General features: G+C 34.4%; 5 protein-coding genes across 6 annotated transcripts; 3 read left to right on the top strand and 2 right to left on the bottom strand.

Annotated features, from left to right (window-relative positions):
• Positions 1-11519: 11519 nt before the first annotated feature.
• Positions 11520-14587, top strand: LOC121745568 (serine carboxypeptidase-like 51). Its single transcript, XM_042139525.1, has 13 exons — positions 11520-11976; positions 12087-12181; positions 12259-12366; positions 12459-12699; positions 12801-12844; positions 12924-12991; positions 13069-13174; positions 13249-13448; positions 13535-13604; positions 13679-13729; positions 13796-13848; positions 13937-14069; positions 14340-14587. The coding sequence occupies exons 1-13, from the start codon at positions 11850-11852 to the stop codon at positions 14412-14414; spliced, it is 1371 nt and encodes a 456-aa protein (XP_041995459.1). The 5' UTR covers positions 11520-11849; the 3' UTR covers positions 14415-14587.
• Positions 14588-15615: 1028 nt separating this feature from the next.
• On the bottom strand, positions 15616-28344 carry LOC121744471 (syndetin-like). Of its 2 annotated transcripts, XM_042138013.1 has the most exons (25): positions 27893-28344; positions 27031-27195; positions 26430-26504; positions 25955-26033; positions 25273-25337; positions 24883-24972; positions 24072-24161; positions 23844-23930; positions 23260-23343; positions 22454-22573; positions 21469-21500; positions 21201-21333; positions 20543-21088; positions 19445-19974; positions 19295-19358; positions 19063-19153; positions 18761-18933; positions 18197-18322; positions 17880-17950; positions 17414-17476; positions 16726-16798; positions 16485-16604; positions 16329-16406; positions 16195-16245; positions 15616-16107 (listed from the first exon to the last, which is right to left on the bottom strand). In XM_042138013.1, exons 1-25 carry the CDS (start codon positions 28130-28132, stop codon positions 16006-16008), a joined length of 3348 nt encoding a protein of 1115 aa, XP_041993947.1. In that variant the 5' UTR covers positions 28133-28344; the 3' UTR covers positions 15616-16005. The 2 variants fall into 2 exon arrangements, with proteins under 2 accessions (XP_041993947.1, XP_041993948.1); XM_042138014.1 differs by lacking the exons at positions 27031-27195; positions 27893-28344 and having other exon boundaries at positions 25955-26060; positions 26430-27015.
• A 1888-nt stretch (positions 28345-30232) lies between these two features.
• On the top strand, positions 30233-32651 carry LOC121743043 (mitochondrial ATPase complex subunit ATP10-like). The gene is made up of 7 exons (XM_042136221.1): positions 30233-30419; positions 30589-30629; positions 30749-30812; positions 30912-31115; positions 31314-31385; positions 32001-32179; positions 32285-32651. The coding sequence occupies exons 1-7, from the start codon at positions 30270-30272 to the stop codon at positions 32400-32402; spliced, it is 828 nt and encodes a 275-aa protein (XP_041992155.1). The 5' UTR covers positions 30233-30269; the 3' UTR covers positions 32403-32651.
• A 5636-nt stretch (positions 32652-38287) lies between these two features.
• Positions 38288-42645, top strand: LOC121743011 (aspartic proteinase 36-like). The gene is made up of 10 exons (XM_042136183.1): positions 38288-38785; positions 39231-39360; positions 39452-39699; positions 39781-40008; positions 40635-40797; positions 41163-41236; positions 41320-41416; positions 41685-41751; positions 42081-42152; positions 42240-42645. The coding sequence occupies exons 1-10, from the start codon at positions 38535-38537 to the stop codon at positions 42413-42415; spliced, it is 1506 nt and encodes a 501-aa protein (XP_041992117.1). The 5' UTR covers positions 38288-38534; the 3' UTR covers positions 42416-42645.
• Positions 42646-49688: 7043 nt separating this feature from the next.
• LOC121743010 (protein argonaute MEL1-like) lies at positions 49689-55694 on the bottom strand. The gene is made up of 22 exons (XM_042136182.1): positions 55105-55694; positions 54345-54544; positions 53917-54066; positions 53690-53823; positions 53497-53603; positions 53289-53392; positions 52864-53002; positions 52666-52782; positions 52455-52565; positions 52306-52377; positions 52109-52228; positions 51882-52029; positions 51661-51791; positions 51418-51555; positions 51180-51322; positions 51049-51111; positions 50901-50964; positions 50671-50806; positions 50507-50580; positions 50318-50412; positions 50215-50246; positions 49689-50127 (listed from the first exon to the last, which is right to left on the bottom strand). The coding sequence occupies exons 1-22, from the start codon at positions 55555-55557 to the stop codon at positions 49943-49945; spliced, it is 2916 nt and encodes a 971-aa protein (XP_041992116.1). The 5' UTR covers positions 55558-55694; the 3' UTR covers positions 49689-49942.
• Positions 55695-58889: the final 3195 nt, after the last annotated feature.

Here is a 58889-nt window from a genome sequence, read left to right as displayed (position 1 = left end):
TCCCCGTTATTTATGGGATTTTAATCAACGAATGGATGTTGATTTTTATTTGGAAATATGGGCTTAACTATTAGGTAATTATCTTAAGTGGTAATCAATTAACGGTGTCATAGCTTCGTACGACTTAAATCCCTAATCTTTAACCTCTTTTATATAAAAGGGCACACATTTTTAGCATATTCACCCAATTGTTTGTTCAATGACAAAATTACTTTAATTATTTGTGGTTTTTGATTGGATATAGGAAATCATATGGTTTTATTATCCCTGTTTTGGTTGGACAAATTCAGCCCGCAATTTAATCTCGAGATAGTGTTAAGTAGAAATAACCTTAGTTTATAAATTTTATTCAAGATTAGCTTGTCTCGATATTATCTAAAATTGAATTAGCTCGAGACTATTTGTTGACGAAAATTAATACTCACTATCAATGACAAATCTTACTAACATTATGCCGAGATGAGGTATCGAATCGTATCTAGTCAACCAAATACTACTACTACTACTATTAATAAGATACAATATTATAGTCTCTCTGTCTCATTACAAGTGAGATATTTAATTTGAGCATAAGATTTAACTAATAAAAGTGGATAAAGTGGAGTATTGTTTTGACTTCCTCCTCGAGGAACATGATTATGGTGCAAGAAGCTCCTAAGTAGATCAAATATGTCCTCAACTGACTAAGGAGTATAAAAGAAAAAAAATGAGGACTTAAATGTATTACTTAATAGTCTTTCAAAGGTATATGATGATATTCTTTTGAGTTGAGAACTTGAGATAGTTAAAAGAAGTACAAATCTCCTTTTTAAGTGACATAATTTAAAGTGTACTTTTTAACATAAAAATAATAAACAGCCTCCATTATGATTTATTCTTATACTATTACAACAAGAATGAATACTTCAATATTCCCACACTTAATTTATAATAACATAAAGATGGAAATTATTCGGGAATAAAGAAAACATTCTTATATGATCATTGGGTCACCAAATTGTGAATTACAGATTACGTAGACAAAATTGATAAAGATTAGTTGCTCTTTCATCAATTAGATCAACTTCTTGGCCGCAACGATTCAATGCTTTTGCATCTGAAGCCATTTTAGGTATGCAATCTTCAGCAATTTGTATATAATAAAAACAACAACCATCGCCTACTGGATCATAAGTCTCATCATAACAAAAGGCATCGTAAATTGACTCCAGGCAATGATTATTTATGACAACTTGGTAGCATGTATCACTATTTTTTTTTTGAGTTGTATTGGAGACTTCAGTATATATTACAACTATCTCATATCGGTATTCACATAGACTCGAAACCACTATGTAATTCTAATGGGTCAATCATCCTATCACAAATTGGTTTTAAGATGAAACTCATGGATTTCTATCATGGTATCAGAGCGGGTCGTCTATTGTGGGTCATAGCTTTGTACGACTTAAATCACTAACCTTTAATCTCTTTTTATATAAAAGGGCACACATTTTTAGCATAGTCACCCAATTGTTTGTTCGATGACAAATTTACTTTAATTATTTGTGGTTTTTGATTGGATATAGGAAATGATATGGTTTTATTAGTCTTGTTTTGGTTGGACAAATTTAACCCGCAATTTAATCTTGAGATAGTGTTAAGTAGAAATAATCTTAGTTTATAAATTTTATTCAAGATTAACTTGTCCCGATATTATCTAAAATTGAATTAGCTAGAGACTATTTGTTGATGAAAATATCCATGACAAATCTTACTAACATTATCCCGAGATGAGGTATCAGATCGTATATAGTCAACCAAATACTACTACTATTAATAAGATACAATATTATAATCCATATGTCTAATTGTAAGTTAGATATTTAATTTGAGCACAAGATTTAACTAATAAAAGTGGATAAAGTGGAGTATTGTTTTGATTTCCTCCTAGAGGAACATGATTATGGTGCAAGAAGCTCCAAATTAGATCAAATATGTCCTCAATTGACTAAGGAGTATAAAAGAAAAAAAATGTGGACTTTAAATCTAGTACTTAATATTTTTTCAAAGGTATATGATGATATTCTTTTGAGTTGAGAACTTGAGATACTTAAAAGAAGCACAAATCTCATTTTTAGGTCACAGAATTTAAAGTGTACTCTTTAACGTAAAAATAATAAACAGTCTCCATTATGATTTATTCTTATACTATTAGAACAAGAATGAATATTTCAATATTCCAACACTTAATTTATAATAACATAAAGATGGAAATTATTTGGGAATAAAGAAAACATTCTTATATGATCATTGGGTCACCTAATTGTGAATTACAGATTACGTAGACAAAATTGATAAAGATTTGTAGCTCTTTCATCAATTTGATCAATTTCTTGGCCGCAGCGATTCAATGCTTTTGCATCTGAAGCCATTTTAGGTATGCAATCTTCAGCAATTTGTATATAATAAAAACAACAACCATCGCCTACTGGATCATAAGTCTCATCATAACAAAAGGCATCGTAAATTGACTCCAGGCAATGATTATTTATGACAACTTGGTAGCATGTATCACTATTTTTTTCATTTATAACTGGAGAAATTATGTTACCATTAATTTCTTGGAGTTCACCAGAAATCACTGCACTGATAATCAGAAAAATTAGGATATGAATCATTGTGAAAGTGTTGATGTCAAATGTTAGGTTAATTGACTTCTTATAAAAATATTCAAGAAAGTTATAGATGGTTAATTTAATTGGATGCATGCGTTTCATTCCTTCAATTTAATTATCCCAATTGAAACCTATGAAATATTAATGATACAGTTGGTAAAATTGATAGTAAATTTAGCGTATAACTGTCGGAGATTTACCAACGGAGGTTACATCGGTAAGTCAACTCCGCTTTTTTCTAGTGATTCTTCCAATTGAAACCTGTAAAATATTAATAGTATTCTATACATTGTGGTAATATTGATTCAACACTACTTAATTATATTTGTGTTAACAAAATGTGTTTGTGCTAATGGATCTTATAACTAATGCTCTTTTTTTATACAATATCAAATTAAAGCCCTTATCTGTGAACATATTTGCGGTTTAACAACTACGGAGAAAACATGAGTTTCAAAAACAATACTCTACTCCTAATTTATAGAAAACTGATCATATTGCATAATTCATTGGATCATAACATTATTTTTAATAACATATCTCTAAAAAATTAGCAGTAGTAATAAGTGTAACTGGTTCTCTGTCGAAGTACCAATTTTTTGGAAAGAGAGGTACCGCCCTAAAGATACCTCAGAACTTCACGGCCCTTTAATTTATCATATTGTAATATCTTTATTATATTTTCATACACAATGGAGAAATATGGGTATTTCAAAGAATAATCGTACATCAAAATTAATCATCACATAAAACTAAAAAAAAAAAAAGAAATTCTGCATTAATTCCTTACAAAAATTTAAAGCAAAAAATATGTAAAAACTGCTGGTTTAGTGCTTTATTGGCCCTTTTTCCTATACCTAAATTTTCTTGATCAAGATTTATTTCACCATAGTACATCATAATTCTGTATTTACTATATAAGATACAAGGGACCTCAATTCAAATCCATTTCTTCACCTTTTTCTACTTTCATCCAATTTTTATCGTATTGTTTATTGAATTATTGGTGTTCTCTCCTTTATTTGACACAGTAAATGAAAATTTATTGCGCGTTTACTTTGTAACAAATGGTAAAAAAAAATAGAGTAAAGGCCAAAATTGGTCCTGAACATATAGTCATTTTACGATTTTGGTCCTAAACATTATCTTTTGGATTTTTTGGTCCTGCACATATGGACATTTGATCATTTTGGTCCTGCACATATGGAAATTTGATCATTTTGGTCCTCCGTCAACATTTTCGTTAAAAACTAATGGTCAACATTATCTTTTGGATTTTTTGGTCCTGCACATATGGATATTTGATCATTTTGGTCGTGCACATATGGAATTTTGATCATTTTGGTCCTCCGTCAACATTTTCGTTAAAAACTAACGGTCAACGGCCGATTTTTGACTAAAACAATGGGTTGGGTCGGGTCGTGGTTGGGTCGGGTTTGGGTTACACGTTAAGAAAAAAAATAATTATTTTTTATTAATTAAAAAATTATAAAACTTTAATTTTTAGTTATTTTTGTTGATTAAAAATATTATAACGACTAAAACATGATGTTATTATACGATTTAAACATGATATTACACGATAAAATAAAAAATTACCAAATTAAAATAATCATTTTTTAATCAAAATAATAAAATTAAAGTATACTAATATTAAATCTATATAATAAAATTAAATAATTAAAAAATTATTTTTAATAAAATCTAAGCATAATATTTTCTTCAAATTCATGAAAAAATTAATTAAAAAATACTATACTTTAATTTTATTAATTAAAAAATATTAATTAATTTTTTAAGAATATTATGCTTAGATTTTAACGAAAATATTATGCTTAGATTTTAAGAAAATATTTTTTTTTCTTAACGTGTAACCCAAACTCGACCCAAACACGACCCGACCCAACCCATTGTTTTAGTCAAAAATCGGCCGTTGACCGTTAGTTTTTAACGAAAATATTGACGGAGGACCAAAATGATCAAAATTCCATATGTGCAGGACCAAAATGATCAAATGTCCATATGTGCAGGACCAAAAAATCCAAAAGATAATGTTGACCGTTAGTTTTTAACGGAAATATTGACGGAGGACCAAAATGATCAAATGTCCATATGTGTAGGACCAAAAAATCCAAAAGATAATGTTTAGGACCAAAATCGTAAAATGACTATATGTTCAGGACCAATTTTGGCCTTTACTCAAAAAAATACTACTAATGTCATTAATACTGATTTGGGCCTATCTTCTTTTGTGGATGTTGATTTTTATTTGGAAATATGGGCCTAACTATTAAGCAACTATGCTTTACGTGGTAATCAACTAATGGTGTCACCGATATATATTCACCCATATATATTCAGTAAATGAAAATTGATTGCGTGTTTACTTTGTAACAAATGGTAAAAAAATACTATTAAAATACTGAGGTCATTAATACTAATTTGGGCCTATCTTCTTTGGTGGATGTTGATTTTTATTTGGAAATATGGGCCTAACTATTAAGCAACTATACTTTACGTGGTAATCAATTAATGGTGTCACCGATATATATTCACCCATATATATTCAGTAAATGAAAATTGATTGTATGTTTACTTTGTAACAAATGGTAAAAAAATACTATTAAAATACTGATGTCATTAATACTAATTTGGGCCTATCTTCTTTTGTGGATGTTGATTTTTATTTGGAAATATGGGCCTAACTATTTGGCAGCTATGCTTTGCGTGGTAATCAATTAATGGTGTCACCCTTATGTATTTACCAAATTGTTTGTTCGATAACAAATTTACTTTAACCATTTGTGGTATTTGATTGGATACAGGAAATGATATGGTTTTATTAGTCTTGTTTTGGTTGGACGAATTCAGCCAGCTAGTTAATCTCGAGATAGTGTTAAGAGGAAATAATCTTAGCTTTTAATTAAAATTAACTTGTCTTTGACATTATCTAAAACTAAATTAGCTCGAGTATTAATTTTGCCAAGGGAGAAAATCAATACTCACTAGTCACGACAAATTTCACGTAACATGATCCCGAGATGAAGTATCGGGTCGTATCTAGTCAACCAAATTCTAATAATATTACTCTCTATCTCATTATAAGTGAGATTTTATTCGGGCATAGAAGTTAAGAAAATGATGTTTAGTCATAATATAAGAATAAAAAGTAGATAAAGTAAGAGTAAATATGTTCTTTTGTGCCAAAAAAAGAAAAATCTAAGTTATAGTGGAATGAGCAAAAAGAAATACTACTATGAGTGAGATGGAGGGACTTATTTTGCCCTAGATTAATTGTCAAAGATTGCAAATATAATCTCGAATCTAATGTTTTCTAGTTTAATATGAAATATTTTATTTATTAGTAATTCTTATTTTCTCGATTTATGTGTAGGGACGAAGCCACTAAGGGGCTTGGGGGGCCACTGGGCCCCCAGCTAAAGAAATTATTAGTATATATATGCTATTATAAATACATAGTTTGCGAATAGTGCAATTGGTATCAGCTCAGGTCACTGTGGTTGTTCACCTGAGTTCGAATCCTACAGTCTCCAAACCCATCATTTTTGTCCTTTGTTTAATTTTCTTACACTTTTATGCATGCTCCCTTATATCAAGTTCGACTCCCCTTGAGCCTAAAAATCCAACTTTTTTTCCTTTGCTTTATTTTCTTACACTTATAGGAGTTTGTTTTAAGTTCCCAAAGTTCAATCCATTCAGCCTACAAATCAATTCTTTTTTTCAAACACTTTTACTTCCAAGAATTGTTTTAATTTCTTATATTTCTATGTTTCCAAGTTCAAATCTATCGGCCTATAAATCCAAAAAAAAAATCTTATATTATTTTCATACACTTTTATGTCCAATAGTTTACTCCCATTGCTATTTTATTTGCATATATCTAACCTTTAGTCTTATATTATGAAGTAATTTACTTGTACCTTACATTCTAACTATAATAGAGATTATATTTCTAATTTCTATTATTCATTCTTTATTTTTTTCCCTCTCATTATTCATCTATATCTTTTGCAATTCCCCATTGCCTATGCTACAAAAAAATTCGGCGATGTCGATACTAAAAAATATCTAAGCTTTGGACCCCCCAACAAAAAATTTCTGGCTTCGTCACTGTTTATGTGTATCCAGTGGCGGACGCAGGAAATATTAATAGTAGGAGCTTAATCATATACTCCTTTCATTTACTAAAAATAGAAATTCTGAAAACGGTATGAGTTTTAATGTAAAATCGGTAAAGTAAAAAAATGAAAAAAAAAATAAAAAAAAAATTGATAAAATATGATAGAGGAGGAGAAAAATATAGGGAAATTAGTGTTAGTGGATTGTGTGTCCATTTTCTAAAATGAAAAGTTTCTATTTTTAAGAAATGGTTTTTAAATGAAAGAATTTTTATTTCTAGTAAATTGATGGAGTATATTTTTATTATATTACACTCCTCTGTTCCAAGGTAATTGTGTCGTATTCTTTTTTTTTATTGTCTCAAAGTAGTTAAGTCATTTACTTTTTTGGCAAAAATTTTATCTTCTCTTATACTTTATTCTTTTTTCATCTCTCTTATTTTATTTCATCTCTTACTTTACTCTTTTCACTTTTAACATTTAACACATCAATTTCTTAAGTATCGTGTCTAAAAAAATGCTTCACCTGTCTTGAGTCGGGCTCATATTATATACTCCCTCCGTCCCGTGCTACTCGCACGTTTGCTTTTCGGCTCGTCACAAAGTCCTTACACTATTTATAATTTAAGTTAGAATTAATGCATTTAATTAATATGTTAGTTTAAGTTAAGAGCTCTTTTATTAAGTGATGTCTCATTACACCTAAAATTCTTTTTTAATTACACAAAAAAATCAATCCCAAATTTACGGCCTAAATGAAAAGTGCGAGTAGCATGGGACGGAGGGAGTATTAGTATATATGAAAAAGTAATACTTGTATCGTAAAAAATCATATACACTAGTCCAACCCATCATAAATTTAAAATAGCTAAAGGAATTAAAGGAAGTGATGTGAAAGAACTTGGAAAAGTAGAAAAAATCTTTGTTATGCATTTTAGCTACTCGTATATTTGAAATAAGTTACACAATTTATGCAACATAGCAAAAGGAATTAAGGAAGTTTTCATTGGTCAAAATTTATAACTTAGGATAAATTTCATAATCAATTTTATTTTATAAGAGAACATTAATTGGAGCTCAAAACGGCACAGTACTTTTTACATGTGACTTTCAATACCTAATATTGTAATATTATATCACTAACTTATTCCCCAAAGTTTCGTCAGCCATTTTCTTCTTTCATTATCTTTTGCAAATTTTCGATCCTCAAATTTGTCCAGCCCCTTCACATCATTCAGTTCCAGCAATTTAGTCTGCAATTATATTGACTTTGGAAGGACTTAAAACTGTTATCATTAATTTTTTAAAAAAAATTAAATAAAAAAAGATGAAAAAAATCTTGTTGGGGAGGGTTTAAGCCCTTCCATCCCTCCAACTGTGTCCGCCAATATGTGTATCATCCTTGCGCGGAAATCATGCTAATTTTATGTATGTCGTTCTAATTTTATTGGAGGTACACAAAGGGACTTCTTTGTTGGTAATTTGTTTGGGTGTTAATGCACTAGATTGTAAGCCTACGCCCCAGTTTCACTTGGGTATTAATTTCATTAAATTATGGGCCTATGGCCCAGTTATATACAGAAAAAATAAGCATAATGGGTCTTTTTTGGTATCATTGTATCTCAAATAATTTCCTCTGATTTATAGCTACTATAATTTAATTAGAAATTATTGAGCTACCTTGATTAAGCTTATACAAATTGAAAAAATAAAAAGTAAAGTAAACTTGAAAAATTATTTCCTTCAAACTACTATTAATCATCGTGTGTACATACTTTTATTTAGGTTGACAATCAAGCATGTATAATTTTAATATATTATTAAAATTAGGTCCCAGCAGTTGTCAAATGAAAGTGATGAAACACTAGGTAATTTAAACACGCTAGTTAGTACTAAATATAAAGCTAGTTCAATAGGAGTATAAGATAAGTGTGAGCAATAAATTCCAAAAAAACGAACTCATTTAAAAGCAAAGAAGTAAAATAATAATTTCCCTATCAAACATGGAGTAGAAAAAAATAAAAAGGAAAAGAAAAGGAAAAAAAAAACTAGGCTTAAGAGTGGAGATGATGAATTGGACAAAGAGTCACTAATGCCCATTCCATGGATGCCTTGTTTTTGGTCCCATTCCCATATATGCTTTCTCTATATTCTCTTCATTGACCTTTTGGTTTTGTTAGGGTTTGTTTGATAAGTGTGTTTTTATTTGTCTAGTTGGTATTAAGTGGTGTGTAGTTGTTATCAAATGAGTTGAGGTAAGTTGGTGGTCTAAGTAGTGCTTAATGTGTCCGTTTGTTGGGTGTTGGCTGTTTATTTTCATAATTATTCGTCAGACGTCTCCAGTGGCAGACGCAGAAATAAATAACGATAAGGATTGTGATTTCTAAATTTTATTTTAAAGTTAATTTTTAGATGTTTTAGATTAGTTATAAGGGCTTTTACATAATAATTTGCCTTAAACTTGGATAAATTTTAAAAATTTATAAAAAAAAAGGTTAAAATATAATTTTAGTGAGGGCTTTAGCCCCAATCTAGTTATACACAGGTACGCCCCTAGACTTCTCGATTGAGTGTGTTGGACCTCCTGTTGTACTAGCTCGCTAATCTTCGCTTGAGTGTTTTTTCGATACAATTAGTGAGTCTTGAATTTAAAGAGATTCTATAGAGTGATAGCAATGAAATCATTTTACACCTTTTGTTTATACTATAGAAAATAACAATCATCTTCATTTGGCAAAAAGTATCATTCAATAACCAGAATTTATAACTACGATGCTACTTTACCTTCGTAATTAACATACATTTATGCGAAAATAGTTTATTTTTAAAAACACTAAGACTTTGCTGCAATAATTCCTAGTGGTATACCAAATAAAAGTCCCAGTAATACAACCAAATAATGCATACATGAAATAAATTCAATCATGCAAATTGTTGTGACTTGTGACTTAAAAAAATATTCTATAGAGCGATAGACTGATAAAATTAGATTCTCAACTTGATAATCTTCATTTGAAAAAGTATTATTCAGTAATAAGAATTAACTACGATGTTGTTCCCAGAATTAACTACGATCTTGTACCTACAAACTTTAATGTAAAAGTGGTATAAAAATAATTGTTGCCATTCTTTTACTTTTACTTTATTCGAAACAAAAATTATTGTACTCATTGGATTAAGTGATACACGTGAAAACCATCATTCAGAAATAATTACAGTTATTATAAACATTAATTCATAGAAGTGTTTCAAGAACTGTTCTTGAGCTCAAATGATAGTAATATTATTAATATTTATAAATCAATAAATAGTAATTAAATTAATATTTATATCAATCAATAAGTTACTAGCTATGTGTTGTTAAATCATTAATAAAACAATTTATAATTAACGAAACCCGATCGAATCACTTCTCTAGGATTATTATAGGGGTATGAACAAAACAAAATGACAAAGCCAAATCAAATAATTATGTGTGTTAGTAATAAATATGACAAAACCATAATTATGTGCTATAGTTGTAATTATTTAGGTTACGAACAAAGGGAAATGACAAAACAAATCAAAGAGAAGAGGCCTAAGTTAATAGAGTGAATAAAAAACAATTGACAAAAAGCCAATTGCAGTCCAAATTCCAATTTATCTGTTGTTGGCGACGATATTTATGGCATAATTGAAAATTAAATACTTACTAAAAAAAGTGGGGATCACAAAGCATTTTTATTTGTTTACGAAACAAGAATACTATTCAAATTGAGCCCAAAATCTTTTCATTGAAGTCTACAATATGCTTAAGTTAAAACTTAAATCCATAATCATACACTACAATATGAAAAGTGTATCTGCACACTCAAGATCTTATTCGAGCAACCTAATTAATCCACATTTACTCATTTACATATCAATATAAGTAATATATTAACGCATTTCTGAAAATATAAAATTTTGATTTTCTGTCTCACTAATAAGATATTTAGAATTTTGTTTACATCCAAAAGTCCAAGAGATCAATGGAAAAACCCAGGCTCAAGCCACCACATAATTGGTTAATTGGAAAAATCGAAAAAAATAAAATAATGCTACTACTCAGAATAGATTACTAAAGTAGTATAGTAAAATACATTTACAGCATTTACGCGATTTATAGTAATAAAAACTGTTAACTAACATTCAGAAATTCAAGATATTTAATTTTGGCCAAGTTTGGGAATTAGTAGTATTTTTTTTATCTTTACCACAATGATTAAAGATGTCAATGTAAATAGAACTTCACTTTTTTTAGCAGCTAAGTGTGACTACAATGTTATAGCTTTTGCTAATATTTAAAATTAATGTCACATACTAAAAGACTAAGATAGTAATTATTCCTTGTGATCTCCAAAAAAAATCTACTTTGTGGAATATCCACGTTGATATTTAATTGTATACGATATATATATAATGATACTCTCAATATATGCGTACATATACCAATAATTAATTATGCCAGCCAGATTGCATGTGCATCAATGCATATATCTCGATGAAATTCTGCATTCTGTTAATTATATAAAATTGCAATATAAAACAAATTAAAGCATGAATATAGTAACATGTCTTCCTCCTTCCAATTTCCATAATTTTCCCCTTCTTTTTATTCAGAATAATATTAATAGATCAAATTTATATGTACACACACTTAATCAAAAAATACTACATACAATTAAAGGTCCCATTTTCCCCACAATTAATCACTGCTCATTTGTTAGTTTTGGAATTCATTGATGACTACAAAAAAAGCTGAGCAGATCTGCAGAATAAACTCTTACTTGATTGACTGATAAGTTTGGATATTTCATCTGTAAAGTCAAACTTTCTGAATTCTTTTTATTTAGGATTTCTCTTCTTTTTTTTTCATTTTCAGTGAAAGAGAATTAAAATAAAATTAAAAGTCAGTTGGAGTCGGAGACAAGAAGTGAGAGGTCACCACCAATGGCAGTCCTTTGTTTCACAATATAAGTCCCACAGTTTCACCTCCACATTTCTGCAAGAATCCCACTTCTTTTTATTACAAATGGGGAAGTCCCATGTTGTTTTCTCTCTTCTTCTTTCACTCCTTTTCTTGCTTCAAGGATCTTCAGTCAGAGCTGTAAGAACAGATGATGGCTCAGAATCATGGGGCTATGTTGAAGTCAGGCCCAGTAAGAACAAATGATGGAACAAAAATCAAAATGCATTCTTTTCCTTTCCCCTTTTCTCTGTTTATCAATTCTCATTTTATTTTCTGATTATCTCTCTCTGTAATAAACAGAAGCCCATATGTTTTGGTGGTATTACAGAAGTCCACAAAGAACTGAAGATCCAAACAAGCCTTGGCCAATCATTCTCTGGCTTCAGGGTGGACCTGTGAGTCTTTTTTGATTGGTTGTAAATTTAAAATGAAATTCCTTTTTACTGAAATATTGATTGGTTGTGCTGATTAGGGTGCTTCTGGGGTTGGGATTGGGAATTTTGAGGAGATTGGGCCTTTGGACTCATATTTGAAGCCAAGAAATTCAACATGGTTGAAGAAAGCTGATCTTCTATTTGTGGTGAGAAATGAGAATGTTATTCATTATCCATATATCACAATCTTGATTCTTGAAAATGTATTTTGAGATTTGGGGTTTGACTCTTTGTGTAGGATAATCCAGTTGGGACAGGATACAGTTTTGTGGAGGATCTTGATTTGTTGGTGAAAACTGATTATGAAGCAGCTGATGATCTAACCACACTTTTAATTGAGATTTTCAATAGAAATCAGACTCTCCAAAAAAGCCCTCTTTACATTGTGGCTGAATCTTATGGAGGAAAGTATGCTGTCACTCTTGGATTAACTGCTCTCAAAGCAATCGAAGCTGGGAAACTGAAGCTCAAACTTGGAGGTAACTGCAAATGTGAAAATCCCCCAAAAAAGGGATAAAAATTGAATCTTGAATTGTACTAATATTCTTGAGTTGAAGAATTTTTTTATTCTGTTTCATAGGAATTGCATTGGGGGATACCTGGATTTCACCAGAAGATTTTGTGGTGTGTCTTGTTTGTTTGATTCTTGATTCTTGCAACATGTGACAGCTAAGGCATGTGTGAATTTCACATGATTATGCAGTTTTCATGGGGCCCCCTTTTGAAAGATGTTTCAAGGCTGGACAATAATGGCTTGAAGAAATCAAACAGGTATAGCTTTTCATGATTTTGGTAAGACATTTCTAGCACCTTTTGATGACTAATATGTGAAAAAAAAACAACGCCAGTTTAGCTGAGCAAATAAAGCAAGAACTTGAGACAGGCAAGTTTGTTGAGGCAACAGAATCATGGAGTGATCTTGAAAGTGTGATAAGTTCCTGCAGCAATTCAGTGGTAAAACAAAACACAGACTTAAAAAACATTGGTAGTGTTCGACTAAGATTGATTCGGTTAATGCTGATTTTCAGGATTTCTACAATTTCTTGCTGGATTCTGGGATGGACCCTGTGTCCTTATCAGCCTCTGTGCTGTCGCAGCAGATCTCTATCAGGCGATACTCGAGGTATCTGAATTCGTTGAGGCGGGATACACCGGATGGGGATGGGGATATCGATACACTAATGAATGGTGTGATCAAGAAGAAGCTCAAGATACCTAAAAGTGTTGTGTGAGTTGATTTTTTTTCTTACCATGAGTTTTGTTGTTGTTTAAGAGATAGTTGAGTTTCTCAATTGTGGTGATGGTTTGTGATAGATGGGGAGGCCAATCAGATTCTGTTTTTTCAGCTTTGGAAGGAGATTTCATGAAACCTAGGATTGATGAGGTAGGTAGAAGTACATAGTGTGGTGATGATGTTGTTATTTTTTTTGTTAAATGTTTTGATTTTGTGTTTTGTAGGTGGATCAACTTCTTGCTAAAGGAGTCAATCTAACTATTTATAGTGGTCAAGTGAGTGATTTGAATCATTTTTGGAATAGATTTTTGTGTAAAATTTATAAACTTGTGTTTTTGTAGCTTGATGTCATTTGCTCCACCAAGGGAACTGAAGCATGGGTTGAAAAGCTCAAGTAAGAATATTATTATTGCCTCAAGTATATAATAGAGTAATATTTATTGATTGTTTAGTAGTAGTAATTGATTCACATTATTTATTAGGTGGGGTGGGCTCAAAACTTTCTTGAGCATGGAGAGAACACCATTGTATTGTGGGAAACAGAAAATAACAAAGGGTTTCACCAGATCCTACAAAAATTTGCATTTCTATTGGATTCTTGGAGCTGGCCATTTTGTAAGTAAACTCACTCTATTTATTGCTACATATAGTAATGAAAATTATAGTATGATAATCAAATAGTGCACATGACATAATGAAATCCACCGACAGTCCCAAGACTACAAGCATGTCACGTCATGTCCTTGTCCAAATATTCACTCAAACACCACTTGACTTGTTTTTAATTATAATAAATGTGTGCTTGGTCCAAATCAACGATGTCTATATTTTTTTTACTTTAGTTATAAGTATCTATGATTTAATTTATTTTTGGTTTGATTTCAGGTACCTGTTGATCAGCCTTGTGTAGCATTGAGCATGATAAGCAGCGTAACACAATCTCCCGACGTTTCGAAATAAATGGTCCTACTATTGATTCTTAATACATAATTGAAAGCCTCATTCAAGAATTGGTAGAAAATGATGAGATAGGAAATAAATAATTTTTTAAAATAAATCCCATTTGTAATTGCAAATATTTTGTTTGTATTCTGTGATTTTTTCAGCAATTGTGAGAATTTATTTTGACTTAATTTTACGTCTACACTAGTACTCCATTTAACAAAAGAGTAATTGCGGAATTATGTTTGAAAATCAGCTGAACAAGTATAAAATGACAAAAAATATATAAGTGGATATTGTCATAGTATTAATTAATAGTGTGTGGTGTAAATGACAAAAAATAACACTATCAGTGATTATTGACTTATTGTCATATGCTCATAAATAGTATGCACTCTATGTGAAAGCAAAGATATCAATAATAAACGGGTCTAGTCATATACTCATAAGTAGTATGTACTCTATGTGAAAGCAAAAATATCGATAATAAACGGGTCTACTTCAAAAGGCAATGAGATTCGGCAAAAATATAAATTTGGGTATTTAAAGAATAAATAATGAATTAGTTTATAGGATTAATTTTATTTTGTCAAAAAGGTTTGATTCAAGATTTTCCATTTTCTGCAAATAAATATGTAGAACTTTTCTGTTAATTCACTATACTTTCTCTTTAATAAACAAATGCAGAAATCCCATTTGTTTTTGTCTTCTTGTTTCTGTACTGTTTTTTTTGTCCACTATTACATGGCAGATTATTGTTAGCAAAGATTTTCCCTTCACTATATTTAAATCAATTATTTGTTCCTATTATTCTTCATTCCCATCTCCTTTTTTAATGCATTTTATATGAGCAGAATCCCACAGAACTGAAGATGAAAAGGCTGATCTCTTATTTGTCGTCATTAAATCAAGATTATTACAATTTGATTCTGGTGTGTGTGTAATATATTGATGGAACTACTTATTATCCAGTTCTTGATTCTTGCAACATGTGAATATTTCTTGGTTCTGACAAGATTTGTGTAGATATATCATGTGGTCCTCTCCTACAACAAGTTTATAGGCTAGATGATCAAGGCTTCAAGAATCCAAAGAGATTTTGGATTTTGAGTTTCTTCATGTTTTAGGATTGACAATTATGTTGTTTAGTGATAGAGCAACAGCTTGATTCTGGCTAAGTTTGAGCAAGCAACTTAGTGTTATGGAGTGATCTTGAAGGTTTTGAGGAAGCAATTTACTACTGAAATTTTCCTAGAAAATAAATTACTAAATATACACAAAATAACTGTATTTATACAATTACAAACACGTTTAAATCACTAAACACAACCTCCTTAAATCTCGAGCCCAAAAGCAACGGCGCAAGATTGTTGGACAAGGGAGTACTAAAATACACAGGCATAAAACAAAATGATGGGATCCGTACAGCTCTTAATCCAAAATATACAAAAACTTATCCTTGGCAGGGGAGAATATATATTACACATATACAACCTCTATTGGATCCTATAAAAATTGTGTTTATGTATGTATAAATACGAAAATTGGTGAAAAATGATCGCAAAATTTTCAAGGCTCAAAAAAGCAATACATCAACGAAAACATAACATCATTCTATCTTCTCTAAGATCTCTAACCTGGTTTTTCTTTTCCAGCCCTTCATTGTCGCGACGAGGTTGATAAGCCCCACTATTTGACTCTTGCTATATTCCTGCACAATCAGCAGCGCATTTGAATCCATCAGAGGTATTCAGTTAGAGCGATACTGTTAACGGGGATTTAATTAATGATTTTATACCGGATGAGCACGCGACCAGTGGACATATTCGGTTTCTGGAAGGTAGTACGCCTGTGGATGACGTGACAATGGCTAAGTTGTTGGAAACACAACAAAGATATATTTATATCTGGAGTATAAATAAAATTGTCTACCTTGATGAAAGTTTCCACTATATGCAATTTTGGCTGTACATCGATTGTGACAAAATGCTTTAGGCCATTTATTAGAACCTGAAAAGGGAGAGGTCCTGATCAAATAAGGAGAACAAAAAGCAAATCGTATCATGTAAGTGGGAAGTAAAATGGTACCTGGAGATCGAGCGACATGAGTGCTCGTCCTTCATCAGTACACCTCTTCACCCTAGATAGGCCTTCGATCAGAGTTTCAGCAACATTTTCAAGTCCATATTCTAAGAGGAGATCTTGAACCTAGATTGATGTTGGTGTATATATAGAAGCTATATCGATGAGTTTTCATATCCACATAGATACGAGAAATATACTAGATGATTTTAGGCAGCAGTAATGAATATTTAAATCCACTCATTACCTCTTGCCTGATACCCCCATGAGCAATCCTTGTTTTGTAGTGCTTGAATTCCCCCAGTAATAAGTCAACGTACCTAATAACATGAGATATATCAATTATATAATCACCCACAATGAATATAGTACCTATCGAGAGATGAAGACTGTCGAAGATTTAGCTGAATTTCACAAAAGCTTTACAATGTATTATAGCACTGCATTAGCAGAGATACCTAACATGATCAACAATTAGAAATGCGCCACCCATTTCCAGCTATTGCTTCAGTAATTAGTTTATCACTGTTCTTTGAAAGCAACTGCCTGATGCTGAGGCCATTCATATTCCGTTCTTAATCCTGCCTGATGCTGAGGCCATTCATATTCCGTTCTTAATCCTGTCTTACTTCTTTATTTAAATTGGTTCATCATATTATCACCAAATATATCAGGACTTTCTGGTAAACTTTGGAAGCTCTGTTAATATTTTTGATATGCAATCCAATAAATTCTTGAATCTTTACAACCATGCACTTCTCATAATCACATAATTCACCCCTCCTCAGGTTTACATTTACCTTTCTTTTCATATGACTATTTTATCAGTACATAATGAATGTTGTAACCCATAATTTCTTATTCCATCAAAGTAACTGATGTTGATGGATACAGCACGGAACGTTAAAGATATCACTTGCTTTGAGAAAACGTACCCATTATGCTCCATACCAAGCTCTTTCACCTCCCATTTAGCATTGGCAATGCGATCAGCATACCTGCTCAAAGTCAAACCATCATCCAATAAATACCACTACTAAAAGGCGCCTCTATAATTGAGGAAACATATCCTACACAAGATATTTAACTGGAAACAGCACCGCCAAAGCAAGTCATTATATTTTTCATTTCAGAAAGGCAATAATCACTATTCCAGAGCAAACAATGCTGCATTGGTATTCTAAAAACTAAATGGATCTTCTAATACTTTTTTTCAACTAAAACGATAATAAGAAACATAAGACAAAGATCTTGAGATGAGGAATGTGATAACAGAGATGTTTGATGTTTTATAAGATGCAAAAAAATTCATTGATCATCTTAAGGATATCTCACAATCAATGTTAAAATAATTTATATATTACAAGCATAAGCATAAAGCACTGCCTTTTCTTGTCTCACCCATTGATGTGCAGTAGCGATTTTGCCGTTGTCCTATGAATAAGCTGAGTAAGATCAGGCACAGCATCAACCTGGAAAAGGTGGATTAGTTAACACACTGCATACAACATTTTTTTGGGTAGGAAACTAAAGCTATAGAGAAGCTAATTATATTATCATTTTCGGAAGAAGGTAGTTTGATAATGATGATAGAAACAACTAGTGAAAGATAAGGACACAAGGAGTAAGAAACCAAACCATCAGATTGTGAAATAAATACATGTCATCGAGTACCTAATGGAGCCAAATATTACCCGTAATAATCATGCAAAACATACCATGTGAAAATAGAAGTCCTCCACTAGTGCTGCATATTTGCGTGGAAGCATTGATTGCAAATGCGTTTTGGATCTATGCAATAATTGAGCAACAAGAGATATAGTGTCAGCCCCAGAACATCTTTCCTGCAGCATTATGTCAATGTAATTACTTACATATTAGTCAAAAATACAACTCCAACTAAAAGTACTTTTACAGTAAAACCATGTGTCTATGTAAGGACAAACGGGATCTTTTATCACAGTAGTTTACTGATCACAAGATCAGTATACGGTCATAACCATCATGTGGAGGTAATGTTTGAACAAGATTACAGTTGAGCGGATAAACATGGGACAAAACCCATATATCAATATACTGGTTAGCATCTCCTCTTAGTATGGTTAAGGTTCAAGATATTGCTGGAATGGAGCATGACTGATGTAAGATGATAAGATTATAGTAAATGCTTTGTCTTCACTAGAAGTCTAGAACAATTTAAGAAGAAATATAAGAGACTTGTTACCCTCCTAGATTAGTAAAATAAACACCAGAAACATGAGATCACTACATAGGCATAATACCTTCAGTCCGAAAGACGTATGATTCACGTGACTGGGAGGACTCGTAGGGGTAACATCCATGTGTGTGAATGGACTTGAAGAAGTTGGGGATGATGAAGATGTTGATACTGGTTGATGTTTTATCCACTGGTCACACTCTTGTGAAATTCTTGCTATTGCAGTCTTTACCTTGTCTGAGGAAAATAACAGTGAAATTGTTTAGTAGATGGCACCTATTGCAAACATGCGGAAATTCTGTCCTGTTTGGAAGATAATCATAATATGATTTGCTTAGATATATCAAGAGGAAATTAAAAACTTACGAGGAATGCCTTTTCCACTAGCTGGAGCATTATGCTCACAGAATGTCTCAAACACAAAGTAGAAAAATATCTCAAACAATTGGCAAATTCCCTGTGAAACATAATGAAAGACAATTACTAGAAAAGTACAAGACAAGAACCAGGTTACAAAACATTGACAAATGCACATCAATATATATAGGCAGCTAAAACCAATTTGCTGACATAAGCAACCATCAGCAGATGAGCCTACCTTATAAAAGTCAACATTGACAATCTCTAATTTCTGCATCAACCGTGCATATTTGTCCATCGATCTGATTCAGAAACAGCAATAGAGCTCAATACTTATATGGAAATTATAGCATTTTATAGACAAATAATTAAAGAACTTAAAGCTCGCCTCAGGACACTAAGGGAGGATCCTGTTTGTGCCATTGAATCTTCATTGTTCCCACTTAAAGAGTTATGCCTTGAATGACCGCGTTTGGAAATACGACTCGGAAGCTGACTATCTTCGTCAATAAAATCTGCATGAAGATCCTCATTTTCTTCTTCTGGAGTAGTCCCGTTGACATGGTTCGTGTCTACTTCAGAGGACGATTTAGTTTGCCTGGGTATCTTATTAGTATTTCCAGATCCTTGTGTGGCCAAACCATTGGACTGGAAGGAGTCGAAATGCTCCTCAGAACTGCCGATCACTTTTGGTAAAAACAGCTTACCATTTTCAAGCCAATATGAAAATCCACCCTTCTTCGACCCACTAGCTAGTCCAACTGATTTACTGTCATGTAGTAATTGTGCACGGGGAGAACTGACAGATGAAACAAGGAGAGCTGCTCCATCACCAACCAATCCTGGAAAACTAACCACTTGAATCGTGTCTGGTGGCAAAATCTGCCAATTTTCCCTCTCCATCACCATTTTTAAGGCCTGCAAAGCAAATAATGATGAATGATCTCAATCTCACAATACAAGAAATTTTGTCCATCCTATATTTCCTTTTAATTTCAAAATACACATGATGAAAGGCAACTTCAAGCATATATTCCACATTCATATCAAAATAGCATGAATCCAGTACAAATGATCAAAGCTAAAACAATGTAAAAGATATATTCCAACTAATTTACAACTCCACTCAGTATCTTATGAAGGAAGATAATTTATGCTCTCACTGGAAAGGCAACTTCAAGCATCTGCAATAACAAAGTATAAATTGCTAGGGTAATGATGAGATGCAATACATGGGCACAAAGTTTTCTTTTAGTAGGTAGTGTAGTTTTGACCTTTCTGTTTTTGTTCTATAAAGCAATCCTGTGTCTTTGCAACTTTCACATGTTTGCACTGATGATGAATATAGATTTTGCATAAATGCTTCTAACCATATACATTTAGTTAGTCACAACATGATGTGGCGAGATGAAAGATCCAAAGAAACATAGAAGCATGGTATGTATTCCTGCGCATGATATGCTCTCAGTCATAGAGTTGGACTTACGTAAATATTCTGACGATGGAATGCAGCAAAATAACCTTCACAAATGGATTTAACCTTCTGGCGAAACTCAATAGCCTCAGTTCCACAAAAAGCTTCCCCAGCCAAAATGAATATACTTAGATCTTCATAGTTTCTCAAAAATTGATGAATGCTGGTAGAAGAAACTGCTGGAGAAGAAAGCAAAACCGATATACGGCTTGTTGTAAGCTGCCAAAGGTTCCTACATCCCCTTTGTAAGGCGAGTGAAACAAACGTCAAGGCATCTTTTCGCAGCAAGAACCATGGGGACCCACTACTTGATGCTGCACTTCCATCATCTCTTCCCTCATCAGTTGGATGATCTCCGAGTATAGGACCATGAGTTTGTTCAGCATCTGTTACAGACGTCAAACTCACTTCTGCTGAGGAGGAACGAGATCCTCTCTGAACAGATGCAGTGACTGAGCCTTCTTCTGCCAGAGAAGAAGAAATTTCTTTGGCAGTATCCTCAGAGACCCCAGATAGAATACCATGTTGATTACCACTAGGGTTATGGCAGGATGGCACCTGTCAGAAAGAATAATGCATTTCAAAAAAGTACAATGTTTCATTAACACTTTCAGTTGCATTCAAATAATATCAAATATTATGACAATATAGTTGGAGAGTGATAACTCACTTTGTCTTCGAGTTTGAAGTTAGTAATTACATAGTACGAACACATCAGCTTAAATAGAACAGCTAGCATTGCTTGTAAACACTGCCTAAACTTGGACTCGGGTATTTGGGTGCACAAATCACTGTATGTTAGCCTGGGGAAATTTAAAACCAGACAAGAAAGGCACTATATTACATTTCATCTAAGCATAGAAAACTGAGGAAAATAAACCCCAAGACCAAAAAAATATCCTAACAACTTCAAAGTACAGGATAAGATTAACTCTCACCTAGTAATTTGGGTATTTGAATTTTCAAAGTCCTGCAATGCAAGATTTTAGTGTCAGCCGTATAAGAAATTATAATACTAAATGAAAGCATACAACTCAATTAATGCATTCGAGGGTGTTGAAAAGAAGGCTCCTATCAACTTAGTTTATAGCAAAGCTCAAATTTGATATAACGTGCTTCAAGCTCAAGCTAACTTAGTTTACTACACATAGCAGGAGTTGCAACCTATCTATCTTTTCTCTTCAGAATTATACACTTCATGAATTTAAACCAGTTCCTCTATATATTTAAGTACAAAGGATGAGCTATGTTTCAAAAAATTATGATTATATAAAATAATTATCATCAGAATTATATTAAAGTTTGTTAGGCATATATTTATTTTAGTAATTTTTTTTTTCTCCAATAAAATAAATAATAGTACTACCTCTGTCCACAAAAATCAGACAAATTGTAAATGGCACGGGTTTTAATGCGCAATTAGTAAAGTGAGAGAGAGAGAGAGAAGGAAAAGGTGGTAGAAGTAGTATTGGTGGATTGTGGTGTCCACATTATTAGTAGTGTTGGTAGTGTTTAAAACTTTCCATTTTTAGAATTGGTCTAATTTTGGTGGGCAGCCCAAAATGGAAAAATTAGTCGATTTTTTATGGACGGAGGCAGTATCAATTTAAATAGATTGTTTATTTTAAAAAAGAGAAGAGTTATCTAATTCCAAAAATAATTATAATTAAATGATTATTTTAACTAGTTTTTATAAATTAGTTGTTTTAGCCCAAAGGGCAGAGCCAACACATTGGTTTGCAAGGAATGGCCATTCCCTCAACTTTATGAAGGGTATTCCACTGGGAATGGCCATTCTTGATTCAAGACATATTGATTATAGAATGTGAATGAATATACCAACGATCATTTCATTCCAACATACCAGTTACCTCCATACTCAAATGATAAGCAATTAGATTCCCATGAAAATATTTTTCTTGCCTCTTGCAAAATGGTCTTCAAGGTTGAGTGACTTTCAGAGAGAACCTCCTGCATGAAGAAGCTCTGTATTTTTTCAGCTAGACCAGAAACATCACCAATTAAAGCATATGCATCAATCACCTGCAGAATTGAGAAAACAAAACAACTTTATTTTACCCCCAAGCATCAACTAAATGAACGTTTGTGCATAGCATGAACATGAGAATGACAGTGCACGTGATGATCAGGATACCAGACTTATTTGTCAGCTATATCATCAAATGTGCAAAGATTTAAGCAAATATTATTTCCAGAATTGTATCATTTTCATGGTAATAGCCACCACTTGACGTTTTAAAACAAACATCACCTTTCTACCAAAATTTAAGTGAGGGCATGGAGTGAGCTCTTCTATGTAAAACTTATTATCTTATTTTTGTACTATTTCTTATCATCCCAATATAGATGATTTGTCTTCATCAATCAATATAAGGCCAATAATGGTTATATTTAGTGTGCTCATATTCTCTTGGAAGATAAAAATTATGTATAATAATGAGGCACAAGGTAAAAGTAGAACAGAGTTGAATCTATAACATAATGAAATGAAAAAATGTGTGGAACAGATACAGATGATACACACACACACACACACACATATATAATATATATATATATTTCACATCAAATCAGATATTTTAAAATAAATAGTTATTCATATGTATTACTACAAATTTATAATCGTAATCGGTAATCTATAAACATGAGGGAGCAAGTAGGACTTTATGATTAGTTCTTCATATTATGTAAAGCAATCTGGAACTAACAGTGAGATAGCCATCCTCTTTGAAGTCCTGGCACACTTCTAATAGAATTGAATCCAACTTCTGAAGAGTCTTCCCCAACCAAACCTGCACCATATTAGCTATCTTGATCATCGTGCAATTAAATGAAGCCCAAGGACACATATTAATAACAACAATAACAATACAATAGTAATAATGCTTAATACTCCTCCGTCCCATAAAAATATGTGCACTTTCCATTTTCGTCCGTCCCACAAAAGTATGTGCATTCCATTTTTGGAAAGTTATATCAATTTAATAATGTAGGTCCCACTATCCACTAACTCTACTTTAACTACCATTCTCCCCCTCTATCTTACTTTACCATATCATTCTCCTCCTCTCTCTTACTTTACCAATTTTGTCTTAATTCCCGTGCCATCTCATCCGCCTATATTTTTACGGGACAGAGGGAGTATATTAAAAGAAAAGCATAACAATTATCACTTAGAAACTATAGAAGTAATCAAAGATAAACCTATATGTACAGATAAAGAGGAAGCACAAGCACCAATGGTGGATAAATAAAAAACACGTTTCTTTATGTATATGCATGTTCAGTTCACCTCAATATCAAGGCTCATCTCTTGCACAGCCGAAAGGTTAGATAAACTATCTAAAAGTTGTAAATACTCCGGCAGTATTTGGAAAGCCTGAGAATGAAAAGGTAAGCATTTAAGAGACAATATTTAAATTCATGCATACAAAGCAAAACCAACGGCAGAAGATGTTCAAAAGACATATAAAGATCTGAAAACATCCCTTTTCTATAATCGTTATGAAATAAAAAGCACCTTAGAGAAACTCCCTTCCTCAACACAAGTATCAAGAGCAACTTGCAAGTCCACAGCATGACGAAGCTCAGACAAGATGGGAAGCATGCCCTGCAAATTGCAATAACTATTACTCTGGTAGTAAAGTAATAACTTTAGAACAGTCAAAGCTAGTTCTGGGATTAATAAAATAATAAAAGCAATATATCCTTGTACTAACTTTACTTTCATTTAGAATCACAAACAGAATCAGCCCTTAGCACGTAATCAAAAGACATACAATAAGAATTACCCACCACAAAGAATTTGTAATAAATAGCATTTTTTAACTGCACTCAACGTTGAATATGCTGCCGAGGATTAAGAGATTAGTTAACAATTAAGAGATAAGGAGGATCATCTGATATTTTCTCTCCCCTATTGCCTTTCTAGCCCAAAAATATCTGAAGTGGAGTAAATCATGATAAAAATTTCAAATTTGTGACTAGAGTCATTTAAAAGTCAATGTTATTAAACTCAACAAAATAAGAGGGGTGAATTAGAAATTTATTGTGACGCTACTTTGATCAACAACTTTGGCTATATAAGCATTTCATGTTCAGCATCCTAGATAACCATTTACATCAATTAAACATTGTTTGGTTCATCCAGATGTAAAAAAACAATACTACTATAAGTGATTAACATGACATTCTTTCAAACATAATGTCATGTCAAACATAGATGTCCAGTCTAATGAAAAGTAATTTTTTATGCCATTAGAGAACATGGGAACCAAAAGAAGAAAAACAAATTGGAATAGTCAACCAAAACTTTCGGGTGAGCAGATTACCACTAGCACTTGCTTCTTCTTCGAACATTCTGTAACAATTAGATCCCTAGATACCTCATTCCTTGAAGAGGTAAGGTGTCTTCGCCCATTCTGCAATAAATACAAGAGGAAGCATGATGACAAAACCATCGTCTGTAGATCAATGTTTATTCAATAAATTTCCTAGAAACAGATTGTTCAATAATCAAAGTTTCAAATATGGAACTTTTAGGAAAGAACAGGCCTCCACTTGGTTCCGCATCTTAAAGAATTAAGTAGTTTAGCTCAGACAACCGTGTAGAAGTCTGAGTTTGGCAATACTAATCAGATCTACCAGCAAGTTCAAAGATTTACACTACTCTATCAAGCCCAATGGCTAGCAGTTAAATGGTAAAAAAGTCACCTGCTTACCATGCAAATAACATTTGCAATCTTCAAGTCCTTCTCCAACTCTCTGACTAGATTCATCCCATTTACTGAAACAAAGTACATTGCCAGAATGTAGGAATTCAAAATTTCTAGAATTTTCATATAAGAGAATACCATATGTTGTGCCAAAGTAAAAAATGCTGTGCAGCCAAATCAGTTAGCCACTAATTCTTCTAGAATCAAGGAGATGAGATTTGAAGGGCACACTACAAATAGGCAACACGCTTATGCAGCATAAGATATTAAGATGATCATGCAGGACAAGGTAATGGACTGGAAAGTGATAGCTAAGTCAACTCCAAGTGGAACAAAAACAACACTTGCAATAAAGAAGTTCATGGACATTTCTTTGATAAGTCAGTACTTACCTAACAGAGATCGATGCAAGTATACAATAGCTAAAGTTCCTTCATTAATCAACTATCCTAGAAGGATCCTTGTATGCCAACGATTATAAAGAGCTAAGAGAATCAAGTTACACCTTTTTGAGGAGTTTGATTGAAAGAGTATTAGAGTGATTCAAAATAATCTAGCAAGGTAGACTACTTCACATAGACTAAACAAATATTTCAGAAGGTGTGAAGCGCCTTATAGTTTCTTTATAAGAACTTTCCTACATTGCAGGAAACTTAAGGGGGCTCGAAGGAGAAATTAGGAAACTCACCCATTTGTTCATGATGTTCCATTACATGGCGTGACAAGTGCTCAGAAATTCTATCCAGTTGCGCTAATCGAAGAGCTGCCTATAAAAGAATGCAATGCAGAATGATCTGTAAATAATAGACCGATAAGATTTTATATTTTCGTTTAAAATAGAAGCATAATTATGAAACAAGCCCCATCCTCCGCAAACTTGCTAAAGGATCTGAGCAAAAGCTTGAGGAGAGGAGAGTACTCAATGGATCCATGTATAACATAACACAACAAGCAGCATATATAGATGAGACAAGAAAAGAGGACCTCTGGATAAATGCAGCGAAAACAAAGAAAAAATGGAAATTTACAAAGAAAAAGTTAATATCAGCAAGAAAATAAACAGGACCACAACAACAGGTCTTGATGTTACGTTAAACAAATCAAAGGTAACAGCATAGCATGCATGAATGGGGAGAAGAAATAAGTCTGATGAAGAATAAGACCTGCTCCTCGAAATATGCTGGTTCCTTTTCTTCCGAGGGGATTTGTTCTAAAATGTGTCTAACAGGATCAAACTCCTGAAAAACAATATATACCCTTAGCAGTTTCTAATTCTAGTTTGTAGATAAAATGCAAATAGATACAGCACAATAGCATCTACCAAAATAGTAGCATTAGAAATATAAATGTTAGCACTGTATTGAGTAGCAAAAGGAACATATTAGTAAGAAAAGCTAAGAGATGCACTTCCATTTCCGATGTTACATAACAATTTGGAAGACGCCACAATCATCTTCCAATAGCTTTCCTCTATGTATAGTATGCCATTGCATACTTGAGTGGTTAGATGGTTGACTGTGATTTTAAATTTAGTCACCTCCTACCATATTGACGAAGCCAAAGATTATTCTACCATAGAATGTAGTTCTAAGCCTCCCATTGCAATAAATAGTTAAATACTCATTGAAGTTGTTAATATTCACATATATGAAGAACTAAACTGCTTAAGGAGATAAATTTTGACCTCATTGTTTCTTCCAAACTTGTCTACTTATATATTGAGACACAAAAATCACTGATGACACTAAAGAAATAGAAAACAACCTCCTCGTAAAATTCCTTCTCAAGCTCATCTAGAGCTTGATCTTGAGGTCTGCTCCCATCTATGAAACTCAGTCCATCAGAGCTTGAAAAATTATGTATTTGATGTGGAGGTAGTCCAGCAAGAACACGGGCCACAGCTGCAGCTGCTGCTGCTCGTGCTGGAACCTGTGTTGCAAAACAGTTGCATTATAAAGTCAGTAACAACTCAGAAAATTTCAAAACAACCTGAATAAATACTAGTAAAGGACAAAAGGATATAGCTATTGAAATCTCAAATTCAGTTTCTTTAGTGTGATAACACTGCAGTATCATTTTTCCCTAACTTATAAATCATGGTGTTGCATTTTGAAGGCATCAAATCCATGTCAACATATTGGCTGGTGATATTGAACATTTTCAACATTATATAAAAAAGGAGAAATAACCCCAGCTATGACCAACTAAAAACAATCATATTGATTGCCTTATGATATAGATGGCCGAAATATCAGATATACAGTGAATTCCATACACTTGTTTAATCTGCAACTCTACTCATCTGTCTTGAACAATTTTAAGCTTCAAAAAAAGTGCATTCCTTGATCAACCAAAAAGCGCTTAATGAGACCATTAAACAAAATATAAAAGCACAAACATGACATAATGTTACCTATGAGATCGGACATTGAAAGAAACATGATTTACTAAATACCTCTCCAGTAACTCAACAAAAAAATAAGTGTTACCAAGTTTATAAACATCTCTTAGATCGAGTAACCTCAAACTCCACCGCATTCACAATGCAACACACATATTATCACGATACAATGTAGCAGCACCACAATTATTAGTCCAGCTGAGACAGCAGTGAAACTGGCAGTACCTCGGGACGATCGGAGGGGGGAGGGGGGAGGCCAATCGAGCGCGCGGAGCGAACTGAGCTGAAGATCTTCTCCCCGACTTTCGACAAGTCCATGCCGCCTGATTCTTGCGAGAAGAGCAGCGATCCTAGGAACAAATACCGCGACAATTCAAACCCTCCCTCGCCGAAATCACCGGCATTCAATAGCAGCAATGGACTGAGTGGAAACGGAAGTGTCGGTGGATTGTCGCCCGGCTGCATCTCAATCACGCCCCGCCGTGGACCGAATCGCGCCACCTCATTGCGGCCAGATCAGATCGGATTTCATGTAATCGCGCAATCAGTGTGTGTTGTGTGTGTGCGCAGAGAGAGAGAAAGGGGGGGGGGAATTAATGTTGCTGGCGATTGAATTTTGAGATTGGGTTTACTTTGGATTGATTGTGAAGACTTTTTTGTGCTGCGATGCAAGAATTTGGGCACTCACTATTTCTTCATTTAATCATCATTTTTATCAAAAAAAAATCTCTCTTAGCTACTTTAATTTATCCATCCCATTACAAGTTACACTAATAACTACATAAATACGAAAGAAATTTTATTTAACAAATAATAAATACGGAACCATTGTAGTCACCTAAATCACCCCATTATTTCTAATACTGAAAACTCGAGGGAATTAATTCAATTTTAAAGATTCAAACACGAATAATAGACGTCTAATATCACGTCACATGGATGTATAATATTTATGAGTACATTATAAAATTGATCCATGGAGAATTACTTGATAGCTTCTTCCTTCTGTATCTTTTCTTCTTAAGCTAGCTGCGTCACTAGCTTGTATTTGTAATTTGTAATCCAGTGGCGATCCAATAATTTTGGTAGGGGGCTACGATAAATAATTATACTGACTTAGAGATTCAGAATCGATCTTCTATCTTCTTTTTAATACTATGTCATAATTTTTCAATAAGGTACTTTATTATATATAAAAATGGATTATTTTTTAGTGTTATTACTTGAATAACTTCCACTATTTAAAATAAAAATTTTAAACTGTATAATATATTATTATTTATTTATTTAAGCTTTTGCAGGGAGTATTATTTTTAATGCCTAATCATCATTTGACTTATTTGAGGAAGGTTTGAATTATTTTCATAAAAGAATATGCATAAAAAACACAAAAGACATAAATATTAAATGATTTAGAAAATAATTAAAATCCTTTACAAAATAATTGAGAAAAGATATAAAGTAAATGTATTAAAAGGAATTAGAAGGTCATTTTTACAAATTAAATTCATTAGAAATTAAAAAATATTAAAAAGTTAAATATATTAAAAGGAATAAGCTTTATAATAAAGGAATTATACTATATTTTAAATTCAATATCACTAGTAAAAGCTAACATAAATTTTAATTAAAAAGGGCATGAAAATTGAAGAAGCGCCTCAAGAGAGGTTCAAACCCACGCCTAAAATCGGAAAAGGGAGCATTCTGCCGCTCGGCCACTAAGCCTATGTGTATTTTAAACGGATCATATATGGTATTAGCAAGAACATTTGGGGGTACAGTTGTGTCCCTTGTTCTATGCTGAATCCGCCACTATTGTAATCTTACCCCGATTAGTTTCAATGAAGAATTACCTCACCTTCGTCCGTGGATGTAGACTTACGTCGAACCACGTAAATCCTTTGTTCGTGTTTGATTCGCAATCTTCTCATCAATCACAAGCAAAAATAACAGATTATTCAACTTCCAATCAATTAATTAGGAAAACTTTAATTTTACCACTTAATTACACATCATTTAATTTTAATTCACAAAGTAACAATTATAATGAAATTACTTTCTTACCATTATTTATTCAAAAACAAATCCTTTGTCATATGCGTAAAAGAGTTGTTTTTGCATTATAGATTAGCAAAAGTTATTACCTCACGTAATTTACTATTGCTGATGCTCATTATAATTTATTCGCATATTTATTTAAGTTTTATAATAAATCTGATCAAATTCTGGTTAGTCTAATATAAGTATGAAAATAATCTCTATTTTCACAATTGACTCGCGATCGAATAAAGTAATGACATGATATACTAAGTAGTGGATTGATCAGGAATTTCGGTGTTCTATATAATTTAAATGATTGAGGTACCACATATTTATCTTAATATAATTTTTTAATGCTTAATCAAATTTTGTTAAAAATTCTCTTTTATTGTGGGCTTTGATTGGATTACCAATGGAAAAGAAAGCTTTAAATGGGCTTGGGCTTTAGTTTGAAAATGAAAACGCATCTGAGATTCTAAGCCCAAATCGTTTTGTTCCAAATAGATTGAGATTCTGCAAACACAGAGATTCAGCACAAGGGTTTTTCCAAACGAAGAAGAATATGCTGAGATCGAGCAAAATTCTCTCAGCAGCATTACGAAATGGTAATGGCGGAAGCTTGCTTTTTAGAGAGGGGAAGTTTTCCTCCATTATCCCTCCCTGCAACCCTTGTCGATGGACTTCCCTACGATTCCAGGACGACGTCTATAAGGTCGGCTCAAAATTGATTGCATTTTAATGGTTTCAGAACCAATTTGAATCGATCATACAAATCAAATCGCCACGGAATTTTCGAATTTTATCCCTGTATGGTCATAGGTCTCATTTGAATCTGTTCCGATTGACATTTTCGTGTAATTGATTGCGTAATTTGATCGCAGTTGGCGCATGAGGCGGCTGTTAAGCAATCACGAGCTCGAATGTAAGTAATTATCGATGTTGCTCTGCTCAATTTATTGCATTTACCTTGAATTTCAGTTTGAGGTATGGGAATCTGCTTGTCTGATGCTAATGGACAAGTTCATATGTGAATTAGGACAGTAAAGATGAGATGAGTAGGAGTGTACTTACTGACATGAATGAATATGTGAAACATCGTGGGAAGGTAAGTTAACAACTTTTAAGCTAAGTTAGAATTTTGATTATATGATTTTTGAGTGCATATGGTTGAGTTTTGATTGTAGATTTTGAGACTTGGGTGCAGGTATCAAAAGCGAATAAGGTTATAGTTCCTGCAGTGTCAGCACTCAAGTTTCCTTCCCTTGAAGTCTACTTTACGGATGGTTCTAAGCTTACACTTCCCGTGACCTCCAAAGAAGACGAAGCAAATTTGTCCTCATCAGATACTGCTGAAACAGGCAGTGCTAAGGCGTCTTTAATAAGTCTATCATTTCGGGAAAGCTCACGGGTGAGATTTGTATATATCAAATCTCAATCATCAGATCATCTTCATTTATGAGGTTACCATCTTTTGGGTGTAGAGATGGGGCAAGCAGATGCCTCAGTTACCTGCATGGATACGTTCTTGATTTATGCGAGAACTTGTGCTTATGGCGCATTATCTTGACATAATTGTTAGCTTTTAACTTTTTCGCTACCCTGACAGGCTTTGATTGACTCATGGACCTCACCCTTCATGAAAGCATTTGCACATTCCAGTGATGTTCGTTTGTATGAGGTATTGCATCTTTCTCTGAATAGTAATCATATGCTAGGAGGGTTACCATTCAAACTTATCTTTTGCTCTTTACTTGCCCTCAACTCTTAAACTTACTTGTGCTTCTTTATTTACTTAAAGGAGATTATTGCAATTTCCTCGACTGCTTTCAGTTTTTTGAACTGATTACAGTAGATTTTCTCTCTGCCTTATATAGGCTTGGTAATAGGATCATAAACCTCATACGCTTGACATAATGTGCAACTATTGAATCTACCATTTTTGTAAAGAACTGCACCTGATCTTTGTTTTTCAATGTATAACCCTGATAATGTGATTTATAACATGCTTGATTATTTTCATTCTCTGTAGCTACAACATGAACAAGCAATGATTCCCTTTTTTACTGCAGATTCTCTGAAACTCTAAAGTCTATCTGAAGTAAATGTGATTATTATCCACATTACCTTAGACCATAGAAGACAATCGCCTTTTAAACAATTGTGGAGCAAACTTAAATGTGAATTTTAAAAATAATCAATGTCGAATATACAGAAACTTATTTGTGAAGCATTGTTACTATTACCAGCATGAATCATGTTAACGTTTTTTGAGAAGTTCACGTCTCTTGTGCAGGTTTCCTTAATGGATCAATGGTTATTGTCACGTAAGCTCATAAGGAAACTACTTCTTAAGTACATGAGGAAACCCGCGCCTGCAGAGAAGCAAGATGCTCTGCTTAGGCAGATTGTTTATTCCTTTGGTGATCATTATTACTTCAGGAAGGAGCTTAAAATAGTAAATCTTCTTACAGGGTATATCAGTTTCTTTCATACTCTATTCTACCCCACGTTCGTGATTAGCCCAGATCAATTTTTTGTGGCTTCTTACTTACACCTCTCAACTCTGATAATCTGTAGATATGCATTCTTACTCGACAAATCTGGTAGAGTACGGTGGTCAGGTACTGGAGCAGCAACAGAGGAGGAGTTGTCGTCCCTTTTACGTTGCACATCCATATTGCTGGAAGAGAAGTAAGGAACAAATGTTTTGATTTGATGTTCAAATTTGAGGACACTTCATCGAGCAAACAAGACTAAATAAGATCGTTGTTTTGGAAGAGTAATAATCCTTTTACTTTCCATTGTCTACTCAATATCTATTTCCAGATGGTTTTGACCACATGGAATTCTAATTGCAAAGGTCGTAAGCATTATTGCATTTGACTTTATGCACTTTCATATGAATTTTAACTACATTTATTTATAAGTCTATTTGAAACTTCAACTTATCTTGCACTATATATATAGCTCAAAACAAATTTTTTTTTACTCATTAGTATATCACGACTTTATTTGATAATGACTAGAGTAGTTCAATTGGATCAGAAGAAGAAGGTCAACCCTTTCAAGATGCATCGTGAAGTGTTCGTGGATTTACACAAACAAATAGCTCACATAAACAGAAAATTGAAACAATTATAGTTGTAGTATAAGTTTCTTAGTTATTCTCATACTCAAGGAATTTCATGAATTTCTATCAATACTCAATAATGTGATAACTTATGGCAACAACGATGCACCCTCTTTGCGCCACCACACTAGATGCACCCACGCTATAGTTCGCAAAAGGGTAAGAGCATCCTCATCCATGCTCTTGCCAACAAGCACGGATGTGGGCCCGGACCCACTTTTACTCTCTGTCTTAGGCAAGAGCACAACACCCACATTCGTGCTCTTCCGCAAGAACAAGCTTAAGGGTCACACCATTCTATTATTCAATTTAAACAAAGACATTTCCACAAAATTAAAAAGCATTAAAAATATCCGGAATACTATTACAAATTACAAAAAAAATAAAAAGTACATAATCAAAATCCTAAAAATTAAAAATTACATAATTAAATTCATAAAATTAAAAAAATACACTACTTGTGGCCGAATTTCGCCCAAATGGATGATGAATGTGTGTATTTATAGATGATTTTTGGCTTAAATTTTTTTTAAAAAATTCAAAAAAAAATTCAAAAAAATGGTAATAAAATCTGTATATTTTTTGGAATCCGGAAATATTTATTTTTTTAATTTTTGGTAGTATTTTCGATTTTAAAAAAATGCCAACGACCAATAGAAACGTGTCACGTCGCCCTGCTCAGCGGCACGAACGTGCTCTATGTATCGAGCAGAGCCGTGCCAGCGGCAAGAGCGCAGCGGCGGACAGGGGTGTGCCGTGCCAGCGGCACGGACGGACGGACATGCCTCTGCGGATGCTCTAATAGTAATACCCAACGAGTTAGTATATCAAATCCAAATTCGACCGAGAAAACTTGCGATTACTTATCAATCACATTAGAGACGAAGTTATTAAAACCAATTCACAAAATCGCTACTAGGCTCATTTGCTATATTTATAATTCATGATTAATGTAATTATATGAAGTGGAAAATTAAGTAAACGGTCAACGGTCAACGGTCAACGGTCAACTATTACAACTTGCATTTATAACTTGAAAAGTCAACTACGTTTGATTGTCTACCAATAATGCACCGCCACATGGGCCATAACCTCATCAATATCCATTATACTGCAAGAAAAAACACCTAAGCTCCAAATTCAGCTCCCCCACCATAATTCTGAGTTTCTATACACAAAAATTCTTGAATCTTTGAAAAAAAAAAGTCATGGAGATCTCTGCTCTACTCTACTTCTCATGCTGGTCTCTCATCACCATCACTTCCCTCAAACTTGGATTCCAATCTCTAGAGATTCAAAGCTCCACCATTTCACCACTCATCATCTTCTCCCTCAGGCGAATCCTAGCAGTTCGCGTTTGCCATTCATCCACCTACGCCTTAGTCCACCGCCACGGCGCCAACAACTCGTCCCTCTTCGACCATCTCAGACTCTCGGTCCTAGGATTTTCCTTCCTCTTCTACATATCCACCTTCCTACGACCGATACCTCTGACCTTCGTCTTATCATACGCCTTCGTCTTCGCCATCATCATCATCTCCCTTGTCACGACCGTCGAAACCGGCCTTCTCGTTGACTTCATCGTACGGTCCGTCACGTTCTCGCTCAACGCCCAAAACGACGCGTTTTTCACCCCCTTCGTGCTTGTTGTCGCGTTTTTCACATCGGGCATATCAGCATTAATCCATGACGGGTTTTCTTCCGGTTCTGGTCATTTGACCGGGTCGGACCAGACCGGACCGGGCGGTCGGGAGATTGGTCTGGTGGAGGCATCGAAGAAGTGGAAGATTTTTAAATTCATAGCTTCTACATTTGTGGTTTTCGCGATCCAATTATTGGTGAGATTGGAATGTATGGACCATGTGTTGACATTCTTGTGGTTTGCCGTTGCAACGCTCTGAGCATGGGTCGGTCCGAGTTGGGGATTTTCTATAGCCTCATTTGTACTGTGGTAGCCGGTTGCACAATGCGGTTCGGTCTAACCGGTTCGACATGGTTGGTTAACGTTGCCTCGGTTGCGTTGCACGATATATTAATGACAGCACGTTTTCTACATGGTCGTGATGCGGTTTTGTTGTGACAGGCATCCTTAATATCATTAAAAAGTATCCTCATTCGAATTTTTTGTTGTACTGATAACAATTCAAACAAACTTGAAATAGTTGAAAGAATGTTTTCTACAATGAAATATGTCCAAGCCTAAGCTGCGAAATAAAATGAGATGACTGATTGAACGACATCTTGACGGTACACCGTGAAAGGTGGTATATGTTCGCTATAATAAGATAGAGATATTTCTTTTCTAATGTATTTTTATTTAAAAAAATATTTAAATATTATTGTATTTATGGTCTCGTTTGTCTGACTCCATGATTTTTTTATTTCTGGATCCGCCATTATAATTCGTCTGCACTGGACAAGAGTATGTGCTCCACTTTCTTTGTCGAGTTATTCCTACCAAACTCGATATATCAATATCATAAAAAAGGTATTAATTGACGGAAAATAACCTTTTAGATGTGGGTGGAAATTTGAGCAAAACATTTGGTATATAATAGAAAATTGATATAAATGTGGACGTTTAACATTCTCAATGTTTTTGCAGCAATACGAGATTGAAATGGTAGGTTAGCTACATGGACTATTAAGAAATTATGTTTTCTTCCTTCCTTTCATTATTAAATTGATGGAATATCTCACATCTTTCTTAATTGATGAAGTATCTCATATTAACTGACGGAGTATCTCATATTTATCGTAAATATTAATTGACGGAGTATCTCATATTTTACTTTTCGCCCGTCTATTACTAAATGTCTCATTTCATTATTACAATTTTCGATAAATGAAAAATACATTCAGTTAACTCATTGCACACATATTTATCATAAAACTAGAATACATTCTATTAACATTTTCCACTACTTTATTTCATATTTAAAATCTATGTTAAATCAAAGTCATGTGATATTTAATTATAAACGTGCATAGTATTTATTATAAATATATACTCCATCCGTCCCCGAAAAGTAGAGCACTTTCATTTTCTGCACTCGTTTTGAAAAAATGATAATAAATAGTTAGAGTGAAGAGAAAGTAAAGTACGAGAGAGAATAATGTAGAGAAGTCTCTTGTTTATATTATTCTCTCTCTTACTTTTCTTTCTCTCCACTTTAACTAGTATTTAGTATCATTTCGAGACATTCGACTAATTACGTGGAGATTTTTAATTACATAAATGAACACAATATTAAAACGTCGTAATTGCATTGCATGTGACATATCAAATCTATTTAGACGGTGAAACTTATATAAGACCTTATAATGATTAAAAAAATTAAAAATTACAAATTGAAGACAGGTTAAATTATATCTATAGCATGCATAATAATGGTCCACACTCCACAGTGGTGCCCCTAATTTATGTTTATATATTTCTTTCTATACATATCAGTTTATTTTTTTATCGAGTACATTGGTTTCATGGTATCAACACTAGCTAATTGAATCCATTTAAAGTATTACTTATTAATTTTTTTTATAATTAAAGTTGGTCCATATTGTTTTACTTCGTCATTAATTAATATGTGGATTAATTAGACCCCTAATCCACCTAAAAAAGGCGAACCCCACTTTTGCTTTTGAGTCCATTTCTTAGGAGCAAAGTGAAAGAATTGAATTATTGAGGCACCATGTTTTTGGGTAAAGCATACAAAAAAATAAAAAAAATAAACATATAAAATAAAGGTAGTACTAGTGTGACTCAAACTATAGTACTATAGTATATAATATTTTGAAGAAGGTTCTTGGGCAATTTCTTAGCTTTAGCATCTCAAGAAAGTTGCGGATCATGTACATTTAATTTTAATTTTATTTTCTGATGAACCAACTTTATACAGAATTAGGGGTTACCCCACATAGTTTAAGAAATAATATATATATTGGCTGGTCCATTATTAGCTTTTTCATTGATTATATATATAGAATTAAGCAATATTAAATAAATTGATTTTCCTTGTTAAGTAAACTGTCACTATTTAATGGTTTTAGGTAGTTACCTGCATCCTTCATCAAACAACACATTCTTTTCAACCAATCATTGCCACTATCTTAATAATTTTATAAATATCTTACTTGTCGTGTGAATTTTTTTAAATAATTTCATCGTAATCAAAGCTTTAGTATGCGTTTACGTGATAAATAATACTCAATCCGTTTAATTATAATTGTGTCGTTTTTTTTTGTCGTCGTTCATTATAGTGATGATAAGGTGATCTTAATAAATGGTACTGTATAATAATAATAGTCATTATGGTAAATAGCATCGCTCTTTTTGTAATATTAATAGTATGATAATTTAATGATTATAATTAAGGGCAGCCGTGGCTCATTAAGCTACATTAAGCTCAAACTATGTTAATCGAGAGGGGCAGTTAAACTAAATACTTCCCCCAAAATGATAAATTAATCGTGATGAATAATTGTGCATAATAATGTATTATTTGGCAAATTAATCAGATAAGATTATAAGAATTAGAAACATTCTAGAATATAGTTGCGTCGTGGTAGAGAATTTTGAGACAAATATGGCTGCAGTTTCATGCAGTTTTATAATAGGTGGACCAATTGCATTTATTTTTATTTATTTATTTATTTAAGGGTGAGTCAACAATATTGTGTCAATCATCTAATAAATTACTTATTAATTATGTCAATATAATCGTCAAAGTTGACGATTTTGTATGTATAAAATCATGACGATTTTTACATCGAGCTATATGAATCTTAGTATTTATACAGTTCATATTGTAGTTAATCGATAAGTAATATATATATGAGCAAATGCTAAACAATACACATGGGTTTTTTAAACTCTATCAAAATCACTCTATTTTCTAAAACTACCAAATTAAGAAAATGGCCCAAAATAAAAATAGATTAATTTTGGTTGATTAAATGTAATTTCAACTCGATCTATCAAAATCATTTGGTTTTTTAAATCAAGAAATTAAGAAAATGATTCTGACTATAGATTAAAAAAAACAAAAAGAAAGTAGAGTATTTATTGGCAATTTTCTGTTAACTAAACAAACTAAAAAAATACAATTACTAATCATGAACGAAGAAAGTATCATTTTTAATCATAAAACCCAACTTAATTAATAAATGTTTTCCTCTACTAGCCAAAGTATTTCATTAAAGTAAGCAAGACTAGAACCTTTTTCACCTGAAGTGGTTTATTCTTTATTGTAAATTCATACTACTATTTAAATTCAATTTTTGTATCAAATTTGGAAAATCTGTTGTATGTAGATTTCTTAAACTATTGATTTACTATGATTTTGCTAAATTACAAACAAATACCCAAAGTAAGTAAGCGTACAACCTTTTTGATTCAACGTACAATCAACCGCAGCGAACAATCCACATCTTATGCAATTATAAAGCTGCCGTTATCTGTTCTTCCCTCTCTCTCTCTGTCTCCTTTTCTCTCTCATTCTTTTTCTCTCAAAATTCATGCGCACGCAGAGATTTTAATCACAATGCATAATCACTGATTATAATCTCACATATTTATATAAATTCGTGTATAAATATCGATAATCTCCGTATTGTTGCTTAGAGCATAAGGAAAGGTGAAAAAAATAGAGGGAGAGAAAAAAGCAGGGGAAAAGGGGGTGGTGTGTGGATAGCAGAATGCCGCCGGCGAGAATTCTGGTGGCTCAGGCAATCGCGGCGGCGGCGGTGCTACTTTTCGCAGTCTCGGTGGATGGGGAAGGGAAGGGAATGGTGCTGAGCTTGGAGAGGGCGAGTCACGACGGAGTTGGGGTGAGTCAACTCAGGCACCGCGACCGAGTCAGGCATGGTAGGTTGTTGCAGCAGCAGCAGCAGCCTTCCGGCGTCGTTGATTTCTCCGTTGAAGGCACCTATGATCCTTATCTTGTTGGGTGAGTTTTTGAATTATTTGATTAATTTATCATTGGATTGTTGTTATTGTGCGATTGGATTGGAAAGGTGAATGTGCGGTATTTTTACGAAGAATTTCCCCTTTCTGGAAATAAACGGATAATGAGCTGGGTATCAGAATGCCTGTTTTTGATTGGATGAAGAATGGTGATATAATGCTGATTCTGTTGTGAAATCTTTGTTCCTTTTTTGGAATTAACTGTCGAAGTCAAAAACCTTTGCTTCATTGTTACAAAAGTGCATTTGAATTGATTCCAACGTGATTGAATGTGATGTGTCGTGTTATGCAATTAACTTTCGTACGGAATATATTCTTCAATTTGAGACGGAATGCTGCACGAATTTCTTCAATTTTAGTGTGAATTTAACACTCCATTTTTTAAGCTCCGCTGTTCGTGGATTTTATCTTGTTGGGCTGTTTCTCAGGCTATATTATACAAGAGTAAAATTGGGAACTCCGGCAAAAGAATTCTATGTACAGATAGATACTGGAAGTGATGTGCTATGGGTTAGTTGCAATCCCTGTAAAGGATGTCCCTCATCCAGTGGACTTCAAGTATGTCAAACATTTTCTGCAAATTCCATTGTTTAGAAATTTGATTTTTTTTTTGTTATGGTTTATTGAAATGCATTGCTTTTCTAAACAGATAGAGCTCGAGTTTTTTGATCCTCCCAGCTCATCCACGGCTTCACCGATCTCATGTTCTGACCAGAGGTGTGCTCTGGGAGCTCAGTCTTCTGATTCTGGTTGTTCGGGCCAGAACCAGTGTGGGTATACCTTCCAGTATGGTGATGGCAGTGGGACATCTGGCTACTACGTGTATGACTCGATGTATTTCGACTCTGTAGTAGGGAGTTCATTGGCTTCCAATAATTCAGCACCTGTTGTTTTCGGGTTAGTTCTTGTTAGAACTAGCTAAATTATCATTTGTGCTTGTTTTTGTCAATTGATTTTCTTGGGTACATTCCTTCACAGTTGTAGCACATCACAAACTGGGGACCTTACCAAGCCAGATAGGGCAGTTGATGGTATATTTGGTTTTGGACAGCAGGGATTATCTGTGATTTCACAGCTTTCGTCGCAGGGAATCACCCCATATTCGTTTTCTCATTGTTTGAGAGGAGAGAGTGGTGGTGGTGGCATATTGGTGCTTGGTCAAATAGTGGAGCCAAATATGGTTTTCACTCCGCTTGTTCCATCACAGTATGTATTTTCCTGTCAGAATATCTTCAATTATTTGCTTTCCACATCTTTTTTTGATGATCTAAGGTGAATTTAAGCTCTCCCATGTAAAGCCTTGTAGTTCATTATTTTTTCCATGATTTTACTGAAGCATAGTCTCAGAAATGTACTTGATACAAGGAGCTCGTGAAGCGGAACTGCCTTGAAGTAGATTAGTAGTCATAGGAACTATCTTGATACATTTGTGAGTGTTCCTTAAAGATTTGAAATTCTCAAACTAGCCTTACTAGGTGAATAAACAGTCTGCTACAGCTAAAAACCATAATTCAACAACTCATGTCTTAGAACTCATGTCTTATGTTAGTGTGCATTTGTTGCTATTCTAGTGTCCTCAGTCAGAATTAATTTATTCATATGTTTTAGAAAGTTATCTAAAGTGCTGAATGTTGACTTTAGATATCATGAATGTTTTCTGACACATAAATTGCTGTATTTTAAGGATTAGGCTTTCTAGTTTGATTTTGTTTTCCATGTTGCATGTGTTATCTATACTTCAGATTCTGAATATTACGAATTTACACTAGTTCAACTTGTTGGATATGTCATCAGCACTCAATTTGAATTATTTGCTCCTTCCATCTTTCCAGGCCACATTACAATGTGAATTTACAAAGTATAGCTGTAAATGGCCAGACACTCAGCATTGATTCATCAGTCTTTGCGACTTCAAGCAACCGTGGAACAATAATTGATTCAGGCACAACTTTGGCATACCTTGCGGAAGAGGCTTATGATCCATTTGTTACTACAGTAAGTTTCAAAAGAGTGCATATTCTTTTTTTGGTTAAGTGGTGCAACCAATGGAATCTTTACCATTATATGCAATTAAAGCATTACTTTTAAAGCCTTGCACATGAACCATCTCTTAACATTAATATCACATACTCACTTATAACAGAGTCGTTATATTGATGAAACAACATTATTTTGTTGCAAACCAATATATGAGTGTTCTGATTGTGAATAAATTCAATGGTTGTGTTGTAATTATAATTTAGAAAACTTGTATTGTAGTTTTCAAATAGAGTGAACACAGCGTTATGCAAAGCAATGACTTATATTGAGTTTTTATAGTATTTAATCTCTGATATGTAGAGTATTTATTGGCCCTGCAGATCACAGAAACTGTCTCAGGATCAGTTCGCCCTCTGCTTGCAAAGGGAAATCAGTGCTATTTAACTACCTCGAGGTTTTATACCTGAGACTTATTATTCTCGTTTGCACATCTTTCTGGTCATTCCTCTTAAATTGTTCTTTATTTTTCGTCTCCAGTGTCTCTGAAATATTCCCACAAGTTACTCTAAACTTTGCTGGTGGTGCATCAATGATTCTCAGGCCTCAAGACTATCTTTTGCAGCAGAATTCTATTGTAAGTCAACATTTGCTATCATTAGGAATCTCTCAGAGAAACTGTGCATTAGCCCTCTACCTGATTTGATTTGTCACAGAGTTAGGCATTTAGCAATTTGATTTTAATATTTCAAAACTGAAGCTGACATATGTTGTACTCGACTGCATTATGGAGAAGTAGTTACTCTTAATCAGCTATTCAGTATTCACTATACTCTGTATTACAGCTCTCTGTCTTTCTCTTCTTTTTCTTGATGTTTGGTATATGCAATGGTTTGCTTGCATAGGGTGGTGTTGCAGTGTGGTGCATCGGCATTCAGAAAATTCAGGGTCAAGGAATTACCATTTTAGGCGGTACGAATATTTCAGCTTCCCTATTCTATCCATGCATATTCATAATCATGCAGCTATACACCAAACAGTTACAGCAAGTTTTATAGCTACTATAAGGCTTGTGTTGGTTAAATTCTCTAATAAAATGCTTACCTCATTTTCTTCTGGCTCCTCTGATTTCTGTATTCCACATACATATGAAATCTCTGTCCAATGTGTTGGGATGGTCAATTTTAGTACTGAATGGGGCTTAAGATATATGGCACATGTGTTGTTCCAGAGTCTTACTTCACCATGTTCGACTTTCTTTATTCGGTGTTGATTGAGATATATGGCACCTCTCCCTGCAGATCTTGTTCTGAAAGATAAGATTGTTGTGTATGATATAGCTGGTCAAAGGATTGGATGGGCAAACTACGACTGTAAGCTTTCCTTGCTCAGCTCGATATCCTTCTCCTTCCCGCTTTCAACTTAACACGGCACTCATTAATAAAAACTGTGTTCTGCAGGCTCGTCATCTGTGAACGTCTCGACAACCACCAGTACAGGTAAAACGGAGTTCTTCAATGCTGGGCAAGTTGACAATAGCAACTCGGCAGATTATGCGCCTTTCAAGCTTATACCGAGCGTCGTTGTAGCATTACTACTGCATATAGCATTCTTTGGCGTCGCCCCATTATTGTGATATGAATCAGGATGAATCTCTTGTGCGAGGTTTTTTGTAAATTCTTTTCATTTTGGTAGTTTCTATGTTGTATACTTAGATAAAATTGCAGGCTTCTGAGTTAAGGTAAAAGATACTCCATCTTTATTAGAATAGAAAGAATTGGTGTTGTCTTGTTGCACTCTTAAAAATTTGTAGATTTATTGCACAGATTTTTATTTATTTTTAATAGAGAAGCGTGACATCACACATCTTCAAGTGTTATACATATCATTATAATCACTCAATTTGTTAACTTTTGAGTGAAAGGATATTAGCTATGCTCTTCCTAACATACCAGAAATTTTTATTATGATCAGAAATTATTAAATTTGTAAACATATAAGGTAACCCAATTGTGATCTTTACATTTCAAAATGACATAAACTCTATATGGCAGGAAATGAGGAGGCATTCAAAAATCAATTCTTGGTCTTGAAAAAAAATTATGATTATGAAGTTTTAGGGTGCTATTGAGCATGTTTTGATTATTAATTTCAAGCTATAATAAATATTAATTTGTAGAACAAATATGAATAAAATAAATAAATAAATAAATAGAGATGGTCTTCATGATATTATCATGTTTACTTCTTTTCATGCCTAATGATAAACATGACTGGGAATGCAAATTGTGGTGAGAGTGAGATGGATTTTTTTTAATAAACTCCAAAGGAGGAAATTACAAATAAACTCGTATAGAAAGGAGGAAATTACAACTGATGTCAAGAGGAAATTACAAATAAACTTCTATAGAAAAGAGAAATTACAAATAAAATTACAAACTCGAACTCGACACCTCATGCGATAATGTCTAAGCTCCTTGCCGCTACGACAAAGGCTCTAATATTTTATGCACCTCAACTGATGTCAAGATGGATGAGAATGAATATAATTTAGGATTAAATGTTATGTATATAATGAGCAAGTAATCTAGGTTGATACCGATATTTTAATGTGAATTAGGTAGCGTTTGTGACGCTTGAATAATTCAAGTTTATATATATGAATAATAAAAATTATATATAAATATTATAATAATATAGTTATAATTATGATAAATTTAATTATAGTTATTTATTATACTGAAATTAAGTATGATTTATAATTTTAAATTATTTTTAAAATTTTTTATTTAATAATAATAATAATAATATATTGTATTAAATATGTAAGAATCCTAAAACTGGGAAAAAGAATACCTAAGAAAAGCTAGGATTTAAAATCTTGGAAAGTTGTACTAACTTTCCTTGTTCTCGGAATTCTGATTACTTTCCCAATTTGATTAAAAACCGAAACAAACACATGAATTTAAAATGTAAGGAATTAGATTGCTTTCTCAAATAGAATCCTTGCCACCACAGTTTTGGACAAAATATTAATATTATTTTCAACATATTGGAAGTAGGAGAATAATGCGATGTGCTATTGATATATCACAAACCCCTAGGTCCAGAGAATTCGCTAGATCACATGGTCTAGGAGATCGTGGAACCTTCAGAATTCGGTCGTTGGACACACACTTTTCCGCTTCAAAAACCTCAACCCACTACACTATTGGCTAGTATAGAGAAGTAAAAGATCGATCCCACGGGGACGGATGAGTTAGCATGCATTTGGAGGGTTTTGGGAGGGTTCGATTGCTGCCACGCAACAAGTGGGTCGAGAATTTTAAACTACTGGACTTAGGAAATAAAAGTTAACTACTCTATCTACTGGGTCCAGGAAACGGGTGCGTACGGCACATGCATGACTCAAAATGTAAAATCAACTTGCGAGACAAAATCAACGAACTGGAGACTATACTGACTTTCCTAAAATGACCGAACAAACTAGCACAGAAAATGGAGACCAAATTTCCCTAAGTGTCCAGGTTCTGGAAAAGCAACAGAAAAGTAAAAGGACAAGGCAGAGAGAATAGACAGGTCGCAGATTTGATCCTAACTACTAACAAACTTCATCTTTTTAGAAATCCAATCGGGAAAAAAGAATAAAACAGAGTAATAAATATCATAAAAACAGAGCAAGTTCCGGATCTGAAATTAAACAAGGAATTAAAGGCTAAACTCAACAGATCTAAACTATTGGGCCTAGCAGATGCGAGAACAACAGTAAAAATGCCATAATCACGCAGATTCAATTCACCACATATCAGATCCACAACTCTGACTCACAATCCCTTCCAGATCCAACCGATCCAAACCCAACAACCTTCAGATCCAGGAACATGAACTTCGATTCAAACAACCACTCAACAAACAACCTCAGATTCGACCAATCTCAATTCCAATGCACAGTCAATTGCGAAAAGCATCCAAAATCAGTAGAACAACATCAAACATCAGAAACCATAGGAAAACCATAAAGTGAAACTGTCATATCCACGAGAACAAATTCCAAAACACAAAGCAGCCGCCGAGCTTCCGGCAAGGAAGTTCACGACGAGAATAAACAACGGAAACTTCGCCCTCGTGAGGATGGTGTTACACCACAGAAACTAGCTAGGAACCACCACGGTAGCCGGAAGTCACCCCATAAGTGCCAAGTGCGTGTGAAGTGAAGTGAACTATGATTCGAGAGTGAAACTAAAGAGACTAAGTGTAAAAGATCGAAAAAATGCTAAAAAGAAGGCTCCTCTTCTAAAAGGGGTCGTCCCTTTATATAGGCAGCAATCCCTAGGGCACTCCCTCTTCATAATTTGTTTTTTTTGCCCTTCATCCTTATACTTGCTCCTTGCTCCATTTTTGTATTCTGCCAGAGTTCCTTTTCATTTCCTCGGTCAGGTAAATTGTAAGCGTTTTTCACTTCATTTTCCTCCTTTTCTCTGCCCCCTTGTAATTTATATGCGCTTCCTAGGTCCGGCAGATTTTTCACGCACCTGAACTTAGAAACATACATTAGTGCACCGAAAACACAGAGTTTTTATCTAAAACCAATGCATGAAACGTATCACATATCATTCACACTAAACATATTTTAAATGACATTTGTATTTTAGTTGATCTTTAAGTGGTAACTTAAATTACGAAGAATTGATTCATTTTGCAGTTAAACGATTCTCGAATTAATTTTTTTAAGTCATGGATTCACGGATTCAAATCAATATATAATTACAGAAGTTAATAGGATTATATATTAAGGTTATATCCATCGCAATATACACATGTATGTGTAACTAAAATATCTAAAATAAATTAGATAATTTTTTCAAAGTAGAGTGCATTTCTTCAAGTATTATTCAATTTCAATAACAAAAGATTAATAGAATCATGGTTTTCTGAGAGAGGAGATTTCGGGATTTGTCGGCATATAGGTTGCATATAGCTCTACATCTTTAAATATTTATTAATATTTTAAAAATATATTTAATTTACTTATTAATATTTTATGCGACAAATAAAAAGTAAATAAAATATCCATTTCAAATAGTTAACTCAGTTTATACATATCTTTATGCATTTATTAATATTTTTCAAAACTTAAATGAATTTGAACGATAAAAATGTTAAACATTCTATTTATTTAGCATTTTTATTAATTTCTAGTCAATATATGTTTATATACATAAAAATATAATTTAAAGTCGATTATAATTTTGACATGATAAGTTAAACAAAAGGAAAATTTGAAGAAACGTTATAGCCCAATATTAATTTATGGATAGAAATAATATCCATATCAAATTAGGATATGGTTAAGAGATAAATTGAGAGAGGCGCCTCAGTTTGTTTCTCGGCCTTCTCTCTAAACGAAATCCTCTCTCTCTCTATATATATCATCTTTCAATTATTCCGATCACTACAAGTGAGAGTATAAATGACTACAGCGACATGCCTAGGGTTGGAACGGTACGGTATACCGCGCGCCGAAATGGTCATACCGCATACCGTACCGTACCGTGCGGTATGACCAAAAACCATACCTTTACCGTACTGCTTTTGTCGGTATACCGCAATTGCGGTATACCTAAAAGTTGGTATACCAAAATTTAGATATCGTTACCGTACCGCTTTTGTCGGTATACAGTACCGTGATTTCGGTATATACCGCAATTGCGGTATGATGTGGTATACCGTTGTCGGTATTTCGGTATATTTTCCCAGCCCTAGACATGCCAACATCCCAAAGATAGAGAGAATTCAATCATGCATGCATTGATTCACAATGATAATTTCTACATTTATTAGTATCATTTGGTTTCCCCATGTCTTAATAATTTAATTTTATTACAACACTACAATGATAAGCTTGTGAACGACCAGTTTGGTATGCTAATAAATATTACTATCAAGAAGACATTTCATAAAACTTAGATAGTTGGAATACATGGCTACGTCCCCGACCTCTACCTATTTATTGATTTCTCCTAATTTCCTAAAAAAATACAGAAATTACTAAGTTCAAATAGCAACACATTCATGATCAATTTAGCATGATTTAAATTTTGGTCGTGCGTAGCAGATTTTCCCCTCGTGCGTGCAATTGCACTGAAACAACAAAGTCAAAACTAGTTTAACAAAAATATTACCAAAGTAAAGTAGATTTGCAATAAAATCACAATTAGGTCCCACCAATTCAACAAGACTAGTTTAAATTTTTTTTGTTAATCCAATTTTTGCACATACCGATTCACCATTTTTACTGTTTAAATCTCAGTCATGCTACTGCTGCTTAAATTCATAAATTTAAAGAGCACATATTAACAAACTGCAAACTCAGAAGAGGCAACTAAACCATTTCGCCTGAATATTAACAAATTTCATATATAAAAAAGTAACCTCTATTGTGCTTTTTTACATTTCAAAATATTTTTAAAACTATAGAGCAAGAATTGTAGAGGCACTCAAAAACCAACCTCTTCAAAAAGAGATTATATCCATCAAAAAGCCTAATGTTTCTAGTTTAGGCAAAAACTGAAATGTTTTTCAGACAAAATATATATGTATTACCATCAATACCAAATTAAGATAAAGAATATACAAGCCAATTTAAATGAATAAGAGTGCCAATCAACATTTCACAAAATAAGGCAGAAAATTCCCATATTGATGAAACTAGTATCACCACACCACACGTGATACGCACGTGCCATATCATTGTCACGTGCTATTACACATTTGCAATAAAATCTACAGATATAAGAACCAATTTACGTAATCTTTAAACATAAAAATTGTGTAATAACATTTTATTATATAAATAAAAACATGTTTGAAATAATTAAATCTAAAACTTTTTTAAAAAAATAAAAAAGCTGGTTATAACACCTTAAAATATCTAATACAAACATAGCAATAGTACATCAATAACTATATAATTCAATATTAGATCTTTATTAATTTGACTGTTATAAAGATGAGTATCAATTTAACCATACAAATAAAAATAAAGATATATGTTAAAAAAATTAAAATATAAAAAATTGAATTACAAATACCAACAAAATAATAAATTATACCTTTAATGTATAAATTATAATAGTAATTTTTTCATATAATAAATAATTGCAATTAATATTTAAAAATAATAATAATTTACTTATTAATATTTTATGCAACAAATAAAAAGTAAATCAATTTATACACATCTTTATGCATTTATTAATATTTTTCCACACTCAAATAATATGCATATCACATTAAACAAGCAAAAGGATTAGATGTAAAACATCACATCCTTCACATTGTCTTTGATCTTAGGCAGAGGTCCAACCTCTCTGTTCCTCTCCCGAGTAGCGCCCCGACCAGCATCAGAAGCCGATCCACTGTCAGAGAAGTCAGTACCTTCAATATTGTAACTAGTGAATGAGCATTTTGGTATTCATGTTAGGTCTTGCCTCTGCCTATGGTATCATGCTGATAAATACTAATATCAAGACATGTAATAATCTATTTCATAAAACTTGCTAATATAAAGACATGTAATAATCTATTTCATAAAATTTGACAGTTGGAATACAATGGTAGAAAGAGTCTTGTAACTCCAAGTGTGTGACAGTGGAATACGATCGATAAGGCAAAACAAAATTTCCTTGTCAATCATATTCCCGCAGCGAATGTGTGCAACGTCCCCGACCTCTACCTATTTATTGATTCCTTCAAATTTCCTAAAAAATACAAAAAATTTAAGTTCAAATTGCAACACATTGTTATTCATTATCAATTTTAGCATGATTTAGATTTTGGTAGTGCGTAGCAGATTTAATTCCCCCCGTGCCAGAAGTGCGGCGCACGTGCAATTGCACTTAAACAACAAAGTCAAAAACAGTGTTTGACTGATGAGACATGTTCTTGATATAGAAAGTAGAAACTACTGCTGCATCTCCTATCTGTTATGCGAGCCTTCAGGCCTCTTGAGTTCTGCACCACATTCTGGCAGAGCTCGGCTCTCTGAGTTTGTTTCGAGAATCTAGAGATCGATGACAGCTAAAACGTTTTGTTACAATCAACGACAAGTAATTGTCTGATCTCATCGACGAACTGAAGAGTATGTTTGATTTTATGATTTGCGTTTTGCACATCATTCTTCCCCTCCAAAATTTAACAAAAATATACTACCAAAGTGAACAAGACTAGTTTTTTTATTTTACAGAGAATCAAATTATCCCTTCGTGCATGCAACTTGATTTTCCCTTTCGTGCAAGAAGTGCGAAGCCCGTGCAAAAATAGATTGCGAACATATATATTACAACTAGTAAATGCAAAAAAAAAGAAACATCTAACTCAGTAGAATATTAACTTTCATATCAAAACGTAACCCGATTGTGCTTTTTTCATTCCAAAATATCTTAAAGACTCTATACAGAGATGCAGAGGCACTCAAAAACCAACCTCTCTTAAAACATGAAATCAAAGCCTGATGAAGATTCTGAATATAAATTCATCACAGCAGGTACAATTTCACTCAAATCAAAGCTCACTGACAAAACCAAAACCGTGGATACCTTATTGTCTTTTCAGCAAAATTTATTGTCACTCTTTGTCATAAACTCAAATATGATGGTATACATTATACATATAACTAATATAATGATTCAATTTAAAAAAATTTGTTATTCCAGTTTTTGCACATACCGAGTCATTAATTCGACTGAATCTCGGTTATGCAGTCATGCTGCTGTTTAAATTCACAAATTTAAAGAACACATAAAAAAAATGCAAACTCAAAAGACATCAATTCGAATGAATCTCAGCCATGCTAATGCTTAAAGTCACAAGTCCAAAAGAACACATTAATTAACAGCAAACTCAGAAGAGGCAACTAAACCATTTCCCCTGACTATTAACAAATTTCATATAAAAAAAGTAACCTCTATTGTTCTTTACATTCCAAAATATTTTAAAAACTATATAGAGCAGCAAGAAATGTAGAGGCACTCAAAAAAACCTCTTAAAACAGAGATTATATCCCATCAAAAGCCCAATACTTTGAGTTTAGGCAAAAACTGAAATGTTTTTAAGGCAGCATCAGACAAAATATATATGCATTACCATCAAACAAGCACAAGGATCAGATGTAAAACATCACATCCTTCACATTGTCTTTGATCTTTGGCAGAGGTCCAACCTCTCTGTTCCTCTCCCGAGTAGCACCCCGACCAGCATCAGAAGCCGATCCACTGTCAGAGAAGTCGGTGCCTTCAATATAGTAACGAGCTCGGAAAGCAGCTAGATGCGCATAGTACGCTGGTGGAACTGCAAAAACCAAGGTAGATGGTAATTTAAGAAAGATTACAGAAGACAGTTGAAACTCGATCACAGAAAAAAACAATGAGTACTGACCTAGGGACACCGAGCGAGTACATCTGGCATACCTGAAAATGAGAAGAGTCGTTAGAGCAATGCAGCATAAATGTGTTCAATGTGATTTAAAGACAACACTCACGTATAGCACAAGCTGTTTGTCAGCATTTGCAGACCATCGGCTGTGAACGCGTTCTCATCATAGAGGACATGGTAGTGGGTGGGGCGGCTTGTACCCTGCTCGGAAGCAAGCAACAGATGAAATAAATTTTAAAAAACGAAGGCTACACATATAAACGGATTAAAAGTCAGCACCAGAAGAGTTTTAAACCTGGATGCCAGCATGGCTACAGAGGTAGAAATCGAACTCAGTTGGGTGGCATATCTTTGTGTCGACAACGGTGCCTAATCAGGAGAGAAGGCAAGCATTGTTATACAGAGGAATAAGAAAGGTGATTAAACCTGTAAGGATATATCTGACAGCATAATTGATACCAGGAAGAATGTTGCCGCTCCTATCGGTGTTATTCCTATCATTGTGATTAGCAGCAAAAAGACGTGTATGATGCCTCTTTTGCACGACGATAAAAGTGACCCTTGGCATGTAATTTTCCTCAATAGAGTTGCAAGCCTGAAAAGCATCATTTAATCATCATGCAAAAATAAACAACATAAAAAGAACGATGATTTCGATGGAATATCTAAGAAAGCACAAATAGGCATACCTTCCTTATTGCCTCCATTTCATGAAGAAGGACCTGACTGAATTGTCCTTCACTAACCCCATCCCTACCATTTCGATAATCAGCAACATAAGTTTACTATAATGAAAATAACACCAGATAGTAGAGTGAAGGCAAACATCAACCAGACCTGTAGAATATGAGCCTGTGAGGTTTAAGCTTAGTGGATTTGTAGAAAGCCACTAAATGCTCTCTGCAAAATGTGAATACATTAGTAGGGAAGGAAATAAATAAGAAAAAAAGTCAGAGTGGGAAACTAACCTAATCATTCCACCATGGATTACTCCCCTTTTAGGATCCTCTCGCTTGTGGTAAAGATCCTGAATGATTTCTTCCCTGTGAGCCTGTGTAGAAACGAGTGCTCTATACTTCGTTACTTCGGGCCAGTCAGTTGAAGCAACAACCTGCACACAATGAAATATGATGAGCCAAGTATTTGTATGAATGATAACCTGTTTTAATAGAGCAATGAGATTGGTAGAGTAAGAGGTTACCATACCGCAGCTATAGAGGGACTCAAATCCTCTCCTGGTGAAGGATGAGTAACATCTGCTCCGAATATAATAGTGGGTCGATCGCTGAGATAAGGAAACTTTCCCTTCACGGCCATCTCCAACACGCTGTTTCGACCTCCAGCCTACCAAAATGACAGCAGCAAGAAGACAAAACGAACAGTAAATTAAGTCAGGAGATGGTCTTTTGTAAATTCATGCAATATCTATAGATAACTTTTAAGACAAACCTTTGCATTTATTTTAAGGGAGACATTCTCCAAGTATTGCTTATATTGATTCCCGGGTTTCGATACATTCTTCGGTAGACAGCACTGTGAGACAATACCTAACTCCGTTTCACAAACTCGTTTTATCGTCCCTGCAAAGAAAAAAGGAAATTGTATTGTTAAATCACACAGTACAGTAACATTTCATATGAGGTTTCAGAATCAAGTCAAGGTAGATTAACCATATGATCCAGTCATTTCAGGCAAAATGACAATGAGCAACTGGAGTTGTTTTCCAGCCTTGGAACTCTCGGTCTCAAGATCAATCAAGGCCTTCTCGATCGGGCCATGCGCATTGCGAACAGGAACTAGAGGTCTTTGATTAAATTCCTGAAACAATGATTGTCATGGTTTAATTGCCACTTTATAATTAGATCGACTACAGAATAAATCAGGAAGAAGACCATACCATCCCTCTACTGCAACACATATCAATCAAATCATCACAAAATTGGCCAGCATGGTTACTATGCATCCTTGAGAAGTTGATGCAAGCCCAAAACTCAACCTTTCCTCCATTAACCATTTTCTAGAATTATCAAAGCTTTAGTTAAATGACTATTATTAAACATTGTGCTCAATAACATAAACGTAAAAGAAATTTACCTTGTCAATCATGTTCCACTGCCCTACACTTGGAGTTACCAGACTATTTTTACCAGTCTCGTGATATTTCAGCTGTCAAGTTTTATAAAATGAAATATTAAAAGTCCTGATATTTGACAAATGACAACAAATATCCATTAGTATCATACCATAGGCGGAGGCAACACCCGTGCATCTACAGATACCATCTCAGACCTAACATTAATGCCAAATTGTCCGTTCACAAGCTTATCATTGTTGTAATCATTTTTACGAACCATCTGCAGATAAGTATTGTAAGTATTGCTTGTTCACAAGCTTATAGAAACATGGAGAAACCAAATGATAATATATATAGCAATCATCATTGTGAATTCATGCCTGGAGGATTGAACTTTCTCTATCCTTGGGGCGTTGGCATGTCGCCTTCAATAGTGCAGTAACTTGTCTTTCATTCAATTTTCTAGAGAATCGCTGACCCTCAACAATCTTACAAAGCTGTTAAAGAAAAAGAATAATAGTACTTAACAGAGAACATAACTTAAGAGAATTAATAAGAACACAATTATAAATAAATACCTCCATTGGAAGATAAATGGGTTTAGTGTCACTGCCTGCCTGAATCGCTGGCAAATTTGGATAGTCTAGAGAAATACTGTACTGCTGACTGAAGTATTGTGCAACTGAGATCTGAGCTTCCATTCCATCCATGGAAAACCTGTATACAATGTCCGATAAAAGTGAATTTAATTTTCCATTTTTCCAATAGAACAACAATGAAAACAATAAGCATTTAGGATTACAGGTCAGCCCCAGATAGGTGCTGAGTTAGTATAATAAGTGAAGGTGGGTCAAACAAATTTAGTAGATTGATTGAGCATCTTATCAGCACAAATTCTAAAGGAAACATCAGAATTATTTAGACACAAAATGCAACCTACAATAAAGCACTCCATAAAAGCCAAGTAAGAATACACTAGAAAAAAAGTTTAGATAAAGCTCACATCAACTGCCGGGTGGACATGGTTGTGATGCCTGAAATCTTATGGCGTCTGATTTGACCTAGATGTTGGGTCTCCACCCGTACACCCTTTAAAGCTTTTTTGACCTAGAGAACATGATGTTATTATCCACACAAGATCAATGACATAAGATAAAGCAAAGTCGAACAAAATTAGAGTTTCAACAATTAAAAATTAACTTAACAAGAACCTTTATGCGATCTTGGTCAGATAAACCCCTAGACAGATCTTTGTTGATATGTTTTTGAACATATTGCGAGACCCTAATAGGTTCAAAGAATGCCCTAGCAGACATATCTGCAAGAATAAAAAAGCCAATTAAAATCAGTTCACGACACACCATAAAATCAAGTGCAAAAGTCCCATAAGAATGAACTGCATACCAATGTTGAGAGACAGGCCCATCTGTGTAGGGCGAAGACTTTGATAGAAGCCTTTCCAATACATTAGACCATTTCCTAGCTCTCCTATATCACCCAGCATAGGCGAGAAAAATGACCTCCCAACCACTGCGCAGCTGAAATAAGAGGATAGATCATGATTATTGATTTACACGGAAAACCAAATACTTATATGAGAGAGTGTCACTATTTTGAGCGAAAAATGGCACCTGTTAGAAGGATTCTGCCTCAAAACCACATCAAATAATTGCAGGGTTTCCTGTGGCAGATCCAGTTGCCTGCCCAGTATGAATTGCTGTAGGTGATGCAGGTCTACTTTGGCAGCGAATTTGATCGACACTTTGAACTTGCGCTCTCTCCTGCATGTATGCATGACATTCTAAGTAAGAGGCAGCATGCATTGAAGCAAAACATAACACAGTATCAGCCCAAAATTAACTGTAATTTAATTTTATAACAGTGTCAATATGAATTAAATATATAAAAGAGTCATTCCACATAACAAAAAAATCTAACACCATTGCCACTCAATCTCCATACATACATAACAAATGCAGATTATGCAATATTTGGAATAAACTCAAGGATAGGACTGACAGCACCAATAGGCAGGATATTATTGTTAGCTAAACTTTACCTCGACTGACTATCACCACTGTTTAGCTCAACCACAAAATCTTTTGATTCAAAAGGCAACTCGCCAGCAGCGTAGCAACTTTTACTTCCATCGTATGCGAGCATCCTCTTGCCTAGATGCGAGTCTTTATAGTTTGTAACAAGCTGGTTCAAAATCTCTCTACACACCTTCTTAGATGTCACTTCAGGAGATATTGAAACCTGCAAAAGTCATTGACAAATACACATACTAATCAAGATGCTAGGTACACTCAATCACTCACATCTGTTCAGAAAATTCAGATTGAACTAGTATAACAGTAAAACTGTACATGCGTGTAGTGAAAATATATACAAATACATGAAAATTATGGCCTAGCAAATGTGAGACTATGCATTTATTAAAAAGTGAAAGCAAAAAAATACACAAAAAAACTTAACTCAACAAAAAACAAAAAGAACGTTATAAGAATGTCTGTTGAAACGTTGTGAATAAGAAACAACTCAACGAGGACATATAAACTCAAAAAATATACACCAGAAAAAAATAATTAGAATTCTACAATCAAAAGGTGAAAACACATGTGACTATGCATTTATTTATTAAAGACTGAAAGCAAAAAAATACACAAAAAACCTAACTCAGCAAAATCACAATGAACATCAGAAGAATGTCTGTTGAAACTTTGTTAATACGAAACAACTCAACGACGACATATAAACTCAATAAACATACACGATAAAAAACAATAGAATTCTGCAATCAAAAGGTTCCAACTCACATCGTAATGGCGCAGATCTCTGTTTCCGATCTCCGTGAGGAAGTGATTCGCCTTCACCACCACTTTCCGGCCGAAGCTTCCAAATCCAGGCCTCTGCGGATACCTGACCGCCTTCGACGAAGCCGGAGGCAATTCCGGCTGAACCGGCGGAGGATTCGCCGCCGCCGCCGGAGGTCTCTGCGTCTGAGGAGTCTGTGATGAAGATGCCTTCAGCGTAAGCTTTTGCTCCATTTCGTGAGACAACGACGCCGCCGGCTCCGGCCGCGACGGCTGAGAAGGCGCCGCAACGACTGGTTGCGGTGGCGCATTGTAGCCACCGGCTCCGCCGCGACCTGGTCCCCCGCCGCCGCGCGCCGCCTGCTGGCCTCGACCGGCGTCTGGTGGTCCTCTTCCGCCTCCGACGCGACCGCGTCCCCGGCCTCCCCCTCCTGATCGGCCTCCTCTTCCGGACATAATTTCAGCAATTTCTCACTCTATAAAGTACTCACAAATTTCGGAGAGAGTAAATGTGAGTATGAGAGTGGGAGAGATGGAGAGAAATCGATGTAGGGTTTAAATAGAGACGTTCGCCTTCCTCTCTCCTATCTTTTTCTCTCTGGAATTCAAAGAGGCGCTATATTCCTTTTATTTCCATTTCATATCCTTTAATTTAAAATTTTCTCCCAATTTTCCTAAATTAATTTTTCTATTATTTCAATATTTATTCCCTTCAAATTCGTCTCGTTTATGCCGATCACTATTGTGTTTGTAATTTTTCGGAAAAATGCAACAAATTATAATAACGATTGGCAATGTCAGGTTAGTCATTGATTAATACTCAACGAAGGGGTAAATAACATGTCAAATCATACCGAATAAGCCACAACCCATTAAATTTAGAGGTTTGTTGGGGTTAACCACTAGTTTAAGCATGAACCAGCATAAAAACATGTCGGGTTATATGGTTCACAAATATTCAAAGTATTGCTTGGGCTCTTAGATAAATGAAGTTGGTCGGATGAATTTGTTTGTGAGAAGCTTAGCTCATATATAAATACTTCTATGATGAGGAGTTGATTAATTGAATTCAATTCAAAGACTTAATGTTTATCCTAAACCAAGCTTAAACAAGTAATTAATATCAAGATAGGTAATTAAATTTAATTTGTTTGAAGTCTCTTATCTTAACCAGGGACTAAGCACTAAGCAGGGTGCGAACTGGGCTGCGCTTGATTTTCCCTCTCTTTTTCCCATTGTTTGACTTCATCTTCCTTTAATTTGTACGGATGTCATTTTCCTTTTATTCTTTTCCACTTTTCCCTTCTCTTTTCTTTAACTTTACTATATATCTATTACACGGAGTAACTTTTTTTTTGTAATAATATACTTGTTTAAAATTTTAATGAACTTCATATATTAGGAGCACTTATTTTTGTATGAATTTAATTAGGATTCGTATTTTTTTTATTATTCTCAATTTATATAAATCTATCTACAAATATCACGATTTATGGAAACTTTTGGCTGAAATATGGATTGGTATGCTAGATAATTAAACTTTAAATTTGAGTTATTGCACTTTGCTCACAAAATTTGGGCACATTGCTACAACCGCCATAATCCTTAGCTTATAAGTTATTCCGTACAACTCATGTTTTTTTGGAATCGGTTGTGTAAATTGTGTGGCGATCTTATCATATGTTATGTTGGTAACCGTGATTGAAGTTTGAGCACTTCTTAGGCCATCCACAACGTTCCTATACCGTTCCTATACCGTTCCTTAAACCACTATTTGAGGGCCCCACTGTACTTTTTTACTCCATTCCTTAACTAAGGAACGGAACCTGCAACCCTCCGTTCCTTAACCGTTCCTTAACCGTTCCTTAAATTACTATTCATTCTATTTCAATTTTTATTTTTATTTCCAACTAAATTAAATTAAATAAACACACTACAAACATACTTTATTAAAAAACAAACATACTTTATTAAAAAACACACAATATTAAAAAAAATTACAACTTAAACTTAAAAAAATTAAAAAAAACACACAATTCAAATCCTAAAAAAATAAAAAACACACAATAAAAAACACACAATTAAACGTGGGAAAATAAAAAAACTACTCCGCCGGCGAATCATCCTCCGGAGGCGGTCGAGGTTTAGGGGGAGGGGGAAGACCAAGTAGTCCTGCCATATGCACAATTCCGTTCCACCAGGCCGTGAATTGGGCGTACGAGAAGCGGGAAGTGTCCGCCATTGTGGCGGTTATGTACGCCACCATAAGTGTGTTCGAGCCTCCTTGTGAGCCCGATCCCGAGGCCGACTGGCTTGATTCTCCTCGGCCCTTCCTCGCTCTAGCCGCTTTCGCCGCCTTCGTCCCTTGCGGACGACGGCGCCCACGGCTAGATCCCTCGTACTCGGCGGCCGTAACCCCAACCTCCTGCGTGCCACGATCACTGGGCGCATCGGTGTCACCAGACGAGTACTGGCCGCTCGTCGTGTGCTTCGTCCGCTTTGAGGTTGATCCCGAGCTGGAGCGGACACCACCGGCCCACCTTTCCTCGTCCTTGACGAGCTGCCAAATATCAACATATTTGAACTGTACACCGGTGTCCTGGTGGAAGGCGCGCATAGCCGCCCTCAGTATGTCGGCGCCCGAAGCTCCGCTTTGGTAGTGCGCCGCTTCGGAGGAGTAGATCCCGCAGAATTTTTTGACCTGTAAATCGACTCGGCCAAAGTGAGCACGAAGCATTGTATATTTGCGCTTCCGGGCCCCTTTCGGCTTAGTCTCGTGGTAGACATCACGGACCTTTTCCCAGAAGCACTTGGCGGCTTGTTGGTTGCCGACGATGGGATCATATGAGACGGTGAGCCAGGCGGTGTACACCGCCTTTGTTTCTTCGTTGGTGTAGGGATGCCGGCCCAGATCCTCCGGCTCCTCCTCCTCATCCTCCTCGGGTGCCTCAGACGCAGCCCTGTAGCTTCCACCGCCTCGGCCTCCTCCCTGAGTGGGTTCAACGGGGATATCCTCCCGAATCTGGGACAAACCCTGGGAAAGCCGCGAGCCGGAGCCTCGAGCGTAGGCATCCACATCGAAAGTGGGTGGTTGGTACCCACCCGGCGTCGCCGACCCCTGCGTGCCCGGCGTCGATGACCCAGAACCACCAAGTGTGTTGTACATGGTCTCCCAATCGCCGAACGCGTTGAGATCCCACCCTCCGGCGCCGCCACCACCGTAATTGCCGTCGCCGGACATTTTTTGAAGAGATAGAATATGAAAATTGGAGAGAAATTGATGTTGATGTAGGAAGAATAGATGTGTAGTTGTGTATAAAATGAATGAATTAGGTGTATTTATAGAATAAGAAAATAAAAATAAAAATTAAAAAAATTAAGAAAAAGTTAAAAAAAACGGTAATGTTACCGTTTAAAAAAAAAATTTTTTTTTTTAAAATTCGATTTTTATAAAAAAAAAATAATTATTGCGTCATTGCTGACGTGTCCCACTCGCGGGCCGGCGAGTGGGAAGCACGCACGCACGGGGATCGGCCACGTCGCCCAGGCGCGTGGCGGCTTGTTCCGTGCCGCGTTACGTGCCGTCGGCACCCGGCACGGAATGGGAACGGGACGGGAGCGGAATGCAGCGCCGCAACGCGTTCCGCGGCGAAACCGTTCCGGCGGAACGGCACGCGGAACGGTTTCGGCACGCGTTGCGGGTGCTCTTAGAGAGCAAGCTTGGTCTAATAACCAAAAAAAATAAGATAAAAAATTATAAGACACCACAGATGCACTAACCATAAGAT

The sequence above is a fragment of the Salvia splendens genome, chromosome 8, assembly GCF_004379255.2.
Source record: "Salvia splendens isolate huo1 chromosome 8, SspV2, whole genome shotgun sequence".
NCBI lineage: Eukaryota > Viridiplantae > Streptophyta > Magnoliopsida > Lamiales > Lamiaceae > Salvia > Salvia splendens.
Note: the sequence above shows the minus strand (reverse complement) of the source record. Positions and strands in the feature narration are given on the sequence as shown.

Excerpts from the sequence above, each read along its gene's own strand:
- LOC121743043 (XM_042136221.1), top strand. The coding sequence starts at position 30,270 with ATGCTGAGATCGAGCAAAATTCTCTCAGCAGCATTACGAAATGGTAAT. Across the intron at positions 30,813-30,911 it reads ATGTGAAACATCGTGGGAAG|GTATCAAAAGCGAATAAGGT; the intron begins GTAAGTTAACAA and ends ACTTGGGTGCAG. Across the intron at positions 31,116-31,313 it reads CATTTCGGGAAAGCTCACGG|GCTTTGATTGACTCATGGAC; the intron begins GTGAGATTTGTA and ends CTACCCTGACAG.
- LOC121743011 (XM_042136183.1), top strand. The coding sequence starts at position 38,535 with ATGCCGCCGGCGAGAATTCTGGTGGCTCAGGCAATCGCGGCGGCGGCG. Across the intron at positions 38,786-39,230 it reads TATGATCCTTATCTTGTTGG|GCTATATTATACAAGAGTAA; the intron begins GTGAGTTTTTGA and ends GCTGTTTCTCAG. Across the intron at positions 42,153-42,239 it reads TGGATGGGCAAACTACGACT|GCTCGTCATCTGTGAACGTC; the intron begins GTAAGCTTTCCT and ends TGTGTTCTGCAG.
- LOC121744471 (XM_042138013.1), bottom strand. The coding sequence starts at position 28,132 with ATGCAGCCGGGCGACAATCCACCGACACTTCCGTTTCCACTCAGTCCA. Across the intron at positions 26,505-27,030 it reads AGAAGGAATTTTACGAGGAG|GAGTTTGATCCTGTTAGACA; the intron begins GTTGTTTTCTAT and ends ATTGTTTTTCAG. Across the intron at positions 16,108-16,194 it reads ACTGGTCGCGTGCTCATCCG|GAATATAGCAAGAGTCAAAT; the intron begins GTATAAAATCAT and ends CTGATTGTGCAG.
- LOC121743010 (XM_042136182.1), bottom strand. The coding sequence starts at position 55,557 with ATGTCCGGAAGAGGAGGCCGATCAGGAGGGGGAGGCCGGGGACGCGGT. Across the intron at positions 51,323-51,417 it reads TGAGTCCCTCTATAGCTGCG|GTTGTTGCTTCAACTGACTG; the intron begins GTATGGTAACCT and ends CATTGTGTGCAG. Across the intron at positions 51,112-51,179 it reads ATCCATGGTGGAATGATTAG|AGAGCATTTAGTGGCTTTCT; the intron begins GTTAGTTTCCCA and ends CACATTTTGCAG.
- LOC121745568 (XM_042139525.1), top strand. The coding sequence starts at position 11,850 with ATGGGGAAGTCCCATGTTGTTTTCTCTCTTCTTCTTTCACTCCTTTTC. Across the intron at positions 12,992-13,068 it reads GGCTTGAAGAAATCAAACAG|TTTAGCTGAGCAAATAAAGC; the intron begins GTATAGCTTTTC and ends AAACAACGCCAG. Across the intron at positions 13,605-13,678 it reads TGAAACCTAGGATTGATGAG|GTGGATCAACTTCTTGCTAA; the intron begins GTAGGTAGAAGT and ends TGTGTTTTGTAG.